Below are 60,160 nucleotides of genomic sequence, written 5' to 3' on the forward strand. Positions count from 1 at the left end.
TGACCTCGTGTGTGCCTTTCTAGGCCCCTGCAGATGGGCTCCGCTGGCATCACCCTGCCTCTAGGCACTCCCCCGTCCCAGGCACGGAGCTGGGTGACAGGGGGAAGAGTCCTGGGCAGGCCCCAGGTAGAGAGGCAGGCAGGAAGAGGACATGTGCTTCCTGCTGGAAATCCCTGTGGCCAGGACACCCACCGCGCCCCCACAGGGAGTGCACTGCTTTTCCCCCACCATTCAAGGTGATGGGGCCATCACCGGGGTGGTCTGTGGTTGTCCCCCATTGCACTCCCTGGTCCCTAGACCGAGCCCTCATTCTCAGGCACAGCAGGGAGCTCACTTCTCTGACAGGCAGGCCCCTGGGGCTGTCTGTGCCCCTAAATCTCACCCTCTCCACCCTAAGACCAGGTCCTCTGCCCAGCCTGGTACCAGAGGGCATGGGTGACACTCAGACATGTGACCGTCTCAGTCCCCAAGTGTGTCTTCCTGCACACAGACAGCCGAGCACCACAGAGGGTGCCTAGACTGGACTTAGGAAAAAAGGCATCGGCCTGGGCGTGTGTGTTTCATACCCTTCTATATGCAGATTGAACTCACTATACACAAGGTTGCTTTTGTAGCAAAAAAAATAAACTATGCAGAGCACAGTAAATATTCTGCAAGAATGACCTTTGTCCATTTTCATAATAAAGTGACAGTCTGTGGGATAGTGTTGCACACATTCTCCCAGACTGTATCTGTAGTTTGTTTTTGTTTTTGTTTTTTGAGACAGAGTCTCAGTCTGTTGCCAGGCTAGAGTGCAGTGGCGCGATCTCAGCAATCCTCTGCCTCCCGGGTCCAAGCGATTCTCCTGCCTCAGCCTCCCGAGTAGCTGGGATTACAGGCATTCACCCATTCACCACCACACCCAGCTAATTTTTTTTTTTTTTTTTTTTTTTTTTTTTTTTTTTTTAAGTAGAGATGGAGTTTCACCACATTGGCCAGGATGGTCTTGATCTCTTGACCTCGGCTGCTCACCTCAGCCTCCCACAGTGTTGGGATAACAGGTGTGAGCCACCACGCCCAGGCTAGCTTTGGTTTGAATATGGTTACTGATACCGTCTGACTGTTTAAGTTTCAAATTTCAGGTAGTAAGATGTATGTAGTTTTTCTCTGCAGCTCCCTCCTTTGCTCAGAAGTAAGTGCTAAGCTTAGAAGACGCTCTCACGTTTCATTCTTTTCCATTGCTCCCATTGCGTGTATGTATTTCCCCATCATTTCCTCTGCTGCCGCTGTGAAGGAGGAATTGCCTGGGTAGCCAGGGGTTCTGGCGCCATCAGCCAGCCCAGCTCCTTCCACCCATCCGAGGCAGCTTCTTCATCCAGAACTCATCACAAGTAGATCTGTCTCTGGGTATTTCCACTGGGTCTTAGCTCAGCCCCAGACGGTTTTACCTCCTTGCCCTGCGTCCCCAGGACGAGACAGAAGGGCCCACCGTGGTGATTCTCATGGCAGCTTATTGGGAGTGTGTTTGAATGACCAGTACCTCCCCACTACTCTCATCTTGCCCCCCAGAATTAGAGTGGTAATTCCCATCTGTCGTTGTTTCGAATGAATTTTGCAGTCACTTTGCCCAGTTCCTTCAAAGTTGCATTGGACTTTTCACGGCCATTGCCGTAAATGTCTGCATGGAGAAACATGGACGTTTTCAGTCATCAAACTCTGGGAAGGGCAGGGACTGCAGCAGAAGGGCGGCTGCAGAGACAGTTGAGGGACCCTGCCCCCTGGCGCGGGGCATAGCTGTTGGAACCCACTGGTCCCTTGGCTGGACCCACTGGCCTCCCTCTGGTCCTCTTTCCAAGTGGGGGCTTCCCATGGCTTCAGGGGCCCACTGGGTTGCAGCTGCAGCTGAGGCCGCAGCTCCCAGACCAAACTCCACCCTAAAAACCTTTCAGGAAATCGTAGCCAAGCATCCCAGTTCCACCATTAGGATTTGCTGACTCCACCTGCATGGCACAGACCTGCTGGGTCCTCACAGCCCTGCGCATTTTTGGGGAGGCACCAGGTGGGAAGCAGCTCAAGTGGAGGTCTCTGTTAGACCCCAAATGGAGATGCCTGCAAGAGGGCTCTGAGCCATGGCACAAGCCTGGGTGTTGACCCCACCCACCTGGCCCCAGCCTCCCCACCCACCGCCCTATCCAGGGGGCTCAGCCCTCCCGCTCCCCCCCTCTTTATCCCGCCAGGCCTCGAAGCCTCAGCCCTTGTGGGGCACCCAGGCCACCACTCCTGGGTCACATGCAGAATCGGGCTTGGCTCAGAGCCTGTCCCCAACAGACATGAGGCGTGGATACACTTCCCCTTCTACCATTTTTAAACCTGGCAAATAATTCCTCTATCTTGCCTGAAAAGCATAACTAAAATACACTACCTTTCCGTGTTTTTGTTCCATTCTCTGCTGAAAATAATACAAACAAACAATCTTTGGACGGAGGAGAAATAACGTGGGGAGAAAGAAGAATCAAACCACCAGCTCGGTGGAGAACTCGAAGCGCTAATTTCCAAGGCAAACTGCTCCTCAAGTCCCGTCTTCAGGCTGGCGGCTGCGCGCTCCCTCCCTGCAGCCTGACTTTAATCCTTCCAGAGCTGAGAGTCCCATGGCGAGAACTGTAAAACATCCCTGAAGGCTCCCTGCCAATCCAAGAAAATCATCCCACATCTCTTCTGAATTGTCACGCCATTGCTGCTGACAGGGGAGCGAGCAGTCACTCATGCTGAAGGTGCTTCCTGGCCCTCAGATGCACGGTGCCCCAGCGGTCCTCACGCCAACACCAGTGACCGCCCGCAACGGTCTCTGCCAGCACCGCGAGTGTGAGATGACCACAAAATCCAGCATGTGCCGGTGATGGCCAGAGATGGGGGTGAGAGAAGGGGTGGATGACTCTCCCAGCAGCACAGCAAACCCTGCACCACACCCTTCCCCAAGGCTGTGGCCAGCCTGCCGGTAGCTGACGCTGAAGTGCATTTCTAAACCTCTGAATTTGCCCCAAAGGAGAGAGTAAAATGAAAAGAGCCATCTATGGCATACCTAAGGTGGGCTGTGTGATGTGGCCGCAAGCATGGTGGGGAGAATGGGAATCCCAGAGCAGATGACCCGGTCGGAACCCCGTCCCAGCTACCGCCGGTGGGATGCCTTCCTCCCTAGTTCTGTTCCTGTGTCCTCCTGGGTTGCAGTGGAGAGAGCAGAGGGGCAGCTTCTGGTTCTGCTTCCTGCTCAGCGTTTGAACCATGGTACCAGTGAGCAGAGCCGCTGTTCTGGGGACCAGACGACATCCAGACACACAGGCCTGGGCTTCGCCATGCAGCTCCCCCGACCCCATGCCCCCCAGTCCCCGCCTCCCGCCACGATGCTGCCACCCTCTCTCCCTCCAAGCCTGGGGTCAGCATCAGGACAGAGCTAGGTACGGAAACGTGATGGTGTTTCAGACCCGGCGCTGACACTCAGATGGAAAACTGCACCCAGTCCTGCCACCGGCCCAGGAGCTAGAGACACCGCCTAGCGCACTGAATCGCGGCCTCCAAAGACGTTGGAACCCGTCCTCCCCACCACTGGCTCCTGTGAATATGATCTCATTTGGAACAAGGGTGTTTGCCCCGTTTTCTCACATGTGAGTGGGCGCTGAGTGATGAGAACACATGGACACACGGGGGGAACAACACCCTCTGGGGCCTGTGGCGGGGAGGGACAGCGTCAGGAAGAAGAGCTAGTGGATGCTGGGCTGAATTCCCAGGTGGCGAAGCCAGCATGGCACACACTGACCTGCGCCACAAACCTGCACATCCTGCATATGGACCCCTGCACTTCAAACAAAAGTTGAAGAAAAAATAAATTAAACTGGGAAAGAAAAACGATGTTTGCAGATATAATCAAGTAAAGCATCTCTGGATGAGACCCTCTGGGGCTTTCTGGGCAGGCTGTAAATCCTCGGGCAGGTGTCCTTGTAAGAGACAGCAGAGGGAGATTTGAGACAGAGCCAAGGAAGGGCACAGCGTGAAGCCAGGGGCAGAGAACCAGGCCATGTGCCCACAAGCCGAGGGAAGCCAGGGGTCGCTGGCGCTGCCAGAAGCTGGGAGAGAGGCGGGCCCAGTCCGAGGTCACTGGCTACAGCGCCGCGGGAAACTCCTGAGTGAGGCACGTCAGTTCCTGTCCCTGGGGAGCCCCCAGCCCAGAGAAGAGAGGAGCCTCCACAACAGACACTTCCCTGCCGTGCCCTGCCCTGGGGCAGTGATGCCCTTCAGGCCCCGGCCCCGGCCATCTTAGCAGCACCCGCACACAGGAACAGACAGAGGCTCCCCCTTGCCCCCACTCCCTGGTCCCCTGCAAGGCCGAGGCAGGGAGGCAGGTGTTCTCAGCCCAGCAGGCTTCCTGCAGTGGAGCACTATATTTCTCGGGTCAGAGCAGCATGGGCCACGCCCTGCCTGCCACGCTGCCCAGAGCAGAACCAACGCTCAGGCCCAGACAACAACCTGTCCAAGATCTTCTGGCCCCAAGTTAACCCGAGCTCTCCCAGTCTCCCCCTGGGTCCCATTCTCCCAAAGGAAGCCCGCCCCTCGAGGCCAGGCCTTCCCACTGGACCCATGACAGAGACCACCTGGGACCCCGGGCCCCACCTGGCGAGGGGCAGGTGGGAAGCAACACAAAGCCCTCCTCCTGCTGGGTGCAGTGGGGGAGGACATTATCACCAAAGCGACTAGGCCTTTGAGAACTGCAGGAGAATGGCAGCCCCGCTCCTTCCCCGAGGCCTGTTCTTGATCCTTAGACCCATCTGAAAGCCCCTTCCCCGACTGCAGGGAGAGGCATTTCTTCGTGGATTTCTTTGTGGAAGTTGCTTCTGCTTCTTTCATGAGTTGCCGAAGTGTGAGGGCCATGTCTGCAAGACACCACCTGAGTGCTCACGACCACCCCGAGCACTGCCGACCCTCACACACAGCCCTGGGGACTGTCCCAGCCCTCGCTCCATGGAGAAGGGAGAGGCTGAGAAACATCCTCCACCCAAGGTGCATCCCCCAGAGCACAGCTGCCTCTGGAAGCCCGGGATCCTGCATGCGGGAGCAGCCTCTGGGCTGTGCACTGAGCCCCAGCCTCGGGGAGCTGCTGCAGGCACCCGGAGGACCCCACCCTGCGGCAGCCCTTCTGCACGTGGGCCCTGGACTCCCACATCCATCAGAGAGCGATGGCAAAGGGGGACCCGCTGATTTTGCAAATGCAAAACCATAACATGGAAGTTAAGACACGGACCCAGGCTTCCTAGTTGAGACCTCCAGCGGCGGGAAGATAAATAGTGACTTCATCCAGGGCCTGAAGACACCCCAGCACGAAGCTGTGTCCTCTGACGGGAAGGCCGTGCGTGGGTGATGCCGCCACCTGCTGACAGAAACGGGAATAGCCTCTTCCAAGCCCCAAGAAATGGACAAAACTCAGGGGCTCCCCTCCCAGGACCTCACAGCCAGACCCCAGTCCCGAACCATCCCTGCCCAGCAGCCAGCGTGTGTGGAGAGCGCAGCCATCTGGCTAGGCAGTCCATCATGCACGTGTGACACATCGTTATGTGCCTTCCCCAGAAAGGCACCTTCAGGTCTTAACCCCAGGACCTGTGAATATGACTGGTACGGTTTGGCTCTGTGCTGTCCCCTCCCAAACCTCATCTCAAGTTGCAATTCCCCACGTGTCGAGGGAGGGGCCTGGGGGGAGGTGACTGAATCACGGGGATGGATTTTCCCCTTGCTGTTCTCCTGATAGTGAGTTCTCAGGAGATCCGCTGGTTTAAAAGTGTGACACTTCCTGCCCCGCCTCCCTCTCCTGCCATCCTGTAAGACGTGCCTTGCTTCCCCTTCATCTTCCGCCATGACTGTAAGTTTCCTGAAGCCTCCTCGGCCATGTGTAACAGAGTCAACTGAACCTCTTTCCTGTATAAATTACCTAGTCTCAAGTAGGTCTTTATAGCGGTGTGAAAATTGGCTAATACAGAAGATTGATACCAGGATAGTGAGGCACTGATCTCCAGATACCTGAAAATGTGGAAGCGACTTTGGAACTGGGTAACAGGCAGAGGTTGGAACAGTTTGGAGAGCTCAGAAGACAGGAAGATGTGGGCAAGTTTGGAACTTCCTAGAGACTTGTTGAATGGTTCTGACTGAAATGGTAATAGTGATATGCCAATGTCAGGCTGACGTGGTCTTAGAGGGAGATGAGGAACGTATTGGGAACCGAAGCAAAGTTGTACTTTAGCAAAGAGACTGGGAGCATTTTGCCCCTGCCCTAGAGATCCGTGGGACTTTGAATTTGAGATGATTTAGGGTATCCAGCAGAAGAAATTTCTAAGCAGCAAAGCATTCGAGATGTGACCTGGCTTTTTCTGAAAAAGTACAGTCGTTGTGTTCACAAGATGATCTGAAATTGGAAATTCTGTTTAAAAGGAAAGCAGAACATGTAAGTTTGGAAAATTTGTAGCCGATGTGGTAGAAAAGGAAAACCCATTTTCTTGGGCGAAATTTAAGCCATCAGCTGCAGATATGTCCCCAGGGCATTTCAGAGAGCTTCACGGCAGACCCTCCCACCTAGAAGGCAAAACCAGCTCCAGCCAGGGCTAAAAAGGGTCAAGGTACAGATCAGACAGAGCCTGCAGGTGTGCAGAAGACAGGTGCTGAACTCTGGAAGCCTCTGCCTAGGTTTCAGAGGGTGTACAGAAACGCCTGGATGTCCAGGCAGAAGTCCGCTGCAGGGGTAGAGCCCTCACGGCGAACGTCTGCTAGGGCAATGCAGGGGGGAAATGTGAGAAGAGGGCCACCAATCCTCCAGACTCCAGAATGGTAGATTTACCAACAGGTTGCACCCTGGGCCTTGAATAGCTGGAGGTCCTCAGGGGCAGAGCGTCCCAAGGCCTTGGAACCCCACCCCTTGGATCAGTATGGCCCTGGATGTGAGACATGCAGACAAAGGAGATTATTTTGGAGCTTTAAGATTTAACGACTGCCCTGCCAGAGTTTGGACTTGCATGGGGTCTGTAGCGCCTTTGTTTTGGGCCAATTTCTCCCTTTTGGAATGAGACCATTTACCAAGGGTCGTACCCCCATGGTATCTTGGAAGTAACTAGTTTTTGATTTTACAAGGTCATAGGTGGAAGGGATTTTGTCTCAGATGAGACTCTGGACTGTGGACTTTTGAGTTAATGCTGAAATGAGTTAAGACTCTGGGGTACTGTTGGGAAGGCATGACTGGTTTTCAAATGTAAAAAGGACATGAGATTTAGGAGGGGAAGGGGTTGAATGATAGGGTTTGGCTGTGTCCCAACCCAAATCTCATCTCGAATTGTAATCCCCACGTGTCCAGGGAGGGACCTGGTGGGAGGTGATTGAAGCATGCGGGCGATTTCTCCCATGCTGCTCTTGTGACAACCAGTTCTCTCGAGATCTGATGGTTTAAGTGTGGCACCCACCCCCACCGCCATGTAAGACACGCCTTGTTTCCCCTTTGCCTTCCATCATGATTATAAGTTTTCTGACGCCTCCACAGCCACGTGTAACTGTGTCAATTAAACCTCTTTTCTTTATAAATAACCCAGTCTCGGGCAGTTTTTTATATTAATAGCAGTGTGAAAAAACATAAGTGATCTTATTTGGAAATAGCAACTTTGCCGATGATCAACTAAAGACGAGGTCACTAGGGTGGTCCCTAATCCAACAGGACTGAGTGTTCTTGCAGAAAAGGCCCACGGGGAGAAGGTGGTGTGAAGATGGAGGCAGGAATGGGAGCGACACATGAACAAGCCCAGGAGGCCAAGCCTGGCTTGCAACACGAGACCCTGGCAGAGCAAGGCATGCCTCGTCCTCGCGGCTGCAGAGGGAGCACGGCCCTGCCCACACCTTGATTTTGGATTTTTGGCCTCCAGAGCTGGGACGAAACATGTTTCTGCTGTTTTTTAAGCAAGTCAGTTTGTGGTGCATCCTGGTGTATAATGGCAGAAGCCCCAGGAAACTCATCCATACTGAATACAATTTGTTTATTGTCTAAAACACACTTCCCTCCATCATCTATCCCTTCGGTCACTTCTGGAATTTATATATAGACATCCAAGTCACTCCCCATATCCACAGAAGGCCTAGGCACCTGGGTCAGAATCCTCATTGTCCTGCCAGCTCCTGCCAGCAGCCTGAACCCTCAGCCCAAAACGGTCTCACTGGCCCTGGGCTCACGTGCCAAGTTCTTCATCCCACTCGCTGGGCATCTGGTTCCAGGACCACATTTCCATCCCTGCTGTCGTCCAGAAGGTGCTCCTACCACTCTCTCTCATTCTCCCTCTCTCTCACCCCCACTCTCTCTCCCTCCCTTTCTCATTCTCCTTTCCCCCTCCCTCCCTCTGCAATCTCCAGTTCTAGTTGCCCATCACCGACCACAGCTTGCAGCTGTCCCAGTACTTCTCGTCTACATTCATTCAGCTCCCCTCTGGCCTCTGTTCTTCCTCCCTTGGGGGTATTCTCCCACTCACCAGTGCCTGCTGGATCTGCGGCCATCTCCAGCCGGACTGGACACTTGGGCCTCAATGTCCCTGCCGGTGAGTTAGCTGAGAGACACTCGTCTATAGGTCCCACTGCCCGGTCTTGCTGGGCGTGCCAAGAACACAATGCCCTGACCACTCTTTTCTGGGCCATTTCTGAGGCCTGCGCTTGCGGTGGGCAGCCTTCCGGGGAGACAGTCTCCCTCTGGGACAAAGATCACATTGGTCCCACGGGCTACAGGGTCCTGTTTTGTAACGTGCCCACTGTGGCGCCACGTGTCTGGGCACAATAGCGTCGCCTGATTCCTGCTGTCGTCTTTTCCGTCTGACTCGGGGTATCGTGTCTTCTGCCGGCGCCCATGCAACTTCGGCAAGCTGGCCTGTCTGCTGGCAAGTGGGGCAGAAACCCTGCACACCACCATTCTCGGCAAACACTCCTTCTGGGATCTTGGCCTCCCTTTTCTCCCTGGACTTTGACCACTGTTACTCAGCAAACTCCCGCGTCTAGACCAGCCCAGCACCGGTTTCTCCCACGCACCCCGCTGCTGCGTAGGAGGCGCCACTGCAAACGTCCCTGGGGTCTGCCAGCTGCTCAGAGGTCCCCATGCCCTTCCCTGGTCAGCTCCCGGCCGGCGACTCTAAACCGTCCATCTTTGCCAGCACCCCGCTCCATCCCCGCCCCGACTGAAGGAAACAGATGTGCCCCGAACTCCGAGTTCTCCCCCCATCTCGGTGTCCTCGCCTACCTGCACCCCGCCTCGTGCGTCTTCCTCATCCCCGAGCGGAGGGATCTATCCTGTCCGAAGCTAACCCTGCCCCCTGGACTCTGCGCCCTCCTTCCCGCAGCCCCCGCCAGATTGCAGCTCCGTTCACCGCCCCCTCCACACGCGCCGCGGGCACCTCCGGGAGCTGGGGCCAGCGCGGGGCGCACACACCGTCCACCTCGAACCGCTGACCGAGAGCTCGGGGCCGCCCTCTCCGTGCACACCGGCTCGCCGAAGGCTCGCGACAGCCTGGGCGCGCATTCCCATCCTGCAGATGAGGACAGGGACGCAGACAAGCTAAGGAACAGGGAAAAGGCCGGCCGGGAGGACGCACGGACGAGCGGGAGCTCCGCCAGGCCCCACGGCGGCCCCCGAGCAGGCTCCGCGCAGGGCCGGGGGTGCCCGCGGCTCCGCCGTCCCAGGCCGCTTGCTTTCACCCCGCACCCTCCCGCCTCAGGGTGCATCGCTCCGTGGATCCGTCGCGAACGCCCGGCGTGGGGGAAGAGCGCCTCGTCCCGGCAGGAGGCCGCTGCCCGGCGTGCGAACTCCCCTGCGTCCTCCAACCCCAGCCCCGGGCGCCGCGCCCCTCCGTGCTGTGCGAGCCCCCGGCCCGCGCGCGCGCCTCCGTCCACGCTCCAGGGGCCGAGGCGGGCGTGGCACTTGCAGGGCCTGTCACCCGCTTTCCACGCCGGCCCGGCGCTCCGGGATTCCCGGACCCTCCTCCCCCGCGGCTCCGCGACCCCGAGGGCACCGGCTTCGGCCCCGCCCCTTCCCTCGTGTAAACAGGAAGTGAGGCTGCGCGTGACAATCGCTTCCGGCGCAGCGAGGGGCGGGAGCAGTGGTGAACGGCGGCGGGGCGAAGCCAATCGCGGAAGGTGGCAGGAGGAGAGCCAATCCCGAGGGTCGGCGGGCGCGGAAGGGGCGGAGACAGGGGCGGGGCCGTGGGTGGGGTCGGGCGGTGGCGGTGGCGGCGACGGTGGCTGCGGGGACGCCGGCTGCGGCGGCTGCGGCGACGGCGGCTGCGGCGACGGCTTCCGCGTCGGCCTCGGGGCCCGGGTCGGTAACGGGCGCGGCGATGCTGCAACTGCGGGACTCGGTGGACTCGGCCGGCACGAGCCCCACGGCGCTGCTGGCGGCCGGCGAGGAGGTGGGGGCGGGCGGCTGCCCGGGCGTGGGGCGGCCGGGACCTGGGACGCCGCTGCGCCAGACGCTCTGGCCGCTCAGCATCCACGACCCCACGCGCCGCGCCCGCGTCAAGGAGTACTTCGTGTTCCGGGTGAGGCCGGGACCGGGGCCGAGGGCGCGGGGCGGGCGCGGGGCGGGATCGGGGCGAGTGGGGACGGAGGCGGGCGTCGGGCGTTCCTGCGGAGAGCGACCTGTGACCTGTGACCTTTGCCCCCATCCGCCCAGCCGGGCAGCATCGAGCAGGCAGTGGAGGAGATCCGCGTGGTGGTGCGGCCCGTGGAGGACGGCGAGATCCAGGGGGTGTGGCTGCTGACCGAGTAAGCCGGGGCTGCGCGCTCCTCGGTGGGGGGACCCGCTCCTGGCCACCGCGCAGCACCTTGCGGGGACCTCCCAGCGCGCTACGCTCAGGCCGCGCGCCGCCCCTGCTGCCCTTTCGGCCGGGCTGGCCTTGGCTGAGCCGAGACAGCCGTGTCCAGGGTGGACCGAGGCCCCTCCTCTTCCTGCAGGGTGGATCACTGGAACAATGAGAAGGAGCGGCTGGTGCTGGTCACCGAGCAGTCCCTGCTCATCTGTAAATACGACTTCATCAGTCTCCAGTGCCAGCAGGTGGTCCGGATAGCGCTCAACGCAGTAGATACCATTTCCTACGGAGAGTTCCAGTTTCCCCCTAAATCACTCAACAAGTAAGTCTGTTCAGAGTCCAGTATCACTGCACCAAAAAAGAAGCGACTTCTGGGCAGTTGAGTGCATTGAAAGGAATTCTGGCACAGAAGCCAGCTCTTAGGCTTGTAGTAAAAAGACTTACGTGAGTTTAAGATGCATTGAAGTGGAGCCCAACGTGTTAAAGAGGAACTTGGATGTTCTTCAGGTAAAGGCCAGACTGCATTTTAGCTCCAGCCAGGGACAGATTGCATGACGCATCAAGTCTTACTCTGGCTAATTTTTAAAAGAGAAAGAAGGGTGCCACTTTCTAGATACCACTGAAAGACCAATTTGGAAATATATAATGGCTAACTTCCAGGAGTTGATCTTTTTGCTGTAGGATAATTTTCTGAAATCTGACAAACCTAGACAACATACAGTCAGTTAAACTGTAGAACTGAGATTTTTGATGTAGAGATTTGGATGAGGAATTCAGGACCCTAAACTGAGTACACATTTTAACCAACATTTAAGATGACGTAAGGAAAAGGTTACACTTCCTCTTCTCTCATGTGGACAGCCTAGCTCTATTCCTCCCTCCCCCACTTTTTTTTTGAGACAGAGTCCCACTCTGTCACCCAGGCACCAGTGGTGCAAACTTGGCTCGCTGCATTCTCCACCTCCCAGGCTTAAGTGATCCTCCCACCTCAGCCTCCCAAGGAGCTAGGACTGCAAGTGGCCACCACCACGCCCAGCTAATTTTTGTATTTTTTATAGAGATGGGGCTTGGCTAGATTGCTCAGGCTGGTCCCAAACTTCTGGGCTCAAGAGATCTGCCCATCTTGGCCTCCCAAAGTACTGGGATTACAGACGTGAGCCACTGTGCCCAGCTGGTATTCCTATTAATTTTTAATCATGTAAATATTACCAAAGTAATACATTTAATAACCAAAATATATTTGCTATAAGTACAGTTTTTTGTTTCTTTTTTTTTTTACTTAGAATCTTGCTCTGTTGCCCAGGCTGGAGTGCAATGGCATGATCTCAGCTCACTGCGATTGCCGCCTCCCAGGTTCAAACAGTTCTCCTGCCTCAGCCTCCCATGTAGCTGGGATTACAGGCGTGTGCCTCCACGCCTGGGTAGTTTTTTGTATTTTTAGTAGAGATGGGGTTTCACCATGTTGGCCAGCCTGGTGTTGAACTCCTGACCTCAGGTGATCTGCCCACCTCAGCCTCAGAATGCTGGGATTCCAGGTGTGAGCCACTGCGCCCAGCCTGTAAGTACTTAGAGCAGTTATTAGTGGAGATGAAGTTACTCTTAAAAACCACAAGCCATTTTCCACTGTGATACATCAGGTCTTTTCTGTAAACAGGAAAATGCTCTTTACTGTCATACGCTCCTAACTGTGAGATCATCAGGTTGTCCATGAGAGCACTGTGACCTACCGTGCTGAGTCTGGTATGTCTTCTAATTTGTCAGGCGAGAAGGGTTTGGGATTCGAATTCAGTGGGACAAGCAAAGTCGCCCTTCCTTCATAAACAGATGGAATCCCTGGTCTACCAATGTGCCGTATGCCACTTTCATAGAACACCCGATGGCGGGTGCAGATGAGAAGACAGCATCTCTGTGCCAGGTAAGAAGACAGGCTGGGATGCCGCACCCCCGCAGTGACAGAACCATTTCAGATCTGCACTCACCAGCAGCCACGTGATGCTGCTGCTGAGCACTTGAGACGTGGCTAGTAGCAGTGAGAGAGTAAACTCATGATAGAATTTATCCTCTTAAGTTTTTGAAAGTTCGGTTAATTTATGTTGAAGTAGCCCACTGTGGCCAGTGGCTACTGGTCAGCATACCGCCATAATGTGTCCTCCTGAGGGAGATCTGGATGGAGATGACTCCCACTGGGCTTCACAGGACAGCAGCAGAGCCAGCTGTGCCAGCTGTCCAGTGCAGATGCTCACCAGGAGAGGGGGCCTCAGGGCCGGGGTTAGAGCAGAGCCCACGGCCTGGTGGGGTTCTGCCCTTCCCCAGCTGTGCGCCTCGGCCTGGTTACCGACCTGGTAGGTAACCTGGTAGAGCCCTGTACACAAGAAGAGCTCTGCGCATGCCGGCTGCCACTGGCCGCAGAAAAGCATGGTGGTAAGATTTCCACACACCTGGAGAGCCCCATGGGGAGGGGAGCTGAGGGACCCCCCAGATGTGGCAGAGGCAGCCCCTTCAAGTGAGGGGAAGAAGAGACAGGTGGCATCTGGAGGGATTAAGTGTCTCAGAATGCTAATTTTTCCAAGTAATAGATGCTCTTACCTTGCCTGACAATTAAAGCTCCATGTTTTTTTCTCTTTAAAGTTGGAAAGCTTCAAGTCTCTGTTGATCCAAGCTGTGAAAAAAGCCCAAAAAGAAAGCCCTCTGCCGGGACAGGCGAATGGCGTTCTGATCCTGGAACGTCCCCTGCTCATTGAGACCTACGTGGGACTCATGTCCTTCATTAACAACGAGGCTAAGCTGGGCTACTCCATGACCAGGGGCAAAATAGGCTTTTAGCCAGCTGCATTCTGGGAGCTCCTCCCCCCTCCCCAGAAAGCCAAGGGATGTGGGGGCTGGGGGGCCTGGCATTCTTCATGCTGCCCTGCTGCCAGCTAGGAGGATAGGGGTCCTTTACCTTTAGGGACCTCAGCACGATTAGAATAGTAAAGTGAATTCTCTCTATTTAATTGGATATTGGACTCTGCTAATACAAGCTACAGACAAAAGCATAAAGGCTTGCTGCCGCCGTGGCCGTGCTGCTAGTACTCCATCCTCTGTCACTCCAGTTCTGGTGTTTTCCTCGAGTACCTCCTTGGCTTCTCGTGGTTCTTGCCACCCCAGCACGCCGGGACCCTCAGCACGCCGCTCACCGCTTGCCTAGGTGGCTAAACGCAGGGAGGCACCGGGTATCTGAGTGCCTGCAGTTGCTAGTATGTCTACACTTGATGTCCAATTTTGTATTTTAAAATGTAATCCATTTTTACTGCAGCTCCTCCAGAAGCAGCCTGCAGACTGGTTCAGTGAGATCCGTCTGCACCCGCAGGGCCCTCAGTGAACTGTTCTGTAAATGGTTGACCTAAACTCACTTTTTCTAAAATTAATCCAAGCTGTGGTAATACTTAAGGTATCTTTCCCAGACTCAAAAAGGTTTACAGAAAATCATTTTAAGACAATTTATTAATTTGAGAAACTCACCTTGACAGTTCTTTGCACACAGTTTTTACAACTCTCTGTATTCTAAGTTTGTATTGTATTCATATTTAAAAGGGAATTGAGTAGTTTGCTTTTTGAATAATGCACTTTAAAAAAAAAAAAAAGGAACCATATCAGGCTGGGCATGGTGGCTCATACCCGTAATCCCAGCATTTTGGGAGGCTGAGGTTGGCAGATCTCACTAGCTCAGAAGTTCGAGAGCACCCTGAGCAATGTGGTAAAACCCCGTCTACCAAATATACAAAAATTAGCTGGGCATGGTAGTGCATGTGTGGTCACAGCTACTCAGGAGACTGAGGCAGGAGGATCGCTTGAGCCTGGGAGGCGGAGGCTCCAGTGAGCCAAGATGGCGCCACTGGCTGCGCTCCAGCCTGGGTGACAGAGTGAGACTCCATCTCTCAGATGCTTGTGAAGCAGCTGATGCCCGCCTTGGCTCCTACAGCTCCCTCATAGACTGGGGCTTTGTCCAAGTCTCGCACTGAACACACCCGGGCTTTGACGTGCGGATTTCCCCACAGGGACCCACGCACCTCCCTGCATCTGCGCACCTTGCTCGGGAGGCTGCAAGTGCTGTCAAGCCTCCCGTGCTGGCTTACTGGCTCTTTCCCTCATCTCTATGACTGTGGTAGCTTTAAGCAAGTGGTGTGCTGTGGGGTGAGTGTGGCCGCCTGCAGGAGGCACAGGGCTGCCTTGGAAGCTGGCGGGGGACTCCAGCGTCTGAGTTCATAAAGCATTTAGAACTGGATGGTGGTGGTTCCTTTTTTGAAGTTGTTATTAAAGTAGGTGCAACAGCCCAGAAAGAGTGTCTTCCTGTGTGAAAGCCCCGTCCCGGGCGGCTTTGCACTTGCTGCCTGTGCTGTGAGGACTGTCCCTCACAGGGGTCCTGAGAACGGGTCTCTGCAGAGAGGCCACGGTACGCAGCAACCTAGGTTTGCGACCCTGATCCCCCTATCTGTGGTGCCAGGCAAGCCTGGCTGCCTGCCAAGCACTGGCTGGAGAGACTGATGGAATTGTTCTGGGTAGTTCTAGGTGCTTCCTGCAAACAGCCAGGGTGGAGACCTACACGCACTGCTCTCAAACAAGTGGATGTGAGACTCCCTGAGGAACGGACCAGACCTGGGGGTGGCATCGCGCTTGGGTGTCAGGGCTCCCTTCCCACACTTCAAAGCAGACCCATGGTGGGGAGGCTGGATGTGCCCCACGGAGATCCACCCTCGTTCTCCTAACATATCCAAACAACCCAGAGCAGTCCAGGTGTCTGGTGGGAGCTCAGTGGCCCGGGGCTCAGTCACTGCCCATCTTTCGTAAGACTGACCAAAAACTCAAACCTAGAAAACCTGCCTGGGGCCAAACTTGAGAAGCAGCTGTATGAATCAGCAAATATTTATTTTAAATAGTAAAAACTACAGTTTTATATTACACATATTTACAAAAATGCTTTGCTATAGAAAAATAGAATCAGATCACTGAATCCGGCCCATCCCGGGTGGAGAACTTCACCGTGACGCTGTTTTCTCCCACACGGGAAACGCACAAAGCGCCCCGTTCCCGCACACGCGTCAGGACGCCGCTGCTACGTGTGGCCACCCAGCTGTCTGCAGGCTGTGCCAACCGCCGCCTCAGTCTCCAGGAAGCAGAGGCAGAAGTGGTCCTTGCTGAGGAGGGCCATCGAGTCTCCGCTTAAATGCCAGCACAGAGAAAGCACGGCAAAGTCACCTAGAGAGACGGGCGGTCAGAGAGTGAGGGCGGGGGAGGCACAGATCTTGTCCTGCAGGCCAGCACGGTGCCTGAAGTGACCCACAGAGGCAGAGCCAGAGTGGAGCGGCAGAACTGCCTCGTGTCAGGGAGGGGCTGCTTCCACCCCGTAAAGCCGAGGGCAGCGGGTCCCCTGTGCACTGGGCGCCAGCCTTGAGGTTTACACAAAGACGCTAAGGGCGGTTTCCCTGGCTGGAGATGGCTAGGCTTCACTGGTTCTGCCCGTGTGACGCCAAACTACACAGAGCAAGGCTGATGTGTCCCTGCCCGCTGGGCCGCGCTCACCTTCCCCAGGAACCTGCACCGACAGGCAGCCCGCCGGGGACCACAGGTAGACCCTGCTGCCGCCCGTGCAGATGGCCAGCCGAGGCTGCTGCGGGTCCCACTGAAACGCACGCACCGGGGACAGCTGCTCCAGCACCGCAAACAGCCTCAACTTCTGAATGTCCCAGACCCAGACGGCATTGGGGACGTTGTCTGAGGAAGGAAGGACAGAGCCCCGTGTCATCCCAGCCCGTCTCCTCTGGGTCTGCTCCGCTGTGGACACCACAGGAGGGAGGGGAAGAAGTGGCCGGGTGGGCCGACTGCGCCCTGCAGGGCTCCTCGAGAGGGCCAGGGCGGCCGCAGCGGGCTGTAAAGGGCCCAAGTGTGTGTTTTTCTTTGTGTGGAGTCTTTTTTTTAGAGCCTTTTACAAATGGAGAAACCCTTACCAGCAGATGGCTGCAGTGTGCCCAGCCCGACTTTCTGCTCGGTCAGGCGAGCGGGTGAGTGGGGCGCAGCGCTCCTTGCTCAGGCGCAGGCTGCAACTGCTGCAGGGCAGGAGCCCCGTGTCTCCAAGGAGCCTGGGGGCAGGAAACCCCTAACTTTTCTTTCCAGTTGCTTCTACACCTGGGGCCACAGGACCCAGTAAGGGGGGAGACGGCACCTGCGTCAGCCCAACTGACCGTTCCTCGTCGCCAGGAAGTAGCTGTCAGGACTGAATGCCAGCATTCCTATGCCGATTTTTGGGTTTGCTCGGTCGGTGACAGGTTTCAGTGTCTGTAAGGAGACTGGGACTGAGGCGACCTCATCTAGAACACCAACAGGAAGAACACGCCACTGTCACCCTTCCAGGAAGTACGCACGTGGCTGAGTCTGCCGCGCCTGCATCCGGCATCGCAAACCCGGCCTGAGGGCAGGAGGAGCTGAGCAGAGCCTGGCAGCTGTGGCGAGGTGAGGGGCCTGCCCGCCAGAGCCCTGGTGAGCATGGCACCTTCACCTGCCAGGCCCACTAGGTCGGGGGTAGACCCCACAGCGCCACGCGCTGGAGCAGACAGGAGAGGGATGCGGACAGGCCCCAGCGGCACTCCCGGCAGCTCCACCTCCTTGGTGCTTTTCTGTAGATTGCCAGCATCTGAGTCCACTATCACTGCGTCTGGGCATCAGTACCCTTACACCTTTCAGTGGCAGAAAACCGTCATCACAGCGGAAGCAGAGGGTGTGGAACAAGGATGCCCCTGGGCTCCTGGGAGTGCCTGCCACGTGCCCAGCTGCACCTGCCCTGACCCCATCCTGAGCACACACGGGGCCTGGGATGGGCCTATCAGCACTTGGGGCAGCGTTTCCTCTGAATGCGTCCTTCAGATGCCCCCGCGCCCCTGTGGGATGGGTGCTTTTACTGTGCCCATTTCAGCGATGAGGAAACACACACACAGGAAATGCCCAGAGGCCGCACTGGGGCGCACCACCATGGAAACACGTTTCCTTGAAAAATCACTCTCAGAGCTCCCGCCATCAAATCTGGGTTTCCAGGGCTCATATTCAGTCACAGAAGCCGCGGCTTCACAGCCCACTGTGCAATTCAGACCCCAGTCAACCTCCAGCCAACAGGCTCAGGGGCACACTGGCTGGGAGGAAGCACGGAAAGGAAAATGATTTTTTTTTAGTAAGGAATATCCAAAGTTTACCTGGACAATGAGGAATCTTGCATTAAAAAAGGAAAACAAACATCACCACGTGTGGTACTTACATTTACTCTCTGAGGTCGGGAGGGGGCCAGCCCCGGCCCGGTGGGGCGGGAAGGAGAGGCAGCCCAGCCCCAGCTGCGGGCTCTTCTCAGCCTCCTTATACACCACCTGAAAGACAAGGTGGCCACGCCCAGCTCAGGAGAGGGACCCGGAAGCTGAGGACGGGCGTGGCAAATGCCTGTCATGACACCAGGTCCTGCCGTCACCAGGAGAGAGGGAAACACAAATCCCACCCTCCCGAGAGCTCAGATCATCTGGCCACCCTCTCTGTCCTGCTGGGAGCCCACCTTTGAGAAACCGGCAGCAAATGTCTGCCTTGTGATTTACAGGCCGGAGACCACTGCAGCCACCGTCATCCAGCAGGGGAGCGGGCTCGGCCTTGCTGCCGTGACAGGGGACATAGAGGACACCTGCGCCAAGACACTGCAGGCCTGGGAGCAGCAGACGCAGGCCCGAGGCAGGAGCATCTGTGCCTGAGAGCCTGGCAGCAAAGGCCCACGGCCCAGGGTCAGTGAAAGGCAGGCAGCCCCTGCACCACTGCAGAGCCCCAGGTAAGGGGGTCACCTGGCCTGCTTTGTACCTTTAAAGCATGCTCTGCTGCTGTGTGTGAAGGGATTTGCAGAAATGTAGGAATCACAGGCAAACCTTCAGGACCTGCGTGGCCAGCCCTGCTCTCTGGCTCATCTGTCCAGATGGCCTGGCCTCCAGCCACGCAAGCCACTGGCCACATCAGAAGGCCCCTCTACCTGAAACACTGTCTCTGCCGAGACACCGTGCGGCTCCTCAGCTCCTCCTCCTGGTCTTCACTTAAATGCCCCTCTGGGAGCATCCCCGGCAGTGGCTCACCTGGCGCGCGCAGCCCAGCCACCCGCTAGCCTCAGCCACACACTGGCCTCATCAAATCCAAGCCGCCCCTCACTCAACTCTGTCACTTAATACAGGTCAGCACCAGGAGGGCAGCGTTTGTCTCTGGCTCCCGCTGTCTCCCAGTGCAGTGCCCGGCACACACAGGCGTGGCGAGTGCCCACTGCACACGTGGACACGTGGCACACTCCTCAGGGCCTTTGCGCTTCCTGTTCCCTTGACCTGGAACACCCCTCCCCAGACCCCTGATCACTGGTTCAGCGTCTGTGCCCGTGATCCCTGGCCGGTGGTGACTCCCTGCCACCCCGTGGAGACACCCAGCTCTCCCGCCCCTTCCCTGTCTCTCTAGCCGCACTCTGCAGGGGCAGGGATCTGTCTGCTCTTCTCTGGCTGCGGCCCAGAGCACAGTGCCTGGCACAACAGCAGATGCCCCACGTTTGCGGGCAGGAGACCTGTTCACTCGGTACAGCACAGGGATCTGCGTCTGGACAGACCAGGGAAACACCTGGGCTCGGGTGGTGGCAGCAGAGGACAGACCAGGGCAAGGCCCACTTCAGACCCCTGGGCAGCGTGGAGGAGGAAGAACAAAGGCCAGGGCAGGGCAGACACATGAAATATCACAGTCACAAGGTGACGGTGATGGAAGCGCCCGGTTAAATAAACCACCATCAAGAATGTGAAGTGAAGCGGCAGCCTCCCACCGCCCTCCCCAGCAGCCTGCTCAGGCAGAAGCACGTGCTCCAGACTTACTATCTTGGGATTATTAATGGCTGCAGGATGCTCAAACTCCGTGATCATTTTCCACGTCACATGATTAAGGATGCGCACCTGAGGAAAGAAGCCACGCCCTGGTGAAGGGGAGCCCAGGTGGGGTGGGGAGCCAGGTGAGACAGTGGTCTGGGTGAGGAAGGGTCCAGGTGGGGCAGGGATCCAGGTGAGGCAGGGGAATGGGTGGGACAGGGGTCTGGGTGGGGAGTGGGGGGTCTGAATGGGGCGGGTCCAGGAGGGTTCGGTGGGGCGGAGACTGGCTAGCTGGGCGGTCAGCCTTCCGGAGCTCCCTGCACTGCTCCCACCTTTCCGTCGTAGCTCCCAACTGCCAGGAACTGACTGCTGGGGCTCCAGGCTATAGACTTGATGCCCAGGGACCACTCATAGGCGCTGTATGCGGACAACAACCGGCCGTCCAAGGAGTACAGCAGAACCTTGTACTGCAGACAAGACATTTCAGTTACGGATGCACACGTCCCACACGCCCGGAACACACCACAGATGCGGGTGCGCAAAGGGTCACGGTGCGGACAGACAAGGCTGGCGGGAGGAAGGGCGCCATGGAGACGCAGAGACGCAGAGACGGCCCGCGTGGCCGTGGAAAAGCTGGGACTGTCAGCTGGAATTGAGACAGTCACTGGAGAGGCGGGCAGAGCGTGAGGAGCATGGGAGGTAAGCCTAATGGCTCGCTGCTACAAGCTCTACTCGGCTGAGCACGGTGGCTCACGCCTACGATCCCAGCCCTTTGGGAGGCCGAAGCTGGCAGATCACTTGAACACAGAAGTTCAACAGCAATCTGGGCAACACGGTGAAATCCCATCTCTACAAAGAACACAAACATTAGCCGGGCTTGGTGGTGCACACCTGTGGTCCCAGCTACTTGGGAGGCCAAGGTGGGAGGATCACTTGAGCCCAGAAGGTCAAGGCTGCAGTGGGCCATGATCATACCACTGCACTCCAGCCTGGGCGACAGAGCAAGACCCTGTCTTTTAAAACAAATTCACCTCATTATATAAAATAAGGCAAAGCTAACTATATTGCAACATTCAGAAAGCATTAAATTCAGGAGAAAGCTCTTGAAAGCAAGCATGTCACCTGGTCATCTCAATACCTCCAGGCAGGTGTCCCACACTGCCAGCACACAGCCGTTTGGGGCCCACTCGATCCCGGTGAGGTCCTGGGTGTCTGTATCAAAATGCTTCCCAAGGAAGCGGGGGACGTTACATTGTGAAAACATTTTCGCAAATAAATAATTGCATTTATAGCTGATGCTTTTAACGCATTTAACTTTCTTATATAGAAATGGTCAAAATCTTGACAGCCCCATCCTGTAAATGCACGAAATCCCTATGGAGCTCTGCGGGGGCTGCACCCAGCACAGGTGGCAGCGTCGGTGCCCGGCCAGCCCACGAGGCAGCTTGGTCTCCCTGTGCCTGCACTCTCCCTCACCCTTCCCTGCCTGGCAAGGCTCACTCCTTCAGACCAGCTCGGACAGGACCCCTTCCAGGAGCACTGCCTGGGTCCCGGCTTCTACGGACTGATAACATTCCAGAGGCTGCTCTGCTTGAAGATGGATTGTGCTGGGATCGTGTTCACATGTCTGCCATGGGGGCAGTGCCCTGTACCTGGGCACCTGGCAGAGAGCACCCTGCCTAACACAGGCCCTCAGTCAAGGTGAACTTCCACGTTGCCCGTCCTCTTGACATGCCACACACATGTGCAAACACCAGAGTCACAGGACGAGGAGAAAGGCTCACATGTGACGGCCTAGACACTTTAAAACACCCCAGGCATGCGCCCTTTTCACACAACCGGCGTGTGTCACGGGAAGCGATTCACAGTGCAGCTGCCCTCTGGAAATCCAACGTCGCCTTACTCCATATCCTACCAAAGATCCCCTGGACTCTTGAGAAGGATCTGCTTCACTTGACCCCTCTGCAGTCAGCGGGACAACCTTTGTGCAGTGTCGCGGGGATGCCTTACCCGCAGGAGCTGCCAGTCACTGCAGACGAAGATGCTCACGTAATCTTTGCAGTCGCGCCGTTCCGCCAGCGCCATGTAGCGGCCGTCCCTGGTGAAGGTGGTCCCTGCGGGAAGAGGGAAATGCACTGAAATCAAGCGGCCACACAACCCAGCAGGAGAAACCACAGTAGTAATTCACAAGGGAGGAGGAGAAAAAGAAATCAGAGGTGAAGAGGAGGGAGGTGGCGCAGCGCCGAGCACCGCTTCTCAGACAAGAACGTTCCGTGCAGGGGAGAAACCCTCGGCGCTGTGGCTTCACCCTCGCAGCACAGAGTGAGCTGGGGGAGGGCTGTACACACACAGCAACCGATTTGCAAGGCTCTGTCAAAAATACCAAGTGACGTGACCTCTGATGACTCACAGATATGACTGAGACACGCGAGGCCTTCATGTCTAAGCTGTGGGACAGCAGGGGCGTGTCCACCTAGGCCAAAGGCGGCTGCTTACTACCATGCTGATTTTTACCTTTGAACTTAATTATTTGGAAGACGTAAACTACAGATGAAATGTGTGGCCAGGCATGGTGGCTCACGCCTGTGGTCCCAGCACTTTGGGAGACTGAAGCAGGTGGCTTCCTTGAGCCAGGAGGAGGCAGGGCAACTTGGCAAAACCCCATCGCTACAAAAAATTAGCAGGGCATGGTGATGTGTGCCTGTAGTCCCAGGTACTCAGGAGGCTGAGGTGGGAGGATCACAAGCCCAGGAGCTGGAGGCTGCGGTGAGCTGAGATCGTGTCATAGAACTCCAGCACGGGTGACAGAGCAAGACCCTATCTCAAAAAAATAAACAAATAATAAGATAAAAATATGGAAAAGCTTTAGTTGAAAATGTTACACTGTATTTTCTAGTTCTGTATTAGCTTAAAAAGCCCTAGCCAGAATTCATCATTCATGCATGAAGAGAATACCTCAAATGACGAAATGTTGGCACCTACTCAAGAAATGTGTATCTCATCTGGAGACGCTCATATTCACATGATAAAAGTACGATTGCATTTCATTCAAATGCAATTTCCAAACCACTGGCAGCAACAGAGAAAAATGAAAGCATCGTTCAAACCGTGTGGCACTTCCTTCCGGCTCAGGACGCAGGAATGGCACCTCCCACAAGCTCTGAGCTGTCCAGCTAGATGCGCCGGCAGTGGGCCACCCTGCGCAGGCCCCCGTTCTTCCACATGGCTCACAGGCTTCCACAAGGAAGGGACACCTTTCACATATGCCCTGAGATGACAGGCAAGACCTCCCCCTTTCACAGAGAGGAAGCTCAGAACTGGATGCCTGAGGCGGGCCTCTCAATAAGCATCGGCTGGAAGGGGTCTGACCGCTAGGCTCTGCCACCAAGGTCAAGGGGCCCATCGTCAGCACCACTCTTCGTGATGTCTTGGGCCACATTCTCTTGAGTCAGTGTGGTCATGTCTGAAAAGGGGACTCTTGCCTTTTTGAGACACATATGGAAATATCTACAGATGAAATATTAGGAGACCTAAGATCTACTTTAAAATAACCCAAGGGACAGGGTGGTATAGAGAAGAAATGGTTGGCTATGAATGGATATGCTGTTGAAGCCACTGCGGCCTCTTTGGAACTTGCCACGGCAAAAAGGCAAACAGCTGCACGGAAATGGCTTTCGAGCAACTCTGACCAACTCACCCTGCAGACAAGCTTTTGGATATTTGATGTAAGATACGGATTTTGTGCACAGCGACCAGACGGTTATCCGCAGCTGTTGGGGAAAAGGGAAAGAGAAAGGAAACACCCCATCATTAGCATCTTTAGAGCCGCGTCAATTCTCACCCAGACCCAGGTGTGGCCGGACTGCTGGAACGGATCTGTCAGGACTTCGGGACGCCCGTCCTCCTACTGGTGTGCATTCAAATGATGTTTTACTGTGGCTAAGGTACACTGAGTGCTCTGGGTTTGGGTTTATCCAGACTTCAGATGCCTGCCCTCCTACCGATGTACTCCAATGCACGTTTTACTGTGGCTGAGGGGAATGCAGTGCTCTCAAGCGCACTGTACTGTGGCCGAGGGGAATGCAGTGCTCTCATGCGCACTGCACTGTGGCCGAGGGGAATGCAGTGCTCTCATGCACACTGCACTGCGGCCGAGGGGAATGCAGTGCTCTCATGCACACTGTACTGCGGCCGAGGGTAATGCAGTGCTCTCATGCACACTGCACTGTGGCCGAGGGGAATGCAGTGCTCTCATGCACACTGTACTGTGGCTGAGGGTAATGCAGTGCTCTCATGCACACTGCACTGTGGCCGAGGGGAATGCAGTGCTCTCATGCACACTGTACTGCGGCTGAGGGGAATGCAGTGCTCTCATGCACACTGCACTGTGGCCGAGGGGAATGCAGTGCTCTCATGCACACTGTACTGTGGCCGAGGGGAATGCAGTGCTCTGGGTTTGTTGTTGTTGTATTACGCCACTATTGAGTGACACACAGGTACACAGAAGTGCATTTTCGTTAGCTGTTTCAAAGTGATCACGGGTTGCATGTTACAACCCTGAGTTACCTGGAGAAAATATTGATCTAGGAAGCCACCACATTTGTGGGCAGCAGCACAGGCCAAACCCTGGGGCCAAGAGAACCCAGGTGCCGCTTGTGGGAGGCTCAAGTCCTGATGATTCAGGTCCAGCCCGTGGACGGCACGAGGCGGCACGAGGCTGGTAGCGGCACGAGGCACACCAGGCCGGAATTTTCCAATTGCAAGCTTCCTTTGCCCCGCCTCCCTGCCTGGCCTATTTAAGCTGTGAGCTCAGCAACAATAAACGAGACTTGATCAGACTCCTGTCTTGTCTCCATTTCTCGCGTCTCCTGCCCATCCATCCCCACTCCCTCCCTTCGGGCTCCTGTTGTCGTCCTGCAGGTCGGGACACACATTCAGTGTCCTTTATGGGAAGACAGAGGCTCTGGAGGATGTGGCCTCTCCAGGGCCCACCAGGTGGCTATGAGCTTGCATATGCAGCCCTGAGGCAGTAACAGCCACTCAACAACCAAGAGGGTGGCCGCCCACCTCCTGCGTGAGCTTGCCAGCCGGGACACCTCTGCAGAGAGTTCTAGAACATGCGCTGCTGCACTGTCCACCTTTCTGCCCCTATCCCTGACTCAGGGAGCTGAGAGCTGACTAGGCTGGCACAGTGAGGCCAAAAGACGATTTCCTAACAAGGCCGAGAGGGCGTACCTGCTGGGGGAGAGGCGCTGCAGTGGGTGGCCCGGCGTTCCCTGTGGCAGTGCCATGGGACTTCCAGGACTGCCACACCCCTCCACCTGCACTTCCCACTGAACCCCTGTGGAGCCCGCCAGTGAATAACCTTGCTTCCAACACACCTGGTCCACTGATGAACCTGGTAGTTAACTGACGTGTGGCCCAGGTAGGGGACACAGGGCTGTGCAGCTCCGTGCAGGGTGCGGTGCTGACTGCCAGCTGTGTGTGTGTCAGGCAGGGGTCCTCGCTGACGATGACGGCTGGGTGAGGTCTGCCTCCAGCAGTGTAAGTGGAGCCGCAGCGCGTGGAGCACTATGTGTCCAGTGTCACTCCAAACGCCGCCAGGTTTTCAGTATAGGATATTAACAAACAAATTAACTTAAATGTCTACTCATCATCTCTTCTTACGAGAGAAAGGAAAATCTGATGTCTGTAACTGTGTCTCCAAACAACATCCACAGCGTTCAGGAGCGGAGTCCTGGACACACAGGGACTGAGTCAGAGAGCCGCAGGGGCCACCGGGGCGGCAGGGCCCCTGTGCGGACGCTGAACCCGAACACTCTGGCTGTTCTGGGGACCGGCACCTCAGAACTCCAGCTGGACAGAGCACTGGCTCCTCTAACAGCTCCGCTCGCATGCTGGGGCCAAGGAGGGCACTGGGGCCTGAGTGAGAAAGCATGCTACTTCCGACCAGCAGGTCTGCGGCGGAAACCCTGCCTGTGACTCATCCACGGGGCCGGATGAAGCATCAGGAGCATCCTCGTGCCACCCAGAGCGAAGACCCACCCTCCGGAGCTCACTGCAGAGTCACAGGAGAAAAGCGCCTCTCCCACCTGTGGCCCTGCCTCCCTGCGGGGTGTGCCTGGCCAAACCTCCCTGCTCTCAGCATATCTTAGGAAACACACAGAGCACTTTAAGCCTGATTTTTACCTTCATCTCCCATCAAAAAAGAAAAACAAAACCAAAAAAAAAAATCTTTAAAAGATAACTGTTTGCAACTTTTAAAAACACAGTAAGAAAAAAAGGTAGTTAAATATACACCTTCATCAGTGCTGTTACCTTCTCCTGACAACTGGAGAAACCAGTGGAGGAGACACGCGGGTGGGCTCCACAGCACTCAGCAGCAGGAAGAAAGGACCACGGATCCACACCACAACCCAGCATGCTCAGGACGGGAGGAACAGGCCACCGACCCACACCATGACTCAGCGCGCTCAAGACAGGAGGAATGAACCACCGATCCACACCATGAGTCAGCGCGCTCAGATGGGAGGAAGAGGCCACTGACCCACGCCACAACGCAGTGTGCTGAAGACAGGCGGAACAGCCCACGGATCTATGCCATGACCCAGCGCATTCAAAACCAGCAGGACGCCAGAGGAAAGCAAGCAGACACTCAGCTCCACACACCATGGCCCCTGCTGATGGAATCCTGACGAGGCGGAGCTGCCCGCCCCACAGCAGGCACCAGCTGCCGGGCACAGGCGGGAGGCGGAGTGAGCACAAGGGGCACGAGGAGCCCTTAACCACGGGGTGAACCTCCTCAGTCTTCATCGTGGCACCAAGGACATGCAAAGTGACTCACTGAACTGTACTCTTAAAGTGGGTGGGTGGATTTTATTGTTAAGTTGTTTTAAATGCCTGTATTCAGAAATATAAGAAAAAGTTTTCAGTCTGGATGTATGTTTAAAGCTAACTACAGAATCCTTACAACATACACCCTCAAGTTTAAGGATTCAGAAAGGTGGAAGGACAGAAAAAGACGTATCATGAAAATCCTAACCAAGAGAAAGGTCGCATTACCACCTTCGTACCAGAAAACTCAGAATCTGAAACAAAAAGAACCGTGAGACAGAAAGAGGAATGAATACTTTACAAAAAAGGTCACTGCGCAAATCACGAAAACCGTTTCACTATGAAATCTGTTTAGAAACAGTTAAAAATTTATATCCAGCTAACAACAAAGTCTCAAAAACGCATTTAAAAATCTGGCCGAGCTGAGCGCGCTAGTGTGCGCCCGTAATCTCAGCTATACAGGAGGTCGATGAGGAAGGATTGCTTGAGTTTAGGGGTTCAAGACCAGCCTGGGAAACAAAGGGAGACTCCATCTCTACAAAAAAAAATTTTTTTTAATCTGACAGACTACAAGAGCAATGAAGAGGAATCAGCGCTGTCAGATAGATATTCAGATACACGCAAAACCTCAATAATGCAGACAGCAGGCGCTGGCACGCACGTGGAGCAGCAGTGGACCTGAGTGGAAACCAAAAGCGAGCCTGCAGGCATGGTGGAAATGAGTTCCTGCTACGTGGTGAAGATCGTCTTCTAAATAAATGCTGCTGGGAGCTGGGCGCGGTGGCTCACGCTGTAATTCCAGCACGTTGGAGGCCAAGGCGGGCAGATTACCTGAGGTCGGGTGTTAGAGACCAGCCTGGCCAACATGGAGAAACCCCATCTCTACTAAAAATACAAAATTAGCCAGGTGTGGTGGCGCCCGCCTGTAATTCCAGCTACTTGGGAGGCTGAGGCAGAAGAATCGCTTGAACCCGGGAGGTGGAGGTTGTGGTGAGCTGAGATCGCACCACTGCACTCCAGCCTGGGCAACGAGAGTGAAACTCCATCTCAAAAAAACAAAATGCTTCTGGGAAAAGGTAGAAAGGGATTCATACCGCATACCATGCACCGCTATAAACTCCACGTGAACCTGCTTCACTTAAATGGAGCGTGTGTGTAATGACACGAGATAGGAAAGCACCCAGCCTCACCAATAACGACGGAAATGCAAATGAAAGCCCAGTGCAGTATCATTTAGTGGCCTGGATGGCAGTCACCGCAATCCCATCACCAGGCCTTGGCAAATGAAACATCTCCTTCTGCAACAGCCAAGCAAGGCTCTCCTCAGGAGGCTCTCGGGAAAGGCGCCTAGGAGGCGTGGACAGCGCACTCGCAGCCACAGTGTGTGACAAGTCCAGCAGGGGAGGACCGAAAGGAGCTCCTCAGGAGGAAGGGGAGGCCCAGCCACGCCTGTCCGCACCAATGAGTCTAAAAGCAGTGTCAAGGCAAAAGCAATGCCAGAGACTCTGCCAAGTACAAGCCCCTGTGAATCAACTCTAAACCGCACATGAAGCAATGCAGTGTTTATACACATCTGCACGGTGGGACTCAAGAAGAGCGAGGACACGATTCACGCAAGACGCAGGAGGAAGGTGCCCTCAGGTGGTGAGGGCATCGCGGTGAGGGGGACCAGGGCTCTGAAAGCGTGCTGGTCCGCTGCAGGCCGAAGGTGAGCTGCTTTTTATTACTCACCGAACCTTGTCTGCAGGGCACAAGCTTGCTTTTTCACGTTACGTACAGGAGGCAGGGACGTCTCGTGCTCCACAACACCACCATGTGGGTTTGGGCCTTCGGAAGGGGACCCAGTGACCTGCTAATCCTCAGAGAACCGGCCTGATCTCCCTTGCATTCACGAGACCGAGGGACAGGTGCCTGCAGAGTGACTTCCCGGCCAGCAGGCACGTCTGGAACACCGGCTTTGCTTCCTCACTTGCAGTCATTTCAGGTAGCAAGAAAAGCTGGAGGCACAGTTTGCTATCTTGGTCAAGATGCCCACGCCATGAGTTACTGCCCCTCATCTACCACCTAGTTTTAACGCTTACTCTAAGGCCACCAGCAAGGTGGTCATGACCTTAGTCTTCGGTTGAACAATGTCATCTAAATGTACTCTGAGAAATCAGTGTATTCTGTAGCAAAGGTGTTTTTCAGTATTGGCGTATGTTTACCAGGGATGCTCAGTAGAACCAGGTATTAACACATCTTTTCAGGTGTCTAAACTGTAGATGGTAGTTTGCCTTCTGGGCCATTTAACAAGAGTACAACGAGGCTGACCCCAGCCGTGAGCCCTTCTTGAGGACAGAATTACAGGCCTGAAGACGTTGGAAAAGCCGCAGGAAAAGTTCAGACGGCCCTCTCAACGCTCGGGCCCGAACTACCTTCCAGCATCATGTACACAGTGCGGAGAAACTGGTGTGCCTTTGCCTGTCGTCTTTTTCTCTAACAGCCCATGACAGCAGACGTGAGATTTAGAGTATTTTTAAAAATTGAAACTGAAAAGAACGTGAAGCCATCCAGCCTTCTGAAGCAGTTGATTCAGCAACCCCTTGTGGTTGGATAAAACTTGATCCCAGCCGGCGCCCACTTGAAGACACCCGAACGAAACCCACAGGGCCTCTGCAGCCTCGTGCGGGGAAGAAAGCCTCCCCCGTGCCACCATCTACGTGGTGTGCATGGCGCACAGGGGTGGGCAGGTTGCCGAGGCAACCAGCAGCCCAGACAGCCGCGAATGCTCAGCGGACAGGCCCAAACCCTGGGAGCTAACCCCATCAGAAAAGCACGTTATTAAAGGGATGTGTGCGTTTTTCTCTATCTATCTTTAGAAGACACTGCTCACACCAAAGACCTGGTATCTGAACACTTTACAAATGCCTAATTTTAATTTAAAAGAAAATCTCCTACCCCAGATCCCCATGCTTGAGTCTCAGATGTCAGCATTCCCCTCCGCGCTGAGCTCAGCACAGAGGCTGGCGTGCAGCGCTTACCACAGGTTGAGTGGGCATCTGCCGACGCCCGGAGCCACCCCCCAGACCAGGTTCCTGAAGGAAAGGTATGAGCCGGCTCATATCACAGCACATTCTCGATTGCTGAATTAAAGGGACTGCTGAAATCCTAAAACATCCAAATTAAGATTTTTAAAATGTTCTTTCTTTAAAACTGGACCAAAAGATGAGGCAATAATACTCAGTGGCTTATCACATTCTGACCTACACTGCCCCGATCCCTCAACCTTTTGGGAGCCACCTCAGTCATCAGACCGGGGGGCAGCATGCAGTGCTTGTGTTCACGACACCCTCATCGGACTCAGCAACAGCCCCAAGCGCCAGGCAGTGATGCCGGCAATCAGGATGTGCCGAAGAGAAGCTTGCTTTAAACCAGAAGCTCGAAGTTCTTCACTTAACAAGGAAAGAAAAAAACATCACATGCTGAGGTAGTTGCTAAGATCCTCAGTAAGACCAAATCTGCCAGGCATGCAACCATCAACAGTCTATTGTTGGCGGGGTGCGGTGACTCACGCCTATAATCCCAGCACTTTGGGAGGCCGAGACGGGTGGATCACGAGGTCAAGAGATCGAGACCATCCTGGTCAACATGGTGAATCCTCGTCTCTACTAAAATACAAAAATTAGCTGGGCATGGTGGCGCATGCCTGTAGTCCCAGCTACTCGGGAGGCTGAGGCAGGAGAATTGCTTGAACCCAGGAGACGGAGGTTGCGGTGAGCCAAGATCGCGCCATTGCACTCCAGCCTGGGTAACAAGAGCGAAACTCCGTCTCAAAAAAAAAAAACAAAAAAAAAACAGTCTGTTGTTAGAACTGGGCTGTCTCACTACGGTTAGTCTCACTACGGTTGCTAATCTCTTGCTGTATCTAATTGATAAACTAAAGGTGTCACAGGAATCCTGTCTCGGAAGACGGGAAGGACAGGGGTTGGCACCATCTGAATCCGCTGGCCGGCTCAAAACCCATTCCCTGAGGACAAGGGAGACTCATCCTCCAAACACCTCCGCTCTCACTCCCAGGCTATGTCGGGAGCAGAGGGCAGGATCACATGGCTGGTAAGGTGTACTCGGGGCTGACACTTACATGGAATTCCGTCGTGTTGAGAATGTGGCGCCCGTCCGGACTCCAGCACGAGGCCACCAGCCCTGCCGAGCCCTCATCTATCTTGCAGTGCCATTCCGGCTGCTCCAAAGACCAGACCTGGATCGAGAGGAGAGAGAAACGCGTAGGTGCAGACTCATCAGCAAGGCCTGGCTGAGACAGAACTCGCTTCAAACCCATAGAGCTCAAGCATACAGAGTGTCTTTTAGACTCTTCCACGATGAAGGGCTGGTCTGGATTCCACTGTAAAAGCAGCCAGGCTCCTTGGTGATTCCATTCGGTGGTTGTTTTAAACTGGTTTATTCACACTGTCATTCCTGAGACCTAATTTAGTTAAGATTTAGACATCTAAGAAAACATGACTTCTTAGGACTCCCTAAAACAATACAATGTCCAAGTGGCTAGACTGCTGTTTGTCAGTACCTCCCATTTCTGAACTATACTGCTTAGAAATTATGACTACGTTAGTGTTTCCTTCGTGTAAATGTTCTCAAACGTCAGAGAACATTGTAATTTTAAAAGAAACTGGTTTTCAGCTGCACTGACTTTTTGTTTCAAACTAGAAAGGCATAGAACAAACCCATTTCTTCCCAGTGGCACTCAGGAAGGTGTCCAGATTCAAACCGACCTGGTGACACACACCTGCACCAGCCCTCGCTTGTACATGGCGCACAGAATGAAGAGCGAGTCCGCTGACCACTCGATGTGCTGGATCTGGTCCAGGCACGTGTACAGCTGCACGATCTGAAGGGTGTTCACATCCCGGACCACTAACCGGTACTGGACACAGGAAGCCTAAAAAACACAAGAAAGCAAGCACCTGACATTCTCCACTCCGAAAGCTGGGGGCCTTCAGAACGCCAGCGCCCCAGCTTTCAGTGACTGTGGCCTGCTCTCCTGCCAGAGGCTTCACATCCAGATCATCAGTGACAACTGCAGCCCCTAAAGATCAGTTCATACAAGGGTAATGTTGAAATACACAAGCCAGGTTTTTTTTTGTTTTTGTTTTTGTTTTTTGAGACGGAGTTTCGCTCTTGTTACCCAGCCTGGAGTGCAATGGCGCGATCTCGGCTCACCGCAACCTCCGCCTCCTGGGCTCAGGCAATTCTCCTGCCTCAGCCTCCTGAGTAGCTGGGATTACAGGCATGCACCACCACGCCCAGCTAATTTTTTTTGTATTTTTAGTAGAGACGGGGTTTCACCATGTTGACCAGGATGGTCTCGATCTCTCGACCTTGTGATCCACCCACCTCGGCCTCCCAAAGTGCTGGGATTACAACAAGCCAGGTTTTTAAACTGCTATACTCTAGTGTAAAGTATAAGGGTATTTTTTAACTCGCTACTTAAAGCTTTAAGATATTTTTAAGTCCCTTCTTAACTGTATGTTAAAAACTAAACTTAAATGGGAATAGCATTGGGAAAAAGCTCTTCTGTGAACTAATAACCAAAACCCTCTCCGAGTTTTATCACTTTTAGGCAATTTGCTCACATTTATAAAGGGTAAGAATCAAGGCTTCACAGCTGACAATGGAAATGGCAAGGAATGCAACAATCCCCTTACATGGTGCCTGACTCAGCCAAACCAACAGACGATCAAAAGACAGGCTTTAACTTCTGCGAACATAACGACGTGCAATAAATGCTCATTCATCTATGTTAACCTATTCCTAATACAAAACACAAAACCCTTCACTGTTAGCACAATTTCCTGAAAGACAGTTTCTTCAGGGCTATATTTGTTTACTATGCCCCTATCTAGGCAAATAATCTTAAGTATAAATAACGTCTGAGTACTCACCTGCTGACTGTATCTTACACTACCGCTTCTGATTTTGAAATGTTAACTGCTTCATTCGTTTTACCTATCAAGGTCAAACTAGTTTGTGTTTTTATGAACTAATATCAAAAAAGAAATCTACATTAGTTTTCCATAAAAAAAAAAAAGAGAGAGACGGGCAGGGGACTGCAGACTGAACAAGCAACTATCACGGCACTTACTTTCTCGCACTGCAGCTTTGAAAACTGTGATCAGTTGCAGTAAGTCCCTTTAAAAGGAACCGTGTCAACTCTGCTGTAAGATATGGAAACTAGAGACATGGACCTGTTCCACCCAGTACTTAGGGAGAGGCTTTCAGGAAGATGACTCCAGTAACAGATTATCACCAAGTGCCTCACAGTATTTTGACCAGAATGTACAAACAAAACAAAAAAAAACACCTAAGTTAGGCAAGCAAATATAATCTTTCTCCTTATAAGTCACTGACATTTTCATAAATGGTGAAAACAAAAACAAACCCCTAAGTTAATTGGGGGGGCACACTGAAAAATATACCAAGACTGAGGAGCCATTTAAACTAATGAGGTTTTCTGTTTTGTAGCTGATGCTATTTTTTGTGATTTGGAATAAAACCTCTATGAAGAGGTAAAAACGAAATCTGAGGGTTAAATTGTCAAAGGCCAGACAGGGCAGGGGAACGTCAGTAGAGGCAAAACTGAAAAAGAATCATGACATATCACTCAGTTAACAGAAGGTGGTGGATAAATAAAGAGAAGCACGCTTTTTATGAGGCATGATTTTTCGTAGTGGCTTTCCAATGCCAATTATCCCCCGCTTCTGAGGATATACACTACTAGGCATCCCAGTACATACACTGTATTTTTGAAGCTTAAAGTTATAGCTCTATGATGTAAGCACCTTTCTGCCACCCATGGAATGAAGAGCTCAAATCCCAGCCATGAGGACAACTATTTCCTTACCTGGGGATAGAATACTCGTATTTAAATAACTTATTGGGCACACAATAGAGAAGAGAATCAGAGGAGAAGCAGAGAAGATGGCGAAGTGGCCACACCACTTCCCAGTTACCGGCAACAGAAAGATCAATTTGCCTTTTGTGACAAAATACCAACCAAGAGCCAACATCTCCTGTACCCTCACCTGTGTGCAGTCCGCACTGCCTATACCCACCTTTCCAGGGGCAGGGAGGCTGGCACCTCCCCAGACCCCCGCCTGCCTAGGGTATCTTCCCGAGTCCCACACCTTCTCGGGACACCTGCCCGGGCCCCACACCTGCTTGGGGGACCTCCCCAGGCCCCCCATCTGTCTAAGGTATCTTCTCAAGTCCCGCAGCTGCCTGGAACACCTGGCTGGGACCCTGCACCTGCCCGGGCCCCACACCTGCCTGGATAACTGCCTGGGCCCCACACCTGCTTGGTGCATCTCCCCAAGCCCCCCACCTGTCTAGGATATCTTCCCAAGTCCCGCACCTGCCTGGGCATCTGCCGGGGCCCTGCACCTGTCCGGCCCACACACCTGCTTGGGGCACCTCCCCAGGCCCTCTATCTGTCTAGGGTATCCTCCCGGGTCCCGCCCCTGTCTGGGGCAGTTACTCAGGCCCTGCACCTGCCCGGGCCCCGCACCCGCAGGACCCCCAAGCTGCCTCCACCCCTGGGCCACGCGGCCGCCCCGTGGCTCTGCCCGCCGGGGACGCTGGCACAGAGGATGCCGTGCCCGCGACCCCCGCAGCCGCTGCTCACCAGGTACTTGCCGTCCGGGGAGAACTTGCAGAGCAAGCCAGAGAGCTTGAACACCTCGGAGAAGTTCATGGCCGTTGTCAGCCGCGGGCGCCAGCGAGCGCCCGAAATCCCGCGGGACCGTGGCGCGCAGCAGTTCGCAACTGTCGCCGCCGCTGGCCTCCGAGGCCGGAAGTCAGGAGGCGGAAGTGAACCGCAGCCTATCAGCGCCGCGGGAGGCCGCGCGGCATTGTGGGGCTTGTAGTTCTCCTTGTACCGCAAGACTTTAAAGGAGACGCCCACGTTTCTTCGGACACGGGATTTCCTATCCAATAACTGTACCTCAAAGGCCCGGAGACCTTGAGGTCTCCTCCAGCTAGGACTGCGGATAAAATGTAGGAAGCACAGTAAAATTTGAATTTCAGATTAACAACACATCGTTTTCTAGCATAAGTATGCTCCAGAATATTGTACCGGACATGCTAATATGGAAAAATTATTCGCTGAACGGAAATTCAAATTTAATTGGGCAAACTGTGTGTCTGCGTGTGTATACACATAGATATATTTTTATATTTACATGTGAAGGTTTGTTTACATATAAATATACGTTTGCATATACATAGATCTTTAGTATGTAATATGGTGTCTGTCGCACATATTATATCAGATATGTAATGCATAAGTATTTATTTCGTTTGCTTGGGGTTTTCTTTGCTTTTACTGAGTCCGGCACCCCTACCTGCCGCCTGGCCCTTGCCTCACGCTCCAGTGCCACTGAGATCCAGGAGAGAACGAATTTGCCGCTGACTGGGCAGAGCGAGCGCGTGGATTTCCGGCACTGCCCCGTGCATCACCCGCGCGCATCTGAGCAGTCACCCTAGAATCGCGAGGAGGCCGGGACCCGGGGTCCCAGCCGCAGCCGCCCCAGGCACCGGAAGGAGCGAGTCCCTGCAGGCTCCCAGGGCTGGGCCTCGTCCTGTCGCCCACTCCGGACCCTGGTCTTCTTCCCTGGACAGCGGCCTCCTCCTCCCCTGGCTCACGCGGGCGGCTGATAGTCTGCTCCAGGTCCCGCCGGCGCCTCTAGAGCCCTCCAGACCGCGCAGAGTCTGACATCCCCGCCAGACCCTGCGTTCTGGGAGCTGAGAGCCGGCCAGGGTCCTGCTCGCACCTCCGGGCGCCCAGCCTTGGGCCTGCTCCCCGAGAACGCCCCAACCACCCCGGCCGAATGGATAGCGGTGCGCGCGCGTCCTGCTCTGGCGGTGCCGGCCTTTTCTGTTCCCAGCTAGACCCAAACCCCTGCATGGGATTCGCCTCTGTGTCCCGTCCCCGGGCGCCCACGCCCCGTGCGTGAGCAGTAAGGCCGTGTGGAGGTCAGCCAGGCCCGCCGGCTCAGGCGCGGACCAGCTGCGGCCACAGAACCGCACTAGCCCGGCTCGCTTGCGAGGCCGCGGGATTCACCAACGCGACATTCCAAGACGAGAGAGTCACGATGGGCAGAGGGCACCGGTTCGGAGCCAGATCACGGGTCACATAAGCTATCAAACCATAAGCAGTGCTGCCACTTAGAGCCGCTTGGAACTCACCCTGCCTTTCGGATCCCCCAGCCAGGGCCCGCTGTACCCGGTGGAGGGCCCTGGAAGCCCCGCTGGCCTAGGAAGAGCAGGCGAGCGGGCGGCGGGTGTCGCCGGCGGGTGGGGAGGCTTGGCCTTACCTGGGGCAGGTCTGTGCGCGCAGAGAGCAATTCCAAGCGCACTGACGCCCCCCAGCTCCTACCAAACACCGAACGGGATCCAGAGCCTGAGGCCAGAAGCGGCGGCCGGGGGAGGGAGTAGGGTGCTGGGCGCCGCCCGGGTGTGTTTGCGTCCTGAGGTACCCCTGGAAGCCCGTGGGGCCCACATTACGGCTGGGGTTGGGAGAGCAGCACCCAGAGGGTCTCCGCGGGATGCTCTGCCGGGCGGGGCCGCGGCTTAGCTAGCGGAGTGGGTGGTGGGCCCTACCGGGCGGGCGGACAGCACCGTTCCCCTTCTCCGGGCCCCGGGGCGGCGCCCCTCACCCCAGTTCCCTGCCGGTCACATCCTCTGTCCCTTGGTTTCCAAGGGCCCCACGCGCCGAGGGTCCCAGCGCAATGGCGGCGGCCGGGAGACCCGGGTGTCTGGGAAGATGAGCCGTCTGGGGGACACCAGAGTCGGGGCGCGGAGTCCGCACCTGTGCCCGGCGCGTCGGCACTGGAGACCCCAGACCTGCCGAAGGTCGCGATCAGGTCTGGCCCGCGGGAGGGCCCTGGCGTCCAACCTGCTCCGGCCCCGCGTGGGCGACCTCGCCAGGCTCCGCGGGGGCGATGCGCGCCTAATGGCGGCGGGAAGGAGGCGGGGCGGAGCGCGCCAGGGACCCCGACTCCGACGCGGCCAGCTGGGGAGGCGGAGCGCCGGGAGGAGACCTTGGCCCCTGCCCTGCCCTCCTCCCGCCGCGGCTCGGTGGCCCGCGCTGCCTTCCCGCGCGCCGGGCTGCAAAGGCGCTAACGCCCGCGGCCGCCTCCCCCCCCGCCGCGCCTCCCCTCCCTGCGCCCATATAACCCGCCTCGAGGCCGGGCCGCCCGCCCTGCCTTTCCTCCCGCGCACCTGCCGGGAGGCCCGCGCGCCCGCGAAGGGGACCCAGCGAAGTCGGGGCCCGCGCCAGGCCGGTCGGGATAAACGCCGACGCCCGGGGCTGCGACGGCTGCAGGTAGGCGGCCCGGCGCCGGGGCGCCGTTCGGATCCGCGGGCAGCAGGTGCCTGGGCGCGGGGCAGGTGCCTGGGCTAGCGGTTCCGAAGCTGGGAGGGGAGGGCGATAGGGGACGAGCTGGGACGTGGCGGCACAAAGGCTCCCTCGGAGCTGGATCGGTCCCTGGGACTTGGCGCGAGGGGCTGGAGCGGCCAGAGTGGAGTCCGCGAGGAGACGCGGGTCCTGCCCGCAGCGCAGGCCGACTTTGGCGCCAAAAGCAGCCCCGCAGGGGTTCCGGGAGGGCCTCCTCTTGTGCCCTGTCTCCGCCCCAAGTTCCGAAGGCCGTGGGAGGGTGACCCCAGGAAGAGGCGGGGGTGCGGGGTGCGGGTACGTTTGGAAATCGCCGGCGAGCTCCTCAGCGCCCGCGCGCTCCCTCCGACCTGCAGGTCTGTGCCAGTCCCGGGGCGTCGGCTGCCCGGATCGCGCACGGCCGAGGAGCCACAGCCCTCCCCTGGACAGGGAGACGGATCTGGGCTGGGGCCGTGACCCGTGGAGTCGGTTACTAAGCGGTTTCCACGGTTCCCCAGAGACAGCTCTCCCTGTGGCTCTGAGTTTGTCGGTCCAGGGCTCCTGGCCTGTCTCCGGAGCCGTCCCAAATAGAGAAAGGCTGGGAAGAACCCGCCTCGCCGGCCTGGAGGGAGATGCCACCGCCACCTTAGCTCCTGAGCCTCCCTCTCCTGCAACCACCGCCTTTCCCGCTGCTTGGACTCGGGGAGCGACGATTACCTTCACTTAGCTCGTATTCTGGTCTGGACACTAAGGGACAAGCCCATGTAGTATGCACACATTTGCTAAATAACCGGGGGACAGGTCGACAGTCTTCAGCAAGGGTGCAGGGAAAAGCGCGCAACCCGAACTTCTGACCAGCGGTCATTTCCTTCCAAACGTGCTACCATCCGTTTATCCACTGTCTGCACCTGCGGGAATGGTTCGGGCTCATCGACTATGCTTTGGTTTTTATTGTTTTGTTTTTTGTTGCTGTCGTTGCTGTTTATTTGTTCAGCCTTGGGGAAAGGAAACGTAAACAAAGCGCATGGCCTCTGTGACGCCTACTGCGCGCCGAGCCACCCCTCTTGATTTGTTAAAAGATTCAAAAGCATTGCGTTAAGAACAGGACACGGTGTTCGAAATGTTGCCATATATGAATGTATTAATTACGTGTGTGATTTTTACAAGATAAAAAGCGGCTGGGCATGGTGGCTCACGCCTGTCATCCCTGCACTTTGGGAGGGTGAGGCAGGCAGATCAGTTGAGATCAGGAGTTCGAGACCAGCCTGGCCAACATGACGAAACCCCATCTCTACTTAAAATACAATAATTAGCTGGACGTGGTGGCGGGCACTTGTATTGCCAGCTACTCCGGAGGCTGAGGCATAAGAATTGCTTGAACCCAAAATGGAGAGGGTGCAGTGGGCTGATATCACAACACTGCACTCCAGCCGGGGCAACAGAGTGAGACTCTGTCTCAAAAATACAATTAAAAGTCGGTGCCAGAGGCTGCACTGTGGCTCTGCCTATTGTCAGTCAGGGGCTGCCTGGGGTGAGCGGAAGGCAGGCCTGAGCGGGGCTTGTCCGTGCGCCGCAGCCACCCGGGATGGCCATGATGCGAGTCCTGCCTTGCAGTCCTTCTAGTGAAGGCTACGGCGCACAGGGAGCTGTCTCCAAATCCCGAAGGCCAGTCCCATGGAGAAGCTGGTCTGGCACGGCGGTTAATGGGGTAATGTGGAAGTCAGAATGCTGGGGCTCCAATCTCCTCTTCCCCATTTACTCCAGCAAGTCACTGAACCACTCAGAACCTCAGTTTACCCATCTGCAAAGTAGGGTACTAAGTTCCTGCCTCAGAGACTTGAAGAACAGTGAGGGGCCATCGGAAGTGCTTGGGAGAGTGCCTGGCACCCACTCGGTGTCCCTACACATGATAGTTTTGGGTCCTAGGTGCTGTTCCAGAGCTGGGAGAGCCAGGATGCCTGAGGAGACGCCCCAGTCCTTAGTAGCCAGTAGGTCTCTCCAGGCAGCAAGGCAGGCATCTGTCTGAGGCATGGGTGGAGGCTGATGGCATCTGTCAGAAGTATGCACTGTGGCAAGGATGCCTGGTTTAGTTTTATTTATAGGGCATGCCCCACCCGGGTCCAAGAACGGATTGATAGTGCCAAGCACATGTGAAAGGCAGAGCTAAAGTAGAGACGAAGAGAAGAGGCTGAGTTCTGAGAGAGGAGCCGCAAACCCACGCCAGAGCCTGGACCCAGCCCTGCCCTTGCCTCACGGTGGTGTTAACCCTGAAATTCTGAGCATCCAAAAGTGATATTGCATACACGGTGTCTGCAAAAAATCAGAAAGTCTCCAAAGCATCCTTTAAGGCCAGGCGCGGTGGCTCACACTTGTAATCCCAGCACTTTGGGAGGCCAAGGCAGGTGGATCACTTGAGGTCAGGAATTTGAGACCAGCCTGGGGAACATGGCGAAATCTTGTCTCCATCAAAAATACAAAAATTAGCCAGGTGTTGGGTGCCTGTAGTCCCAGCTACTCAGGAGGCTGAGGCAGGCAAATTGCTTGAACCCAGGAGCCAGAGGTTGCAGTGAGCCGAGATCACACCACTGCACTCCAGCCTAGATGACAGAGCAAGACTCTGTCTAAAAAAAAAAAAAAAAAAAAAAAAAAAAAAAAAAAAAAACTGAAACAAAAACAAAAAACTTTCAAGTGTGTGTGTTTCAGGTAAAGAGCTGCCATTTGGTGGTTTTCCAATGTGGGGAGGGCTAAGGCAATCTTTTAAAATACCTCTATGTTATTTCCTCGTGATTTCGCTTTAGGAGCAAAAAAGAAAAAAGCTGAGATAAGTCACTAAATGAAAATGATGCCTAGTTCTTTTTCAATTTCTATGTTATTTGTATCTGAATGTGGTGAAAGCTTTCTAAATCTGATGTTTTAGCACCAGTAGGTTGAGGGATAACTTACCCCAAGTATTTAATACTTCCATGTTCTGCCTGGATTTCTTTAACAAATGCGGAAACATGCCTGCAGCTGGCAGCATCCATTGGTATAGAACCGAAACACACAATGGCTTTTTTACAAGTTTGCCTTCTTAAGTGGGTCACACAGGATACCTTGAAATCCTTCTCTCTGGGTCGTGCAGAGGGTATTTTATTCTAAAAAATCCCTCTGCTCATTGGAGTGTGAAGACAGTTTATGCAAAATGGGCTCAGACAGACATATGCATGTGTTCACGGACTTTCTGCCCACCCACCTGCCTGGCCACTCTGTGCTCAGTATTTCTTTCCTTTTTTTTTTTTTTTTTTTTTTTTTGATATAGAGTCTTGCTGTCACCCAGGCTGGGGTGCGGTGGCGCAATCTCGGCTCACTGCAGCCTCTGCTCCTGAGGTTCCAGTGATTCTCCTGCCTCAGCCTTTGAGTAGCTGGGATTACAGTCATAGCCACCACGCCTGGCTAATTTTTGTATTTTTAGTAGAGACGGGGTTTTGCCATGTTGGCCAGGCTGAAACTCCTGACCTCAGGTGATTCACCTGCCTCGGCTTCCCAAAGTGCTGGGATTATAGGCATGAGCCACCATTCCAAGCCTGTGGGCAGTATTTCTTTGCAAGCTAAACACTCACTCATCCAAAGTGCTTTCTTTTCCTGGACAAGCTGCACCATATCAGAGACCCAAAAAAGCAAAAATAATCCAGCCCAACTCTTGTTTTTTAACATCTCCTACAATAACTCACATTTAGCCCATGGTGGCTGTGAGCTCTTACTTGGCTAAAAAGTTTATATGCTTTTTTTCCCTGTAATCTTCACAATAGCCCATTGAGGTAGCTACTGTAATTATACCTAGTTACAGATTAGGAAACTGAGGCTTCAACAGGCTGTTCAACTTGCACAAAGTTACACAGCTGCGAAGTACAGGAGTGGAGACTCCAGCTATGATCATGAAGCTGGGACTGGGGCTGTCAAACCATCCTTGCCCTGGATCAGCTATTGACTCAGGCCCTCTGCAAATACAAGTCACGGCCCCCAGACACCTAGGGCCATGGAACATTCATGCCAGAAGGGCCCTTCAAGACCATCTAAGCCAGGAGGAGAGAGTCCATGAGTGCTGTGAACTTGAATGGGGGAAAATGGCACCTTGTATTAACTTCCAAGCAAATTTCAGCATTTGCTTCAGTTATGAATGTAGGCAGCAAACTACAGTCATTGTAGCAGGACCTGTGACCTTCTCACCAATGCAAACCACTGATATTTTCATGGTGTCCAGTCATTGCTGCAGCATCTTAAAATGTGGTTTGTGCTTGTTGCTCAGTTGAAATCACGGCAGTGATCAGATCTGCTCCCAGGCTTAAAACTCCACGTATGAACAAAGCAGCATGCACGCGATCACATCCCAATTTTGCTCTTTAAATATTAGGGTCACATTCTTAGTTTTTTCAGGGTGCTGTTACAAATGACCACACATTAAGCAGCTAGAAACAATAGAAAGTGTTTTCTTACGGTTGTGGCGCCAAGAAATCTGAAGCCAGGTGTGGGCAGGGTCAGGTACCCTCGGAGGCTCTGAGAGGGGCTGGCTGCTGGCCGGCCTGTGGCTCCTGGGCACGCAGACGCACCACCCAGTCTCTGCCACCATCTCCCCATGGCCTTCTCCTCTGTGTCCCTGTGTGTCTCTCCTTTTCTGTCCCTTAGATGCACACCTCGAAAATCCAGAATCATCTTACCTTGAGACCCTTACCTAAGTGACATCTGCAGAGACCCTGACTCCAGATAACATCACATTCTGAGGTTCACGGCAGGAGGCTGCCATTCAGCTCACTAGAGGGGCTGTTTCAGTAACTTCTGATCCTGTGTATTCTGCTTCATGCATTTAAAACATTCTTCCGGACGAGGGATCTGAGATTCCCCCAGGTGCCAGAGGGGCTATGGCACAAATGGGGAAGAAGGCCGGTCTAAGCCACGCCCCTCTTTTCCGGAGGATGGGGAACCTGAACCCTGAAGGTCTCGGTTGGGCACAGCTGGAGATGGGCTCTCTGCCTCTCCCCCAGCACCTCCTGCCTGCTGCCTCACCCACAGCCCCTGCATCCTGGAAAACAGCCGTTCCACACACTCCAGCAGCTCCTCTCCCTGGGGACTGCTTGAACCCTACAGCTCCCAGAGTCAGGGAGAGAAACCAGACACATATTGAACAAGAAGCCTCCCTGGGAGGGGCAAGACTCAGGCCCCAGCCCTGGACCTGGCTGTGGGTGCTGCAGACGGCGGGGGGTGGGGCATCAGCCTGTGCTGAGGGGTCTGGAGAGGTGCCTCTCAGGGAGTCAGACAGAGAGGACAGGGCATCCCAGTTGTGGCCTCCAGTGAAGCCTGTAGAGACCAGGTAGCAGGAAGGGCCCTGCTGGGGCCAGAGCAAGGACACAGAGGGCAGGTTTCATCGAGCAGGGACTACGGAGGGGACATGGAGGACACCAGCGGGACAGTGACTGGGGCATTTGGTAGGCCTTGGAGATTAAATCAGGTCCCCAAAAGAGCAAGCTGTGGAGAGGGAGAAGTTGCCTCTCTCACCTCCCTCTTCCCAACTGGGTTCTTAGGCTGCCAATAAATGATTAATAAAAGACAAACTCACAAGAGATGACAATTTTAAGTCATCTGTCCCTATGCCTGGAGGAAGCCTGCACCTACACCCGGAGGGAGCCTGTCCCTATACCTGGAGGAAGCCTGCACCTATGCCTGGAGGGAGCCTGTTCCTATGCCTAGAGGAAGCCTGTCCCTATGCCCAGAGGAAGGCTGTCCCTATGTCCGGAGAAAGGCTGTCCCTACACCCGGAGGAAGGCTGTCCCTATGTCCGGAGAAAGGCTGTCCCTACACCCGGAGGAAGCCTGTCCCTACGCCCGGAGGAAGGCTGTCCCTACGCCCGGAGGAAGGACGTATCTACACCCGGAAGAAAGATGTACCTGTGCCAGGAAGTCCCACAAAACAGGAGACTCAGCAGCAGCCAGATGAGGGCGGTGCACCTGTGCGTCGTCAGTGACACACAGAAATGGGGGCCCAGCCTTCTGGGCAGCAGTGGAGACAAATGAGGAGCGGGTGAGGGGGGGAAACGTCTGGGTATGAAGGTTGCCTCTTGGCGAGAAAATGTGTCTTGGCGAGCTCTCTTCCTGGCACCCACGCCATTGCTAATGACAATTTCCTTTGTAGATGTCAATTTTCTTTAGAAAAGAGGGTTTTACACTTTATTTTAGGGAGCTGAGGAGCTTTTTTCTGTTGGTTGGGTCTCAGTTTCTTTTAGGTCAAAGTAGTCAACATGTCAACATGGCATATTTGGTGGTGCTATATTCTGATCTTCTACAGTCATATTTTGGGGTGGTGTGTCCTGAGCCCTGTTGTTGCCTAGTCTGAAACTTTCCCAAGAAGCCCCACAGTACAGAAACTGGGCTGGTGTGTTTTGGAAATAGACGCTCGGCACCACGAAGAAAAATCAGCACTGAGACAAAGGATTTTTCAGCAACGCAATTTTTACTTCCTGAACGGCAGAAAGGGTACTCTCCCTCCCATCTCTCCACAAGAGTACAAAGAACAAAGGGAAACAGAAAAAATTATTCCTTACACATTTGGGGTTGTTCTTACTGCTGTGTCTGATCTCTGTTGGCTGGAGCCAGACTAAACTAAAACCCAACTGGCTAACAACCTAAAACTTTTCTAAGCAGGAAAAAGCAATGGAGAGCTGGGACATGCCTGCGATCGCGTCCAGCCCAGGTGTCTTGGTTGAAGCACAAGGACACAGAATGTACTACGTGCCTGTAAGCATGGCACATCTCACAGCGACATAGGATATGGCTTAACAAAGTTATTAGCACGCTTACTCTTTAACAAGAAAGGAAACTTTAAAAAGGAACTTTTTTACTTCCCACAATCCCCTCATTTACTTTATAGTTTTCCGTTTTAAACTTTTTTAGGCCAGGCACGGTGGCTCATGCCTATAATCCCAGCACTTTGGGAGGCCAAGGTGGGTGGATCACCTGAGGTCTGGAGTTCAAAACCAACCTGGCCATCATGATGAAACCCCATCTTTTTTTAAAAAAAAATGTTTTTTAAATATGTTTTGGTCCAGTTGTTCCGTCTGAGTTTTTAAAAGAAAAGTCTTCTTTCTCGCCGGGCGCGGTGGCTCAAGCCTGTAATCCCAGCACTTTGGGAGGCCGAGGCGGGTGGATCACGAGGTCAAGAGATCGAGACCACCCTGGTCAACATGGTGAAACCCCGTCTCTACTAAAAATACAAAACATTAGCTGGGCATGGTGGCGCGTGCCTGTAATCCCAGCTACTCAGGAGGCTGAGGCAGGAGAATTGCCTGAACCCAGGAGGCGGAGGTTGCGGTGAGCCGAGATCGCGCCATTGCACTCCAGCCTGGGCAACAAGAGTGAAACTCCGTCTCAAAAAAAAAAAGAAAAGTCTTCTTTCTCTTTTCTCCTTACACTGTTTCTTTCTTTGGTTTTACTTCTCTCTCTTTCACACACACTTTCTGTTACCTTTTTCGACATACGTCAGCCCTTAATTGACAGCCTGCTGGCTGGAGCGGGACCTGCCTGGGTCTGCCGGTCTCACCCTGCTAGCCGAGTACCTGTCTGTCCTGCAGGGTTCCTGGGTCTGCGTGAGCGCAGACCGTGTCGCTGCTGCAGCTGCTGCTTTCTGGCCTCTCTTCCTGCCTCTGCAGCCCCTGATCACAGCCCTTGCAGACAATCTCCGCCACCGGCATCGGCTCGCAGGCCACTCCGCCCTGCTGGTGCCACCTGTTCTGCGTCCTTACTCCCAGCCACTCAGAGAGGCCTGGCTCCTGTGGGCCTGTGACTTCCGCCTCGTCACCCCAACCGGCGGCTGACCCAGCTGCAGGCCCCGCTGCAGCCGCCTCAGGGGGGGCCTTTACTGGGGCTCCTCCGGAGACGTTTGGCTACCATTTGCCTTTCTTTTTCCAGGGAAGGATTCTTTTGTTTTGTTTTGTTTTGTTTTTTGAGACGGAGTCTCACTCTGTCACCCAGGCTGGACTGCAGTGATGCAATCTCAGCTCACTGCAACGTCTGCTTCCCGGGTTCAAGTGATTCTCCTGCCTCAGCCTGCTGAGTAGCTGGGACTACAGGCTCGCACCACCATTCCCAGCTAATTTTTGTATTTTTTTAGTAAAGAAGGGGTTTCACCATGTTGATGAGGATGGCCTTGATCTCCTGATCTCGTGATCCACCCACCTTAGCCTCCCAAAGTGCTGGGATTAGAGGCGTGAGCCACCACACCCGGCCTTTCCTTTCGGAGGTCTCTCTCACCACTCTACGTTCGCTGTGCTCTTTCCAGCCTCTAGGCTGAATGAAAGGGTTACAGATCTTGCAGAGAGGAAGCACTCACACTGCTATCTTGCACGCACACTTACACTTACTTAACCTTCAGAATTTTTACCAAAGCTTGAAGCCTTCCTTTTTCCTGAGACCAGGTTGATTTATTTCTCCCACCAGGTAGGTCTCAGCTGGAGACCACTCTGGAGGGGGATGGGTCCCATCTGGGTGGCCAATTTGTTGGAAATAGATGCTCGGTGCCACAAAGAAAAATCAGCACTGATGAAAAAAGAAGAAAAAAGAAAAAGAAAAATCAGCACTGAGACCAAGGATCTTTCGGCAATGCAATTTTCGCTTCCTGGGCTGCAGGAAGGGATCTCTCACTAGCCACCTTGCCACAAGAGCACAAAGAACAAAGTAAAACACACAAATTTATTCCTTAGGCATCTGGGGTTGTCCTTACTGCTGTGTCTGCTCTCCGTTGGCTGGAGCCAGACCTCACAATCTAAACTAAACCCCGACTGGCTAACAACTTAAAACTTTTCTAAACAGGTGAAAGCCGTGGAGAGCTAGGACATGCCTGTGAGCACGTCTAGCCCAGGTATCTTGGTTAAAGTGCAAGGACACAGAATGTATTATGTGCCTGGAAGCATGGCGTGTCTAACAGTTACATAGGATGGGGCTTCACAAAGAGTTATTAGCACACTTATTCTTTAACACAAAAGGAAACTTTGAAAAGGAACTTTTTTACTTCCCACGTGTGTTGTCCCATAATGCTTTGAAGAGGCATTTTGGAAACACAGAAAAACAAAAGCTAATCATTGGAGCTGACCAAAAGCCAGTTTCTGAGTCTGGGGGGCAGTGGCGGGGCAGGTTTGGAGATGCTGGGCTCCAGGCATCTTCTGCAGTTTGGTCTCGGGTGACATCTGAGCGGCCTGTGTGGCGACAGGCATAACAGTCCTTTGCACCAGGGCTTCGTGGTCATCTCACTGACTAATGTTTCAAGTCATCCGGATTTCAGTTTACAGGTTTCTGAGAAGAGGGCAGTTTCGTTCTTCGTGATTCCAGCGAGCAGCATGGGAGAAAATTCAAAGTGCTAGTTTGGAGAGTTGCAGTCAGATACTGGAGGAAATTCGAAACATTCAGGAACCAGTCCAGTTTATAGACATCGATAGGTAATGTAACCCCAAAGACAGTAACAGGACAGGAATCTAACATGAGGCACACAATGTGATTTCCTACTAAAACGCATATTCTCTGAGGTGATGTAACCTCCCATTTCTACGAAAAATAATCTTGGTGAGATTATTTCTTTTCTTTCTTTTTGAGATGGAGTTTCACTCTTACTCAAGGCTGGAGTGCAATGGCACTATCTTGGTTCACTGCAACCTCTGCCCCCCGGGTTCAAGTGATTCTCCTGCTTCAGCCTCTCGAGTAGCTAGGATTACAGGCATGCATCACTATGCCCAGCTAACTTTTGTTTTGTTTTGTTTTGTTTTGTTTTGTTTTGTTTTGTTTTTTAGTAGAGACAGGGTTTTGCCATGTTGGCCAGGCTGGTCTCAAACTCCTGACCTCGTGGGATTCACCCATATTGGCCTCCCACGTGCTGGGACTACAGGCATGAGCAACCACGGCAAGCCTAGTAAGATTAATTTGCTTGCAAAGTAAGTGTAGCCTCATTAAAGTTGGCCTGATTATTTGCATAACTGCAGCAGTAGTAAGTGTTGGGAACAGACGCTCGGTGCTGCAAAGAAAAATCAGCACTGAGACAAAGGATCTTTCAGCAACGCAATTTTCACTTCCTAGACTGCAGGAAGGGTACCCTGGCTAGCCGTCATGCCACGAGAGTATAATGAACAAAGGAAAACAGACATATTTATTCCTTACGCATTTGGGGTCGTCCTTACTGCTGTGTCTGATCTCTGCTGGCTGGAGCCAGACCTCACAATCTAAACTAAAACTCAATTGGCTAACAACTGAAAACTTTTCTAAACAGATAAAAGTAATGGAGAGCTGGGACATGCCTGTGAGCGCGTCCAGCACAGGTTATCTTGGTTAAGTACAAGGACACAGAATGTACTACGTGCCTGTAAGCATGGCATGTCTAACAGCTACATAGGACAGGGCTTCACAAAGAGTTATTAGCACACTTATGATTTATTCTTTAACAAGCAAGGAAACTTTGAAGAGGAACTTTTCTACTTCCCACAGTAAGTGACTATCTAGGCTTTCTTTAGGTCAGCTTTGCTGAAACTTTTAATAAGAAATCTCAGGTTAGACTTTCAAAAGCCTCTTGAGGCTAAGAAGTCAAGAACTTGACATCACCGGGCGTGGTGGCTCACGTCTGTAATCCAAGCACTTTGGAGGCCAAGGTGGGTGGATCATCCGAGGTCAGGAGTTCAAGACCAGCCTGACCAACATGGTGAAACCCCGTCTTTAAAAAAAAAAAGAACTTGACATCAGACTTTACCTGAAGATTCAGGTGAATTCCTCTTTCTCAAGGTTCCCAACGTATTCTTGAGAAATACTGTCAGGCCACAGAAGCCCTTTAATCCAGGTACCATGACAGTCTTTCTTTCCTTCAGGGGGTTGCATTGGCTCCATAAAGTGAACCTTCATTCCTTAAAGCTACTCACATCTGATTTTACGCACATCACTCTCAAATACGATATTCCAGCCAAATCCTTGGCAACCTAACCAATATTTCCAATTGCTTTCTGTTACAAAGCAGCAGATTCATATTGAACTTAAGCCAAAAACTCCATTGCCATAAAAATAAAAACACGAATAATTTCCAAATTTTGGAGAGCTCAGATAGGGAGAAAAGTCATAGTTTCCACTGTGCTTACCAAAGTGTAATTTACCAGAATGCTGTGTCTAAGTCGTTTCTTCATTTACATTCTGGAAATGCTTGCCACCCATTGGTATGATCTGAGTGTTATCAGAAACCTAGACTGGTCAGTGTCCTCCCCGTGACATCTCGAGACACAACACTTTAGGATTAGACTTGCTTGCAGAAGCTTTCGGGAAAGCATCAGAGCCAAACAGTTAACTGTGGATGGCAAAAAGACTTAAAGCGGCCTTGGGTAAAGATGTGATAAGATCACTACAATGCAACTGACAAGAAAATTTGAGTATTCCCGTGACGTATACTTTCAGATAATAACTAGAATTACAACTGACACGGAATGCGTCGATTTCTAGGAACTTCATACAATTTCTGGAACTCTTATATCAGTATTTATGCAAATATAACTCAGAAAGGTTAATCGTCACCTCATACTTCCCGCGCTTCCCATGCAAACTTAGTTTATCAAATAAGCCCAATTTATTTAATATCTTTTTACGTTATTTTTTAAAAATTTCCCCTTAACGTTGGCAGAATCATCTCTCTCTCTTTTTTATAGCCCAGAGGTCTTTTATTTATGATATTATTTATGAAATGACATCGATTAGGCCAGGAACTCATAGGGAAGAGGGTCTAGCGGCTCAGGCTCCTTCCCGCTGGCTCCCATGCAGCGCGCCTCTCTGGGTGGGGCAGGCTGGCGCTTCCGTGGAACCCAGGTGCCTTTCCCTTCGGGTTCCTCCTTTTTCTGATCATTTTCCCTCCCGCATTTCAGGAAGCTGTCTCGGCTCTTAGCCTGCCGAATGCTCAATACGCACATTCATTCTCTTGGTGAGAATCTTGCCCTTCACTCGTTTGGTTACAACAACGCCAGCAGCACGCTGGGCAACACTGCAGCCTGTCCCAGTTTGACACAGCCACACTCGGGGGGCTTGCTGTGTGAACAGCGCCCATTCCCTTATGTCTACAATATCATCTGTCTTACAGATTCGCGTCTACGTGGCCAAAGGAGCAGCTCTATGTTTCCTAAAAGGCCTCGAGAACGTACATCAGGGGCCTCTCCTCTTTCCCTTTGTGTTCGTCATTTTGGCGAATTACTGGAAGAGGGCGGTTCCGGCCGAAAGGCCAATCTGTCTTTTTATGAGGAGAGAAAATAAATTATTTTGAGATATCCCAGGGGCCCATCTGGGGAATCCCAAACATTAATTCAGGGTCAAAAAAAGACTTAATGGAGAGTGTGATTTTGGAAAGTTGTCAAAATATCAAAAGGTTTAAAGCACTTGATTAAATAGAATCCCAGATCCTTATGAAATAATACTTAATTCTCATTTAATCAAAGTGACAAGGAAATATTCAAAGAGAAATGCAGAAAGTTACATAGTTTAAAATCATCTTAGATCTGGCCACATGCGGTGGCTCATGCCTGTAATCTTAGCACTCTGAGAGGCTGACGCTAGCGTATCGCTTGAGCCCAGGAGTTCAAGACCAGCTTAGGCAACATGGCAAAACCCCATCTCTACTAAAAATATAAGAATTAGCCAAGTGTGGTGGCACATGCCCATAGTCTCAGCTACCCACGAAGCTGAGGTGGGAGGATCCCAGGAGCCCAGGGAGGTTCACGCTGCAGTGAGCTGGGACTGTGCCATTATACTCCAGCCTGAACAACACAGTGAGACCCTGTCTCAAAAAAACAAAAAATAAAAACAAATAGAGAAAAGTCAGTACCTTAAGTAATCAAAGACCTAACAAACACAACATGAGGCACAGGACATTTTTCTGGTTTGTTTTGTTTTCGATCGTGTTTAGGCACAAACAGTGCCTTCCGGGAAGATTCCTCCACACCATGCCTGCGATCTACAGGAGGGCGATTAAGGGTGGCACCGGGTCTGCCAGCCTTCACTTCTCCTGTTGAAATGCCATGTCGAAGTCAAGGGCGAGGTGGTCTTAGATGCTTAAGGGCGATTAAGGGTCTCCTTCCTCACTCCCCGCTTTGAGAATCTCACCTATAATAATCTCACCTATAATGAGAGTTCTCACTCTCATTTTTGTTTTCCTCTATTTTAGCCATTAACATAGTAGGGCTGTTCCATCGCCTTGTGATGACTTTAATGTTAAAAGTCGTGTCATAGGGGGTTCTGATGGATGGTGGAAGACATCAGGCTGTCCATCCCCTGGGCTACACACCTTATACTGAGTACCATCATATAAACAGATTCCCTTCTGTGTCCTTGTACATTCATAATAACTGTTGAACAAATGTCACTTTCCGTCCTGCCTAAGTAACCCAGTGCACACGCTGAGAGCATTCTCCAAAATCAGTTAATGTCCCTACTGTGCAAGTTCAAATTTTAAGAAGAATAAGTCCTACGATGAGTCTTCTCACGCTTTGGCCGTGTGTGGACCAGCCAGCTTCCGGGGTGTGGCTGGGGCAGGGCTTGTTGTCCTTCTCAAGGTGACTCGGCAGTCATGTCTGGGTCTAGTCTAGCTTCCCAAGTTTCAGCTGCTGCACGTTTCATGCGGCTGTGGGGGATCCAGGCTGGGATTTCCTCTACCCTGATGGCTGTGGGAGTGGTCAGGATCACAGTCTGGGGTCCTTTCCGCCATGGCTTCAGAGGGACTGCGTTCCAGTCCCTTATCCACACGCGATCACCTGGTGAAAAAGGGTGAACGGGGGAGAATAAGCTTACAGGGCATCTTTCATTTACCTAGGCTGAAATATCCTGAGTGATTTTTCCTAGAGCTTGTAGCTGTCATCCTAGCTCAATCTCTCTCTACTCCCGAGGAGTTCCCGGGAGTGCCCGTAGTATGGGAGGGGGCCTGCGATATAAGACTTCATAGGGGGAGTATCGGGAGCACATCTAGTTTTGAGTAACACCAAGGGAAGTGCCTGCACCCACTTTAATTCTGTTTCCTGACACATTTTCCCTAAGCTGTTCATCCACTCCACCTTCTGCTTGGAGAAAGTCCTTTCCCTCCTGAATTTAACAGTCCCTTTTCTTTGTACAGCACCCCATGCACTTGAAGAGTTAGAGAGGCATACTGGGAACCAGTATAAATATCCACAGCCTTACCTCCACTCAGTTCTAGGGCCACTCAGTTCTAGGAAGGGGGCAGTCCAGCATGTACAAGAACTGATTGAGGTATAACCTCATGGTCTCCCACCGAACAGGTCCCAGGCAAACAGAAAGACGTTTTCTGACACCCCAGTAGCTCCAACAACATCAGTTGTTTCCTTTGATGGGGGGTTACAGGACCGTCCTCCTGACCATGGACTCTTTGGTCCTCTTCAATCCAGCGGCCCTTCCATTGGATTGAACAGGCCTCCTTCACTTTCGTCTGAAGCCTCGTGCTGAAGATGTCCCTGTTTTTCTGTTAACTGGGGGCACCTGTCCTTCCAGTGTCCCACTTCCTTACAGTAAGCACACTGGCCATGCTGCAGCCATGGTGATTAGACTGGGTAGCCTTTAAGGAGCCCCCCATCCCCGCCCTTTTGGGGGTGCTCCTGTAATAGTGGCAGCTGTCAGGTCGGCACGCTGTCGAGCTTGACGCTCATTTTGTTGTTTTCTATTCCAGTAAGGCCTCTTGGTGCCAGGTAAGCCTTTGCATGCCCTCTGGGGTGTGATTCTTCAGTTGAGAAGAACAGCCTTTCCGCCATGCGGCCATCGTCATCCACTCCCGTTCACCTCTGCTCTCTTAAAGGCATCTGCGCTCCTGCCTTGCGTCGCAGGCGGGCGGCTATGGGAGGAGTTCCCTCTGCATTCTTAGGAGTCTGTGTCCCTGTCGCTGGATCTGCCAGGACCGTGGGCATGTGTGTCCCTCAGCGGATGCAGTCAGGTTTCTTCCTAGCTGTCTGCCTCTTGCCATCAGTACGGATGCTGCCGGTCCTTTCCGCCACTGTTGGGGGTTTAAAGCTGACTGTAGCCTCGAGTCTACGTACAGAAATTGATCAGGGTGTCCTGGCTCGCCGCATGTAACCTCCGTGCCATTCTTTGCAGACAAGAGACTTGTCTAGGTGCCCCTCTAGGGGCCAATTCACCCCAAATGCTGGCCAGTCTACCTCACATAAGGTCCTTAGCTTCCCTGGTGATAGTCACTCCATAATCCCCACTAAATCCCTTCTTAAACATTTTCGGCATAGTCCCCGGAGGAGTAGGCTTGCTATGAGTGTGACCCATGTTTCTGTACCGAAAAACAGTACTCGAAGGCAGTAAAAATAGTCTTACTCCACCCTCAGTTGTTTCTGCCCTGCACGGTGTGACATACCCTCTCTCACTTTCGCTTCAGGCCTTAGGATCGCTCCCTCTCTCGGAGGCGTTCCAGACACCGCTCGGCTTTGAAGTGTTCATTAATCCCCTCATGATGCCTAGGTTGTGAGGGCACCTCCTTCCAGTCGTATGCAGATCTCCCCTAATCCTGGCCAGCCCCACAATTCACTTGGAGCTTGGGGTCCCCTCTAACGGACCTGAGGCCCCCACATTTCATGGCTGACGAGTCCAGTTGGACCCCCCTCTAATCACTCACACAATCGCACTCCTCCCTCCACTCCAATTGAAACCAACAGCACAACTTCCAAGGTTAGTTGCAGAAAGAGAGAGTGAGCCAAGTTCAGGAGTGCCACATCCAGCCCACGTGGGTGACCAGGCCACGCCTCCACCTAACGGAGGTGGGCGTTTCCCAGGATCGATCCTACCATGTTCCTCCTGTCCGGACACTCCAAGTACCTGTTCCTTCTCGGCGTTCAGCCACTGGGTGGATCCACACTGCGGGGCCTTCTGTGCTCTAGGCGAGGCATTCCACCGGGGCCGACAGCTGCCCGGGAGCACTCTCAGGACTCGCATCACCCAAACGAGCTGGAGTCCCCCACAAGGATGCCCCACAGGGCGAGGCAAAGCCGCCTGAAAGTCCGTCTCGGTCAACCACGTGTCTGAAGCTCACTTCCCAGTCAGGAGACCAAATAGATGCAGCAGGAAGGCCACAGAACAACCCTCTCAACACCGGACTGGGAAGGAAGGGGTGATTGATTCAGCTGGGAGCAGCGACGCATAGCTGCCTAACAAGCTGAGCTCGCCTAACAAAGAAAATCCCTGCCTTTTTAAAGGCTTTTGACTCTAGAAATTACATGCGAAAGGGTCTTGCTCCGTGAGGCGAGGCGTGGGGTGTGTGACTTAGGTGGGGGGTTTGATCGTGTTTAGGCACAAACAGCGCCTTCTGGGAAGATCCCTTCACACCATGCCTGCGATCTACAGCAGGGCGATTAGAGGTGGCACCCGGTCTGCCAGCCTTTACCCCTAAAGTGCCACCCGCCTTGTGCAGAACCCGCAGGTGGAGGCCAGGCAGCCGCTGGAGCAGAAATTCTTCCTTTGCCGGCTTCTGTCGGGGCCCCAGGATCCTGTAGCCATGGCATCTGCTGCCAGCAAGGCCAGCCCGGGAGGTCCCTTCAGGGTCACCAAGCTGCAGGGGAGAAAAGTGACAGCAGACAGAGTAAGAGGAGAAACCCATTTTAACAACATGTCCACAAATGGGGGTCCCACACGAAGATGAGACTCAGGGAAGGGGTCAGATGGTGTCACCCTGAGCTGCAGGAAGATATGGGGGCATGGGGCTGCTGCGGGGAATGCCAGTTATAGCAGGGGGCTGCCCGGTGAATGAACGTGGGCTCGTCATGCAGACACGAGTCTCTGAGGTGATCGGAGTTGCCTGGAGCTGCTCTCCTACCGGCATAGAGACCTTTACAAATGGAACGTCCTTCATTTCTGTTCCGGAAGCGCAGCTGGGCAGAGCTGATCCTGTGTCTCCAGCTTCTCAAAATAACCAGCTTGAAATAACTGATATGCCCAAGGCATGTTTGGAATGGCACATTCTGCCCTCCGCAGCCATGTTTTGGGGTGGGGTGGTGCATCCTGAGCCCCAGTGTAGGTGTCAGGGCTGTGGCGGGGACATTGCAAGGGGTCCTAGGGGCACCTAGGGGCCTCTACGGGCCTTGGAGATAGAATCAGCTTCCCACTAGGGCTGCCCCAAGATAGACCTCGCTGGGAGTGCAGGGAGGGATCCCCAGCATGAGGACAGCGTGGGACTGCCGCTGCCGGCCACTGCGAGGGCTCTCAGGGAAAAATGAAATTCTCTTTTGTAACAGAAACTGTGGGCCCCTGTGTTGCACGTTGTGCCCCGGGATGAGTAATTCTGAAAGCAGCACGTAACGGGCTTTCCTTACTGCAAGGGTGTCATACAGACGAGGGCGTCACTGACCGTTTACATCTGCAGACGGTGATCATTGTCCCGTTTACAGATGGGGAGACTGAAGCCTGGGAGATCAATCCATGCCACCGGCTGCAGGCGGGCCCACCATGAGGCTGGTGGCTGCAACGCCCACAACAAGACAGGTTAACAAGGGCCACGCACAGGCTTATTTACGAGAAGTTCCACGTGACAAAGGAACCATGAGAGCTGAAGATCCAAATAACTGGGGAAATCTGCATAATTTCCCCCTGGACTTGGGGGGCGTGGACAGTGGGAGTGTGATGAGCCAGGAGGCTGGGGCCAGGCCTGAAGGCTCGGGTCTTCCTTTCCTCTGGGTCTAGGGCACATGAGGGTCCGTGACCTACTTCAGAGGAAGCCCGAGAACTCCTTCATGGCCTGCCTCAGGGTGACAGGATCGGGAGAGAGCATCCCTGCTTCCCCTGGCTTCTCAGATGCCACCATGCCAGTAGTGTCCTGAGCCTCCATTTGGCAGGCTCTCTGGGGAGGCTGCTGCTGTGTCCCCACTGTGAGCTGGATCTCAGCTGCCTGAGGGACCACACCTGAGAACCCCTGAGGGCAGCACTGGCATACTCGAAGTTCCCCGGGAGAGGTTGGTGCAGCCCCTCTGCCCTGCCAGCTTGGGCACAGGCACCCGGGCATCGTGCCTCCTACCCTCCTTCTAGCCCAGATGTGGGCCTGAGCCAGCAGGGCTCCCACCCAGCCCAGGGCATGTCCCCCTGCCCAGGGGAGGCTGCATTGGATGGGAAAGATCCACCTGCTTCCCTGCCCAGTACGGCTGGCACACCCCCTGTAGCTCAGAGTACCTGTGGGGAGGGATGGGGCCTCTAACTGCTCACCTGCTGCTCTGAAGTGTCAGGCAGTGGCACCTGGGGGAGCCCAGGCTGAGGGGACGGTCATGGCTCCTCCCCCTGCAGGAGAGGTGCCATGTTTCCCTGGGTCCTTTGGAGAGGGCAGGGGAGCGCCTCCTCACCAGAGCTGCACCGTTTCCTGTGATTTTAGCAATAACTTCCCAGCTCCATTTTCTCCACCAGCCCGAACACGTGAGCTAGACCTGCAGGCCTCTCTCCTGCAGCCTCCTGGCCTCCGAGACCACCTGGGCGATGCCCCACCCGCCACACTGGGGCCTGGTCGTTGCGGGGAATAGAGGAGCAGCCTGGGTCCAGTGTGCGTCCTTCCTGACTGTGAGATAGTTGCGGGGAGGGTGGTAGAGTCTGTGGGAGGCCTTGGCTGGGCCACAGAGAGGGGTCTTTCTCCTGCAGAAAATCCAGCAACGCTGTCAGGCCACAAAGGGAAGCTGGGCTCCCTGTAGAAGCGGCTGCCTTCTGTGAATCCAGCCACCCAGGCAAGGCGCAGGACTCAGTGGGCAAGGCAACTCACCATCCTCCCTTTGGGGTCCTCGTAATTTGCACTGTGCGCAAGGCAGGGTGGAGTCACCCCCAAATCACGGAAGAAAGGTTCTGCTGGTCATTGTCCTGTCAACAGAGACGCAAATGCCGAGAGGTATTTAATGAGCTGTGATCCTCACCGCTCACGACTCACAACTCAGAGCGGGTCTCTCTCCTTCCTGCTTCCACAGCCTCCACCGGCTGCCGTCAGGATTCTCAGGCAGTCCCCTCGCAATTAGAAGAGTCTCCTGTCATGTTTTCTTCTGGAGCGAGGCGTGCTCCAACTTGCTTCTGGGTTCTTAATTTTTGATCAGGGACAGCTCCTTGACTAATTATTTGTCAGTAACGAGGGAGGACAGATGGAGTTGTGAAAGTTCCCCCAAGCTTTTAGAAGGAAGCTGCAAATTAAAAAACGAGCTATTTGTAAACTGGACGCTAATTGGGTTAATATGAAAATGATGAGTTCTGTTAAAAATAGCAAAAAAGACCGTTGTAAAAATGAGGTCAGGTAACTCCAAGAACACCGCCTCATCTTCAATTGCTCCATTTGCTCTTCGAAAGTACCAGAGTAACGGAAGGAGACTAATCTTGGCAGTGAAATGTTACAGGCTAAATAATTTGTGCAAGATAAAACTTCGAAACCAGAAGCACTCAGTATGAGTGGGATGCCTGGAAATCATTCGTATTTTGAAGTTTCATAACTCTCTGATCCCTGTGTCCTTTGATTTGTCTCTCTCTCTCTTTTTTTTTAAGACAGAGTCTCGCTCTGTCACCCAGGCTGGAGTGCAGTGGTGTGATCTTAGCTCACTGCAACCTCCACTGCCCGGGTTCAAGCAATTCTCCTGCCTCAGCCTCCCAAGTGGCTGGGATTATAGGCGCCCACCACCACACTTGACTACTTTTTGTGTTTTTAGTAGAGGCAGGGGCTTCACCACGTTGACCAGGCCTGTCTCCAACTCCTGAACTCAACTGAGTCACCCACCTTGGCCTTCCAAAGTGCTGGGATTACAGGCGTGAGCCACTGTGCCTGGACTTTTTTTTTTTTTTCTTTTAAAGTCTGAATCTCACTTTGTGGTCCAGGCTGGTGTGCAGTGGTGCAGTCACGGCTCACCGCAGCCTCCAACGGCTGGGCTCAGGCATCCTCCTGCCTGTGTCCTCAGGCGCACACCACCATATCCAGTTAATTTAGTTGTTGGTGTTGTTGGTGTTGTTGGTGTTAGAGGCAGGGTCTTGCTCTGTCTCCCAGACTAATGTAAAATCTGAAAATGGAGCCTGGTGCAGAGTAAGCTGTGTGTTGGGTGGGGCGTAACCCAGGGGCCATATTAGCAGTTTCACTTCTGCCGCCTGTCCTGGGCAATGCCTCATGTCACATGGGCGGGTTGCAGGCAGATACTGAAGAGTTGTGGGGAGAAAGGAAGGGGTGTGATCGTGAAGGTCGGCGAGTGGGCGGGGGACCTTTAATGGCTGCTCTGCGAGCCCCCTCCCCACCACCCACCACCAACTGCGCACGTCCCTGAGCTTGACTTCACGCTAGGGTGCCCTTTGGCCACAGAGAGGCCTGTGTGTCTCACAGTAGGAACGGGGCTGCCCCGGAAGCCCTACGTCTCGGAAATGAGTACGTGCTGGCTGCGGAGATTGTGCCCTATCTGAGCTCAGGAGGCTCAGTGCCAAGCAGATGTCTCTCCCAGGCTGCTTTCAGAGGACTCCCACACAGAGGGCTCAGAAAACATGTTTTTCAATGAGGGGCATTTATGGCAAAAACGTGGCTCCCCAAAGGGCTCCACACCCCAACGTTATTTCCCACAGCAAAGGGACTGGGATTCAGTTATCTGGAGATAGGGGGACGACAGGGCAGGCTCCGGGTGGACCCAGTGTCAACAGGGGGTCCCACAACAGGGGTAGAGAAGGAGCTGGTGATGGAGGCGGAGGCTGGAGGGATGCATTTCAGAGATGGAGGAGGGGTCACGTCCCAAGGAATGCCAGTGGCCTACTGAAGCCAGATGGGGAGGATGGGGAGGATGCTGGCCTCCTCCTGAGGCTGGGTGGGGAGGATGGGGAGGTGGGGACTGTCCCAGAGCCTCCAAAACTGGAAGAAGACAGGGAGGTAGGGATTCCCCCAGGGCCTCCCAAAGATGGGAAGAGGGGCAAATGTGTTCTTCCAGCATCTCCAGAATCAGCCAGCCTGCCCACAACTTGCTTTCAGCTCCCTGGGACCCATCTTGGACTTTGACCTACAGAAATGTAAGCGAGTAATTTGTCTCGTTTTTGCTTCGAATTATGTGGCCACTGGCTGCCGCAGCTGCAGAAAACACAGTGCTCTTGTCCACACAGTCCCCTCTTCAGCTCTTGTCTGACAAAAATAAACAAGGGGGCTGGTCGGGGCAGTGCCTCACACCTGTAACCCCAGCACTGTGGGAGGCTGAGGCGGGTGGATCACCTGAAATCAGGAGATTGAGACCATCCTGGCCAACATGGTGAAACCCGGTCTGTACTAAAAATACCAAAAAATTTAGCTGGGCATGGTGGTGCGTGCCTGTAATCCCAGCTACTCGGGAGGCTGAGACAGGAGAACCCGGGAGGTGGAGGTTGCAGTGAGCCAAGTCCAGCCTGGTGACAGAGCAAGACTCCGTCTGAAAAAAAAAAAAGAGAAAAGAAAGAAAGAAAAAAGACATAAACAAGGACTCACCCTGGAGTTTAAAATAGGGCAGGAAAATTTAGGAGTAGCTTCCCGACCCTCGTGTTACGGCGCACAGGGGGGCAAAAATTCCCCTTGAATCCCCCCTTGAGTGCCCCCCAGAGCTCATGGCCACCGTCACTCTGTGCCAGTTGCTCTTCAGACCAGGGAACAGACTTGGCTGTGGCTGTGCCAGGGTCCAGCTGCTATCGTCGTCACTGGACGAGGCCTTGGGCCACCCACCCACCTCTTGTCTCCAACAAGGATGTTGAAAGGAGCCAGGCACCAGCCTCCCTGGGTTCAGGGCTCTCCTTTCCCTTCAGTTTCCTATGAACTGGGAGGTGGGGAGGAGAGGTGCGTGCCAGGAGGTCACTGCAGCCAAGGAACCCAGATTGGTTCACTTGAGAATGGACTGTGGGTACGCTTTTCAGCTGCAATGAGGCACCACCTCCCCAACTGGAGCCAACAGCCGTGAGTGTCCGTCACACACATCTGTGCAGTATGTAGGCGGAAATGCACCTGCTGTCCATGGCTCCTATGTCCCCTGCTGCACGTATCCCACGTGTGCACACACATGCTGAACACAGACCCACCGCTCCACAGCAATGCACCTGCATTCAGCGCGTGTCCCCCTGAGCAGTAGGAGTGGGGAGCCTCAGCTGCCACGCTGTCACTTCACCTGGAGCAGCTAGTGATCTGAGAGCTGCGTGTTCCCGCTGTGCGTGACGCGGCCCTCCCGCGCCTGTCCAGGCAGTGGCGAAAAGCACCAGGCATCCCTCAGGACTATGCAAACAAGAGACCCCACACCTTCATCCCTGGGCCGGAGGTGTGAGCCAGGCATATTACCCTCAGCGTTTCTGCTCGGCCGGAATGTCGTGCTAGACCTGTTCTGGGGCCCCTGGGAAACGGGGACATCCCTGCAGGAGAGGTTTCCCAAGCTGGGGTTTTGTGGCATTTTTCTCCTATGGCCGCTGTGACCAATGGCACACACTTAGCGGCTTATAGCGATAGAGATTTATCTTCTTTCAGTCCTGGAGCTCAGATACCTGAGGGCAGTCTGCTGGGCTGAGAGGAGGCGTGGCGGGGCTGCCTGCGCTCCCTCCGGAGGGCCTGCGGGAGCGTGTCTCTTTGCCTCCTCTGGGCTTCGAGGCCACCCGCGTCCCTCACCTCTTGGCCCCTCCTCCGTCTTCCGAGCCAGCAACGTGGCGTCTTCTCTCCTCCCTGCCCTTTCTCCTCCCTCTTGGACGGACACGGTGGTTATGTCGGGCCATGTGGAGACTCCAAACCAGCCCTCCACGGTGAGAGTCTCACCTCCGTCCTGCCGGTCAAGTCCCTTTCATCGAGTCCGCTCTGTGCTCTCGCAGTGGCGGGGGAGGAAGGAGGCACAGTGGCAGCGTGCCTCTCTCCAAAACTGGGGACAGGGCCCCTCGGAATTCTCTGACCGGCGTTAGCGATTCAGAATTTGACATTACAGCTGCCTGTAACGTTGAATTACCTGAACTTCCTGTGAGCGCGGGTGTGTGTTGTTGGTACGACGGAAGCAGCTGATTATCAGCAATTTCATGGTTTGACCTAATGTTTTAAAAGACGGGTTCTTACCCGCTGGAAGCACATGCTGGCATAGTACAGATGAGATGGTCTCCTATGTGGAATTCGCTGTGTAATGCCCCAGGAAGCAAAAGCCGGAGGTCAGGGTGACAAGCGCTGGGGACAGGCGGATGGGTTCCTGGGCCGTTCTC

The 60,160-nt window shown here is 54.0% G+C and overlaps 2 protein-coding genes and 1 pseudogene across 2 annotated transcripts; 1 reads left to right on the forward strand and 2 right to left on the reverse strand.

The window, feature by feature from the left end:
• Window positions 1–8,013: 8,013 nt before the first annotated feature.
• LOC141580365 (uncharacterized) lies at window positions 8,014–9,550 on the reverse strand (annotated as a pseudogene).
• Window positions 9,551–10,213: 663 nt separating this feature from the next.
• TPRG1L (tumor protein p63 regulated 1 like) lies at window positions 10,214–15,154 on the forward strand. The gene is made up of 5 exons (XM_039474194.2): window positions 10,214–10,565; window positions 10,700–10,791; window positions 10,981–11,157; window positions 12,597–12,750; window positions 13,464–15,154. Exons 1-5 carry the CDS (start codon window positions 10,365–10,367, stop codon window positions 13,656–13,658), a joined length of 819 nt encoding a protein of 272 aa, XP_039330128.1. The 5' UTR covers window positions 10,214–10,364; the 3' UTR covers window positions 13,659–15,154.
• A 567-nt stretch (window positions 15,155–15,721) lies between these two features.
• WRAP73 (WD repeat containing, antisense to TP73) lies at window positions 15,722–34,407 on the reverse strand. Its single transcript, XM_003939633.2, has 12 exons — window positions 34,230–34,407; window positions 31,335–31,487; window positions 30,675–30,791; window positions 23,418–23,490; window positions 21,731–21,834; window positions 20,859–20,945; window positions 20,053–20,187; window positions 19,730–19,807; window positions 18,118–18,223; window positions 17,054–17,179; window positions 16,395–16,586; window positions 15,722–16,070 (listed from the first exon to the last, which is right to left on the reverse strand). The coding sequence occupies exons 1-12, from the start codon at window positions 34,296–34,298 to the stop codon at window positions 15,928–15,930; spliced, it is 1,383 nt and encodes a 460-aa protein (XP_003939682.1). The 5' UTR covers window positions 34,299–34,407; the 3' UTR covers window positions 15,722–15,927.
• Window positions 34,408–60,160: the final 25,753 nt, after the last annotated feature.

This window comes from Saimiri boliviensis, chromosome 11 (genome assembly GCF_048565385.1).
Source record: "Saimiri boliviensis isolate mSaiBol1 chromosome 11, mSaiBol1.pri, whole genome shotgun sequence".
Classification (NCBI taxonomy): Eukaryota; Metazoa; Chordata; class Mammalia; order Primates; family Cebidae; genus Saimiri; species Saimiri boliviensis.

Bases quoted from the DNA above. Each gene is read 5' to 3' on its own strand.
- TPRG1L (XM_039474194.2), top strand. From the start codon at position 10,365: ATGCTGCAACTGCGGGACTCGGTGGACTCGGCCGGCACGAGCCCCACG. The intron at 10,566-10,699 runs GTGAGGCCGGGA...CCATCCGCCCAG, and splicing joins AGGAGTACTTCGTGTTCCGG to CCGGGCAGCATCGAGCAGGC. The intron at 11,158-12,596 runs GTAAGTCTGTTC...CTAATTTGTCAG, and splicing joins CCCCCTAAATCACTCAACAA to GCGAGAAGGGTTTGGGATTC.
- WRAP73 (XM_003939633.2), bottom strand. From the start codon at position 34,298: ATGAACTTCTCCGAGGTGTTCAAGCTCTCTGGCTTGCTCTGCAAGTTC. The intron at 31,488-34,229 runs GTGAGCAGCGGC...TGTGTTTTTTAG, and splicing joins CCCCGGACGGCAAGTACCTG to GCTTCCTGTGTCCAGTACCG. The intron at 18,224-19,729 runs GTAAGTCTGGAG...CTTGTCTTTCAG, and splicing joins CCATTAATAATCCCAAGATA to GTGGTGTATAAGGAGGCTGA.